The 72,089-nt window shown below is 38.7% G+C and overlaps 1 protein-coding gene and 1 non-coding gene across 2 annotated transcripts; both read right to left on the bottom strand.

Annotated features, from left to right (window-relative positions):
• Positions 1–64,557: 64,557 nt before the first annotated feature.
• Trnap-agg (transfer RNA proline (anticodon AGG)) lies at positions 64,558–64,629 on the bottom strand. The gene has a single exon. It is a non-coding gene; the product is annotated as a tRNA-Pro (tRNA).
• Positions 64,630–67,008: 2,379 nt separating this feature from the next.
• On the bottom strand, positions 67,009–69,542 carry LOC132798973 (zinc finger protein Noc). Its single transcript, XM_060811028.1, has 2 exons — positions 69,029–69,542; positions 67,009–68,741 (listed from the first exon to the last, which is right to left on the bottom strand). The coding sequence occupies exons 1-2, from the start codon at positions 69,116–69,118 to the stop codon at positions 67,203–67,205; spliced, it is 1,629 nt and encodes a 542-aa protein (XP_060667011.1). The 5' UTR covers positions 69,119–69,542; the 3' UTR covers positions 67,009–67,202.
• Positions 69,543–72,089: the final 2,547 nt, after the last annotated feature.

The following is a 72,089-nucleotide window of genomic DNA, read 5'->3' as shown; positions in this document are numbered from 1 at the left end:
AGCAACAAGAGTCGCTGTATCCACCATGACAACAACATGTACGATTAGTACGACAGTAACACGTGTTGCAGTTGCAGTTGCCGTTGCATTTGCCGCCACTATCGAATTTCGGTGAATGACTGCCAAATACCCTGAAAAAGGCTCTCCACAATAAAGAATAGTACTTGGATGATCATGGGAACGATACCTGCATCTATCTATATTAGAATGTAGATGCTCTTTTTGGAGTAAAAGTTCGGTATTTGTACAGCTATTAACATTGCCATTTACTGTCACATCGTTTGTCTCTGTTGGCGACTCTGTCACGACACGGCTTTGCCGTCAATCGCTGTGACCTGTGCAATTTTTAGCTTGCGGCATGCCGCATGCCACACTTTTTAGCCAAAGCGTGGATCAATCGACAGATGAAAACTCACTGAAAAGGCACAACAGCAACTGCAATGCAGTTGCAACACGCAACATGCCAGCTCATCTTACGCGTTGCATGGTGTTACCAGCCTAAAGAAGCTGTTTTATCATCTTGACTTAAAATATAGACTTATAATAATTTGTAAGCAACAAACATACCGACATATAGATTGAATCCATCACTTGATTAAAGTACTTTTGTTTTTAATATAAAGTACACAATCTTCAGTAATCATTGACTATAATACAGAAAGCAACAGGAGAGTGTACTCGTCTGTGAGTTACCCGCTACCCATTGGCAATTCTTAAAATATAACTAATTATTATACTGAAATAATTCTAAAATATACTGAAGGCGATATTTGGTGTATTAAGATTCGATAACTTTCAAAATATACAATAAATCTACTAATATACTAGTCAAGCCAAGCTACTCGACTGCAGCAGCTGTTTTTTATACCCGCTACCCATAGGGTAGAAGGGTATTATAACTTTGTGCCGGCAAGAAATGTATGTAACAGGTAGAAGGAGGCATCTCCGACCCTATAAAGTATATATATTCTTGATCAGCGTCAACAGCCGAGACGATCTAGCCATGTCCGTCTGTCCGTCTGTCCGTCCGTCCGTCTGTCCGTCTGTCCGTCTGTCCGTATGAACACCTAGATCTCAGAGACTAAAAGAGATAGAGCTATAATTTTTTTTCGACAGCATTTGTTATGTTTGCACGCAGATCAAGTTTGTTTCAAATTTTTGCCACGCCCACTTCCGCCCCCGCAAATCAAAAAAATCGAATAACAAACGTAATTTTAAAGCTAGAGTTACGAATATTGGTTTATACAATAACAACTATAGTAATTATGATTCCTGAAAATTTGGTTACGATCAGACAAAAATTGTCGAAGTTATTAAAGAAATACTTTTGTATGGGCAAAAACGCCTACTTACTGGAGGTCTTAGTTGCTTTGGCTGACAATCTGGTATATTGTGCCGTCTATGGTATATTTAGAATGCGGTACTATATCGATATACAACATATACCATTTGGTATATTTTTTAGTATTTTTGCAGTATATTTGGTATATTTTGAGAAATATAATGCAAAATATATAGCTTTTATTCAAAATGGGTAGCGGGTATCTCACAGTCGAGTACACTCGACTGTAGCTTTCTTACTTGTTTGCCATATAACTTTTCTCAAATAAATTCAACATTTTTAATCTGATCTCAACCAAAACTTCAGGAATCTTAAATACTGTAGTTATTATTATAATTAGAAAAAAAATAAGCTTACTATTTGATTTTTTCAATTGGAAAGGAGGGAAGTGGTCGGTGCAACAATTTAAAATAAACTTGATCTGCAGGGAGAAATGAAAATAAGTAAGAAATAATAAAGTAAGTAAGAAATAATATAAGAAAAACTGTGTGTAACCATTCACAAAATATAACAAAATAATATAGGTACAAAATATACTAAAGGTTAGATTATACCACAGAGTATTCAATATACAAGATTGTCCGCCAAAGCTAGACCCGATTGCAGCAGCCGTTTCTTACTATTTAAAATGATTTCTCAAATAATAATTTTTATCTGATTGCAACAAAATTAATAGAATCATAAAGAATGCACTTTTTATTTTATGTACCTAAGGGAGTTACTAAAGTTTCAAAACTTTGGCTAATATTCGATTTTTTTGAAGTGCGGGATGGATGTGGGCTTAGCTAAAATCTAAAACATCAATAACAAGTGCTGTCGAAAAAATAAAGCTCTATCTCTTATAGTATTTGAGATCTGGGAGTTTATACGGCCAGACAGACAGACGGTCATGGATATATCGTCTCGGGTATTGACGCTGATCAGGAATATCATATAGCGTCGGAGATGCATTTGCTGAAGACACAAAGTTATAATACTCTTCAACCGTATGGCTAGCGAGTATAAAGGCGACGTCGATTCTTCTGTTAGGTGATCAGAATTCGCTTGGCCTGCCAACGCAATCTGAGTTCAAAATTTTATATGTATTTTAAAAATGATTAATATTCATAAATAATTGAATTTTTAACATTTTATATAATAAAAATACTGCACAATTTTATTAGAATAGTAAATATTTAATGTCATGTCTAAAATATCATCTATTTGTTTGTAATAATATTACTTATCAACTCAATTATGTACGAACAAGTCATTTCAGAAATTCATAACAAATCGACAGAAAATGGTAAATAATATTCCGTTCCTTAACTATTAGCTCCACTAGTTAGTCACTAATACGAAATAATAATTGGGAAAATGTTAATAATTTATATGGCAAATCAGTAGCAACATTTCGTGAACATTTAATTTCGCTGTTATAATTTCAAAAGCTGGCCGTAGTGTTTCAATTAAACATTCTTTGGCCTTGGCCAATGGCTAATGGCTTTATTATGAACGAGCAAACTAGCGAGCTAGCATTTCTATTAGAATTAATGTTCGTTCAATTTGTTGCCACATCCATCTGCATATGTGAATACGTAATTGAATGTATATGTATACTTACACACGCACACACTCACTTTACTCTATATTAGTCGGTTTCTTCATTGAAAATTCGCACAACATGGCGAGGCAATAAATCATTTTTGCATTGCAGAGCAACGGCGCAAGCGGGGTGAAAGTTGATTCATTTTTTGGGGGGCCAGAAACAAAATGAATATTTTCTTTACTTCTTACGCAACACTGGTCTCAAGATTGATGTGACATTTGTGTTGGCTCTTGAGAAATATGGCAGAAATATGGCAGCCCTTGGCAGCTTCCTGCCACTCTCTCTCTCTCTCTCTCTCTCTCTCTCTCTCTCTCTCATCCTTGAGGACTGCTCGTCCAGAAATTGGCAATGAAAAATCCTAGCGCCCGACGAAACGACATTTCAATTTGAAAGTGCTGGGCACTTTGTTTCTCACTCTTTTTGTCCCTAGCTTTCTCTCTGTCTTTCCTCACTTACACTCTCGACAGCACCGCGATGACAGTGAGTGCGAGAAATAAATCGCCCGCAGCATATTTTGGGTTTTGGGTTAAATTTGCTTCGCCATCGCTGTCGCCGTCATCTTCTCTTTGGCCTGGCTGAGTTGCCTCTGCTGCCTCAGTTTGCCATGGTTGCCAGGCCATGCCAGACATTCTGGCACGCCATCTATCATTTGAGCTCGAGCTCTGAGGGTTGTTGATGCTCCCCATAAATTATTTTTGCACGACCGCCTTCCCCTTTGGACTACTGTGCCAAACATTTTGCGCAGTGTAAACGACAACGAAGACAGTGCAAATAAACCAAAAAGAAAATCGAAAAACAACACAGAAACAAGACCAAAGCCGAAGGAAAATCCAAAGCGCATTTTGTTAACTTTCAACTTTAGCTATGAGTGCGACTGTCATATTCCTTGGTTCAATATAGTCTTTTTGGTAAAGCTCTCAAAATGAATTGCTTGGGGAAGAAACGAAGACTTCAACATATCTGAAACTTCTGCAATCATCATTAGTCTTTTTAATCCCATTTGCAATTGCACTATTGCATATTGATTATATTAGGTACATATCATATGTGACAATAATAATTAGAAATCAAATTCTAAGCCGAAATCAGTATGTAAACTTCATCTGTAAGTCGACTTATTCAATTGGTTTGTTAGCTAAGTAACTACAGGAAACACTTTCAGAGTTGTGCAAATATTCTTAGAAACTCCACATTAGAAATCCAATTTACAAATCCTCTGTACTCAGACAAAACCCAGTAAAATTTCAAGAATACATTAAAAACCGAAAAATGTTGCAATTAAAGAAAAACCCCAGCATGAGAGATGAAGTTAAGCTTTTCACTCAAGTGCTACACACAAAACACAAGTTATCAAGTTGTCAAGTGGACGACCGCCCCCATTATATGAAGGATTAGGATGTGGGGCAAGTCGACCTGCACACACACGAGTAAAATGGCCCCACAAAGTCATTTTGGGCTGCTTAAAAGTTGATTCGAAAAGTTGTACACCGCACTGTGGGCGACACCATGAAGAGCGAGGTGTTTGTTACACAGGAAGCTGTGAAGGGGTCCTGGCACTTTAGCAGACGTCGACGTCTCTGACATACACACAATTAAGCATAATCACCTACACACACAATTAAACCTACTTCTCGTACACTCTTGCACTCTTGTACACACATCCGCAAGCAACCTGCCATCGTCATCGCCATCGCCATCGTTGCCATCGTCGTCGTCGCCATACAATTTCCGCAAGTCGTAAAAGTCGGTAATTTATACCTTTAGCCCCATATGCTATGGCATGGTAATTTGTTAAGTAGAGTTAAAATAATTGCTCGTATTTATAATTTACACATTTTGGCTTGGGAATTTATCGTTGCGCTGAAAGTGCGCTAGATACGACTACCCCCTTGGCTTCACACAACCACACCACCACACCGCCATCATGCCCCTATGCCCCTACGCCCCTTCGAACCACAACAACACACCACAGCATAGCACACACATGCACACACCACTTACACCACACAGCAGCACACTTTACACTCCCATTCTCCAAAGTGTAGACATAGGCAGAGAGAGAGAGAGAGCGAGTTGGAGACTGTGATGCAGAGCTTGTCTTGCATTTTTCGGTTATTTTGCGTAGCGCTTCGCAAATTTATGGCTCCGACTTGCGCGTCTCTAAAGGAAGCGACGCATCGCCCGGCCGCAGAAAGCTGCTCCACTCTTATGTTAGTCGATGCGTTTTGGTCGACTGAAAGTTCGTCGCTAGAAGCAAATCTCTGCCTGTATGCCAGACCAGCCTTTACTTTCTCTCTTAGATAGCTATCGACCTTGTAATACCCGTTATATATCATGATAAATTTAAGAATGAAGGTTGAGGTTAATTTCAAAATTTAATACTGGACTTTTTCTTAAACTTTCCTGTTTGTATACACCTAACATATAATAATCTATATAGCAATATATAGCATTATAAAAAGTTATTGATATTTTAATAAAGTAACATTTTATATCAGTTCATATTTGGTGCGAATATAAATACTTTTTAGCTTTTTCGGATTCATTATTTGAGATTGGTTTGTGGCTTAGCTTGCAGATAAACAAAAAAGCCTAAGAGGGCTATATCAACATTATAAATGTGGTGATACCTTGTGACAATTACAAAGCTACTGGTAACTCAGCTTAACATTAATTATTCGAACTTTAAACGAAATAAATTATAGTTTCATACTATATATATATATACTATAGATACTTTTTAGTTTTTTCGGAATCATTATTATTTGAGCTAGGTTTGTGGCTTAACTTGCAGATAGGCAAAACAAATCCAATAGCAAATATCATATGATCATCATAAATGTGGTGATATCTTGTAACAATTACAAAGCTACAGCTTAAGATAAATTATTCGAAGTTTAAACGAAATAAATTATAGTTTCTAGAATATACTTAGTCATCCATCTGAAGACAATTTGGTAATACGTTCGCACTTTTTTATACGAGTATCGCGACTCTTACAATTCTCCAGCAAATTACAAAGTAAACTGGCAGCACGAAATTTTCGAAAACCATAAAACATTGCGAACAATAAATTTCATTTTAATGGGTCGAAAAGTGCTGGGAAATTTCGCTACTTACTTTGTGTGCTGCGAACATTTTATAAAACATTTATTTGCTTGATTCCTAGCCTCATTTCCGCATGTTGCGTTCTTGGTTTAACTCCACCCACTTCTTAAAATATATTGTTGTCTGTCTGTGTCTGTGTCTCTGTGTGTGTGCGACCCATTCCGGCTATAATGAGGCCATAAAAAGGGTTAAATAAAATGTGCAGCATTTGCTATAAAGGCAATCCTCAACACCAATTCCTTCCCTTAGACAGGGGCTGGACGTGGCCACTGACAGCGAAAATTTGCACGCTTTTATTTTCCCGATTTTCGCGCCTTTGCTTGAGAATTATCGACGTCTTTTAGGCAGCGCAGTGGTATCTGGTGTGGGCAGAAGAGAAAGAGGGAGCCGCATAGAAATTACAGCTTGTAACTACAAATTGCTTCCGTTGCAGGCACTCGGAGGTTCTTGCTTTTGCTGTTGCTGTGCCGCGGGGCGTGTTGCGGGAGTACTTCGACTGAAAATAGACACATCAATGAAATTTATTAGTTTGCATGTTCAACTGCAGCTGCGGTTGAAAAACTCGGTGTGTGTGTGTTTGTATGTGTGTGAGTTGTGACTTTCAATTGCCGGACTTGGGGGAAGATTTTAGGTTGTGAAACTTGACGCCCCCAATGGCGGATGTAACTGGCTGCTAATTTGGCGGGTCTCGCAAAAATTAATGATACTTCGAATGTAATTCAGTTAAAGTGTTCAAGCCATTCTCTGCTTCCGATGCAAAGTTTTCTTTTTATACCCGCTACCCACAGGGTAGAAGGGTATTATAACTTTGTGCCTTCAAGAAATGTATATACATATACACATACATACAGGCAGAAGGAAGTATCACCGACCCTATAAAGTCTGTATATTCTTGATCAGCATCAACAGCCAAGTCGATATAGCCACGTTCGTCTGTCCATCCGTCTGTATAAACACTCAGATCTCAGAGGCTATAAGCGATAGTGATATCATTTTTTTGATAGCACTTCTTATTTTTGCACGCAGATCAAGTTTGTTTAAAATGTTTACCCCGCTCACTTCCGTCCCCGCAAATTGTCTACAACCGACTCACAATCGTAATTTTGAAGCTAGATTTTATAATAATAAGTAATAAGTAAGTATTTAAGGCCAATGTGGCCGTGTATGATATATTTTGATCCTTATAGTATATTTTCAGAAAATATTTATTTTAATTGAAATATTTCATAATGGGTAGCAAATATATTCATGTCGAATACACTCAACTCTTCCAATCTTTTTGTTTTTAATTGCAAAATTGTCTAGTCTATTCTAAAGTACAAGTTTTACGGCAAAAATACATATGAAACACGTTGTATTACTTGTAAAAAAATATATGTATATGCACTCTAATGTTGTCTGGTCTAAGACTTCTACAGCGCTTTGATCTTGCCGCGCATTTCACACATTTCTGAGTTTTATGAGGCAACCCAAAACAACGACATGCGGATCAGCACGGAAAATATGTACGAAATTGTCGAGAATCATATGGAACAGAGGAGTAGAGTTTTTGTTGCTTTTCATTTACATTGCTGTTTGTGAGTTTGTGCTTTATTTCGATTATTTATTTATTTATTTCGTCTATTTTCGGCTTACTTTTATGGAGTAGACACATCATATAGACTCTTATTTGCTTTTAGCAACATAAGCACACTTCAGAACCTGCCTTCTCTGAATTCCCCTTCCCTAAGTCGACTTTATGATGCCTCGAATAGTGTGATAATTAGGTGAACCGACGCGTCGGCACAACTTCAAAGGGGGCAACAACTCAAACACGCCCACTTTCTTGCTGACGCCTTTCAATCTCCCTCTTCCTGCTTTTACTACAGCTATCTGTCTTTGTTCTCGGTCTGTCAGATAATGATGATGAATTTTTAAAGAGGATTCCTCGACATTTTAAAATGACTTCAAATAAGAAGTAAATGCCTAAGCATTTAAAGCAAATATATAAAAAGTAAATGTTTCGAAATCTCTTAAGTTTGGAATAGAAAGCTGATAGTTGTTATTAATAGAATCCCATTAATTGGATTATAACCATGAACTATATTCGTTTTTATTTTATTATTTCCTGCTTAAAATTTATTTGAAAATCCTATTCTACAGACACTGATCAAAAATAGGTATTGCGCGACCTTACTGAAAATCTAGTTCACTATATTGACTTTGGACGTACGAATATTACGGAACGCTTTATTTATTTCAAAAGATAGACTAGAAGGAATATTCCCAAGCATAGATCAACCAAAATTTTAGAAAATTATTAATCTCCCTCATTTTCAATCTTGCTTAAGAACAATTTAATTTCCCAATTTTCACAATGATGAATACCCTTTTAAAAACACACTTGTAATATGCATCGATCAAATGGTATTTAGGTTTGTCAAAGCGTGCGCAAAGTGTATACAAAATATGTCCAAAAATTCAGAAAGTTGAAGACGAGTCAAAACCTCATTATCGTGCCTGACATTAATAAGTCAAGTCAACGACTGCCTAGACACCCCTCCGCACCGCTCAGCAACCATTTGAACTCTCCCTCTGCTCGTCTTTCTTGTCGATTGTGTGGCTAGCAGGCCACATTAAGCGGTGTGGCGGTCAACAGAGTCCATGACTTTATTAATTGCAGCTCATTAGCGCTCTGGGCTCATCAATCAAAGTGGCCGCAACGGGGACAACGCAGTTATCCATTGTCCAAAAATACTTTTGTACATATGTACACATGTTCGCCGCACTCTGAAGATGCAACATGGAACCCAAACGAAAGCCTGAACCCAAGTCCGGCCATGTGGAGTGGACATGACCCATAGATGCAGATAAAACATAATTTACTGGCAAACGAAGTGCAGATAAGCCTTCTGGCTTAGCCAACTGACAAACTGCGGACAGGCGGTCATCAGGGGAAGTTGATGGCGCAATTCGTGTGAGAGTAAAGCGGGAGAGAGAGGGAGAGCGGTAGGCGCCCCCCCGAAAACTTGTCGCCATTGGACATTATCGTCATATCTAATCGAGGCAGTTCAAAATGATTGAAATTCAAGCCCCGCCAACAGCAGCTCGAAAGCAGCGACAGCAAAAATAATAAATGACCCAAGGCCCACAGCAGGGAACCCAACCCGACCGAAAGACCGAAAGAACGCGAGGCCAAGAGACCCAGACGACACTTGTAACTGTATACCCCTGCTTTCCGTGGGTCGTAGTCCCCGCTGGGAGCATATGTAAACTTTCCAAAAGGAAGAGAGAGAGAGAGAGAGACGATACACTAATTAGCGCCCATTGATCATTTTGGGACTGGCGCCTGGGTGCCACCGCATCGACGATGATGACGACAATTAAAACCGAAAGGGCGACACAAATCTAAAACAATGCTAAAATACAGTAACATAAAATACGCAAGTTCTGCCTTAAATTTCATTGCAAAATGCTCTTAGTTTCCTTTATTATTATTATTATAGTCGGTATATTGGTATTATTGTTTTAGCATACCCAAAAGGTAGAGTAAGCCCTTTAAATTGAGCTGTTAAGACGAAGACCCATGAAATGAGAAATGCGTATTTGAATAATATAATCATAAACGAATATAATCGTCTTATTGAGGGTTGATTTTCCCTCTGGGAATCCACGAGTGTTCCTAGGCGTAATAGAGATGTCTGGCACAGCGGGGTCTGTGACAACACAACAGGCAACTGATCCAGCGATAAGTGACCAGAGTTTACAGTTTTAATTGGTGCAGTTTGATGATTTCTTCTAAAGAAAAGTAAACCTAATTATCATGTAGCGTACTCTGATATGAGTAAAAGCAACTCATAAACGTAAACATCAACATAATTCACAACTGAATATTCAATTGGGCAAAGCTTAAGCATTACGACTCCTGCTTGGCCCCATTCGTTCAGTGTGGCGGCTTAAAGAGCCATAAATTAATTAAACCCATTTAACATGCGTCATAAATTTATAAACAATACACCCAAAGCTAATTAGCCGACACGAAAATTGCTACGTACGTAACTAGTTCGGCCCAAAGAGCCAAAGGGGCTCAAAGTCATGGCCCAAGTGTCGGTATTACATTGTATACTTCGGGGCGCCGACTAAAGACAGAGAACAATGGGACTGACAGACGATATAGCGGCCAAAGTTATTTCGTATAGTCAGTATATTAGACATTGGTCAAACGTAAGATTAGTGTGTAGACATGCAATTATGTACATAAATTTGTGTTGTGTATCCCTCATTACAATTAGATATCCTTTGTAGTCAGCATACTATTTTTGAATTCCTTTTAGCATTGCTAGTTTTCAATGTTCATTGGTCTTGTGTGAGTGTTTTTGAAGTCTAATTTTATTATTCGACTCTTTTTTGCTAAATGAGAAATGTTTACGGTCCCTTCTATTCTTTCGTGCTTTTGGCAATGCTTAAAAACAAAATACGAATTTCAAAGTCAGCATCGGAGCGGCCACAGTTGGCTGTTGTTGGTTGGCCGCTTGGCTGACTTGCTTCATAAATAAAATGAATTCGTACTCAAACCGACAGCCATAAATAATAAAGTGCATGCTCCGAATGGGACAGGGTATGGGTCTGGGATATAGACGAAGACGGGAATAGAGATGGAGCTGGAAATATAGATGGAGATGGCCATGCCACCCAGTATAAGACACAACACCCATAATAGCAACAAGAACAACAAACGCTAGTTACTGAAGACGAGTTTTCGAGCGTGTTCAGAGGTCTCTGGTTGCCAACAGATGCCGCTACTGTTGGCCAAGTCAATTGCCACAAAGGCAACACTTTCTGCTCCGTGAATTTTAAGATTTACGCTGACACTTGGCAAGGGACAAGGGAGAAAACGGAAAACAGAAGGACAGACAGTGGAGACAGGGGGAAAAACGAAGCTCAGCTGTTTAGTCGTTCCCTGGCTGTGAAATATGTGGTGTTAGTTGAGGAATTATTGTTGCTGTGGCTGTTGAAGCTGTTTAGACTGCCGGTGCCTCATAATGAGTTGCCTAGCAATTCCTCGTCACCCTCTGGCATCTCCTTTGCCATCTTCCATCGCTGCGAAGGCAACAGCTGTTATGGAATGCATTCTAGAGGATGCAGACATTAAAGCGTCAGATATATGTATAACAACATTGGTCCACTTTGTGGGCGCAGACAGCACCATTAACATAACTCAACGAAATTGTCGAGTCAGCCCTTTTCAACCCAAAATCATTCTTCTCGCCACCACCACCACCACCCGCTATCGACCATTCGCAACTCCCCCCTCGCCGTCAGGTCGTAAACATTGTTTTCTTTGGTTTTTAATTGGGATTTTATTATGCCAGCCGAAAGTTAGCTGTCTGATATATTTATGATTATTATGTTGGCGTGCTTTTGGCTCTTTTCACCAGGGCTGCCGTATAAAGCACATGCTTGGAATGTGAAAACTTATTGCATTTTATCCAATTTTGTTAATTATAAAAATAGAAGCAAACTGTTAAAAATACTTTAAATTGTGTATTTGTGTATTTTATTTTACACTCCTTTGAAGTTCTATTTGATAATAAATTCTTTATTTAGACATAATTGTGAGATTTTTCCAAGACAACTCTTTAAATTAGTATTATGAGGTGATTTTATAAATTTCGAATTGAATAACATTATATGACACTTATTCAATATGGGAATAGTTAGGTAACTATCAGCTACACTAATAGTGATAATCAACATTCAAAATCCGCAGATAGATCATGCTATCCGGGAATTTGCTGTAGCCCTGATCTTGGAGTCAGCTTTTCAGTTTTGGCGCTGTGGGCGCATTTGGTTAATTGCTTGGATGAACAACTAATTTGATGGCAGTTCAAAAGAGCAGCGGCAAACAGATAAAATTTATATGCATGCGATGCGATGCATGTGTAACGGCACTTAGTGCGCCCCTCCTCCTCCTCCTCCTTCTCTCCCCACATTCCTCTCTGCGACCCTGCACAATCCACACTTTTAGAAGGGCCACCACAAAGATAAAACGAAACGTGGCGCTGCGCTCAGTGTATGATAGAGCGAGTGGAAGACATCAGTACATATATATTCATATACGTATAGGTAGACAGAGAAAGAGAGATATATACATATATACATGTATTCAAATTTATGCGGTGCGTCCGTCTCTTGATATTTCGGTGTGTGTGAGGATATGTGTAGTGTGGGTGTAGATGTGTGTATGTGGTGTGGGCTGCCTTTTGTGCAGTCAACGATTTTCATGCTTGAGCGATTGCCACAACGAGAGTTCTGGCCGGAGGGGACAGAGTGAGGGAGGGAGACAGAAGTAGGAACAAGGGCGGAGGCGGTGGCGGTGGCGTTGCGCTGTGACTGAAGCAGGCGGCATAATTAGTTTGAAACGGAAGCTAATTTATGTTTTGGCAGTTATGTTTAAATTAATGTTACAAAAATTAAATGCTCATAAATAAAACAAAATTTATGGTCGTTGCTGTTTCGGCTAAACGAACCCCGACAGCTATGAGATCCTTCCGTGTCGTGGGCGCTACGGAATGGAATGGAATGGAAAGGCAAAAACCCGACGCGGTTTCTGTGAGGAAATGGGAAATTTCTTAATGTGTGTGAAGCAATTTGTTCTCTTTGGTCTTCTTTCATTTGCGACCAAAAATTTCAACAACGTGTTTAGGGTCCATTAATGTGGCTCTTGCCAGAGGCACTTAAATGCCACTGACATTGACAGAGCCGACGAGACGAGCGAGTGCGTTCAGGTATTTATGAGTCTCTTTCAGGATCTGTCTGACTCAAGAAATTACGTTTTCCTCTTAAGCTTCTACAGTACATTTACTGACTGAATTAGGCGAATATATTTTCAATTAATTCAGTCATTGACATTATTCATCCAAAGAGTATACGGAAGTATATTAAAGTAATACCATTATAATGGATTCAGGGTGATTGATAAATTATTTATAAATTAACAATTGAAGTATGTATGTACATCGAACCGCATTTCGTGTTATATGCTAAATTTAATCCAATTTGAGTTTCCCATTTTGGCATCCATAAATTTAACTGATCAAAAAAGGAAGTACAATAATATTTTTCAATATAAATTCAGTAAGTTTAATGTTCGTATTGGACATTTTTACCAATGGCATTCATGGCATAATGGCTATGAAAAAAACCTTTCGAATTTGCAACGCAATCTGTCACTTGGTTTCAACAGAGCTGCCAACTGTGACCAGGCGCAATTCGCATACAATGGAAGCAAAAGGAAATATATAGAGCAAGGGAGAAAGAGAAAGAAAGCAAATGAATGAAAAATGAATTTAATTGCCCTATGCTGAGTGTCAACATTTTTGAAATGGGTTCGTATTTGTTGTATCCGACAAAGGACTTCGGACATCGCCGACGGACACCACTGACAGCAGAAGAAAAAGAAAATACGAAAATTTGGCAACATTTTTATGACAGCAACAGCAGTAAAACTTTGACCTCCGTCTGTTTCGTTTGACCAGCAGCCGGCAGGCGGAGAAGGGAGAGCAGGAGAAGGAGAAGGAAGGTGGACTGTTTGACCCACATCAGGATCTAAATCATGCATACGCACGTCGAAAACTTTAGCCCCCGACTGAGCCTAAGCCTGAGCCTGGGCTCGAGCAACTCTTACAATTGTAATATACGCACTCGTATGTAAATTGTGTGTAGTATTTGGCTTGTGAATATTTGTTATTGTTGATTATTTGCAATGCTGTCGCAGTCGGAGTCAGAGTCGGAGTCGGAGTCACAGTCGAGGCAAGTCGAGTCGAGTTGAGTCGGTGGGCATCAAAGTAAATTTTACTCAATTTGCCTGCCTCAGTCAGGCTGTCAGTCGACAAATCTCTTCCCTCTCTCTTACAGTATTTTCGGTTTTGTGTTTTGGGTTTTCCGTTCTTCGTCTTGGCCTGTTGGTTGTCTCTGGCAGAAATGGCAAAGGCAAAGGCAGCAGCAGCAACAGCAACAGCAATGGCAACCGCAAAGAGCAACATAATGAAAAGTGTTTGGTCATTTATTGTTTAAATGTCTGACAGCATGTTGACAGCCAAATGCCAAAGTAAGTTGTCAGACAGAAACAGACACAGAAACACAGCAACAACAACAACAAAAAGAGCAAGAGCAACAGAAACAGAAACGAAACCACGGCATGACCATTACGACTGCGTCTGGCGCTGGCAGGCAAACAGTCTGGCAACTGGCAACTGGCAAACTGGCAAACTGGCAACTGCCAACTTAAAACTGGCAAACCATCTGACTGACTGAGCATTTGGGAGCCGAGATGGTTCGGTTGCTCTCATCCTCGACTCGACTGCAATTTGCCACTCGCTGCCCATCACACTCGAGGATCTGGTGACATTTGCTTTGATGTTCTAATTTGATTGAGTTGCGTTTTCGTTTTCGTTGCTGATGATGCCAGAAGCCGTATTAAGGGTCAGACAATTAATGTTTATGTACTATTAAGATACTTCGTATTACAATCACAAGACCAGTTTAAATATTTATCTAATGTGGACAGTTTAAATTTATTGAGAATTCAGAACAAATATTATTCAAATTATTATGTTAATTCAATATTTCTAAAATAAGCAAGGTTCAAACCATTTTCTTATCTGATCCATTTCAAATGTACTTTCCGAACTGAACTTTATACCGTTTTATTAAATCTTTTAACCCTCAAGTACTGTAATAAACCCATATAAAAACTTTGTATGCCATCAAAGCTTTATTCACTTGCCAATAAAAGATAAATAACGCTCAATCCAAAGTCATAAAAACTACAGAGGCTTTCTAAGTGTGGAACTGCAGCAATCACAATGAGAACGATGGGTGGGGAAAATGGGCAAATAAGACAGCCAGCGACAGGCAATTCTAGAATGACAATTGTAAATTGTTTATATAAAATTTATAAGTGCCCAAATGTGTCGCCATATAATTTCATGCACTTTAACATAAAATTTATCACAATTTGTGTGCGCATATTTCTTTGGCTTTTGCCTTCTACAACGCCCCGCCACTTAAATAGTTTATGCGACCAGGCTGTCAGCTTGACAATTTGTATACCCTGTACGATTTAAACAGAAAGGTATTATGAAGCGCATGAAACGAATATATGTTTAAAATTGTTAGGTTTTAGTATTTTATTTTTATTAAATAACTCATTTAGTGGTGTTATTTTCACCTCTATATGTAACACTCTTTCTCAAATTAAAAATAGTAGCTTGGTTTTGTAATTTTACTGAAATTTTTGTTTGTTCCACAATGTTAATAATCAATTTATGTGCAGAGCATGTCTTAGCCGAGCTTTCGTATGTTGTGCTTATGTATTCTTTTTATATGCTGTGTGTATGCTACATATATGCACAATATATGTACATGTGTGTGCCGGCGAAATAACAGTAATTGAAATTTATTGCACAATTTATCGCTCAGACAGAGAGTCAAACACGAGCACGAACCAGAACTAGAGACAGAGAGAGATCGCAGCTCAATGGATTTCAATGTGTTCCGTTCCGTTCCGTTTGCATGGCTCGCTCAGTTCATACGTTCCATTGTGTTCAACCCATTCATTTCGCATGACGCTGCGGTTTCTGTTTCTGTTTCGTTTCTGTTGCGTTTGTCGTCGTTGTTGTTGTTTCAGATTCGATTCGGCTTGGGGTTTTGTTCGGTCGTTGGCAGTGCGACATATTGAAATTTATGTCAATTTAAAAAGCAAAGTTGTCGTGTCAATCATAAAACTCAATTATCGGGCTCTCGCTCTTGCTCTCACATATTGTGCTTTACCATATTGCGGCTGGGGGAGAGTACGGCAACAATTGAATGACATCGTGAGGAGGAATGAGTTGGTGAGGTGGTGTAGGAGGGGTATGTGCCTAGGCGCTTAACAACTCAATTGAAAAGTCATTTGAAAACGTTTTTACGCGTGTCTCTCTTATAGCACTCTCTTCCCGCATCGCTCTTCCTCTCCCACAGCCTTCCCCTAGTCGGTAATTCCTATACAACAACATTTGATTGCCGGCAATCAGACGCGCTTGATGATCATCATCAAAACATGCCACTTGTGTTTTGTGCGCTAATCGCCTCTCAATCGAGTTGACTGCACACACAAACACACACATTCACAGGCAAACTCACACTAGCACTCACACGCATACTCATGCATTGAGCACTTAAGTTTCTCGGGTCTTTCAAGTGGCGGCAGCAAATGCTCTTGCTGTTGTTGTTACTGTTGTTGTATGCCCTGAACCCTTGGGACGGTCGCTTGACGTAAAGTGGAGAGTGAGGAGTGAGCTATGAAGTGGTAAGAGGAGCACTTGAAGATCAAAGCGGTGGCAGACAACTCTGGTCAGTCGATAGCCACTAAAGCGATTGAGCAGTCGATTCTCCCAAAGACCTGTATTATTTCTACTCCGCTATACTATCTATTGATCTTTCTACTTTTGTAGAGTTGGTATTATTTCTGTAGTTTGTAGCTTTGAAAGTGATTCTCTCATTCCTTATTAGACTTGCAGAATTGTGCAGGGTATTGAGTGACAACAAAAGCTGTGCTAAACAGTTCTATAAGCCGCACACCTCCCCTCGCATGGCACACTCATACTCGTATACAGCAAACAAATCTCAATTAAAACTGTCACAGTCACTCAAAACAAACTGTCAACTTTATTATTAATTAAATGTCAGATTATAGTCGGTACACAGGCTTATGTGCAATACACAGTACCGAATGTCGAGTGTCGACTGTCGTCTGGTGACTGGTGACTGGCAAGGGGGGAAAGAGAAAATCCGCGACAGCCAAAGACTTCGCACACTCCTTTGAAGCGAACACTGCCACAGCGGTAGACACAGACACAGACACATTTACAGATACAGATACTGAATCTGACAAACACTTCAAATAGCTTTTTTACACACAAGGCACAATCTGCGGCTCAGTGAGCTGGAAATGCTATTGGGATTAGAGATTAAAGATTAGAGCATGCATTAAAAGTAATCGCAACGAATATTTTTGAAAGATGATGATGACGATTTGCCAATCGTCAATTGAACAGTCCAATCCACGTAATCTGCTTGATGCCATTGCAAATTGTGATAACACGAAACATGTAACATGTATTCGGCACTTCATTTAGTGGTATTTACTGAGACTTCAACACATTATATAGCTAACTTATCCCCATCTCGCCCCATCGAATCATTATACAATAACATGCTTAAGCTACAGCTTGAAGCTTAAAGCGATGAGGATAAAAGGCACATATTTCTGACCGTTAAAGGTGATTTGATTTGATTAATCACAAATAGAGTATATTTTGAAAAAGTTATGTTAATAACTTATAATTATATCCAATTAAATCTGCAGATATTGCTTTTGCCAGCTCTAATATTCCAGATCAAGAGTTAAACAAGTAAGAGAAATACAGTCAAGTGTGTCAATAAAACCATATTCTATACATATCCAAAAATATATCGCAAAACTACTAAAATATATCGAAGGCTCTATTTGGTATATATATATTGTACTTCATTTTAGATATACCATAAAGTACTAAATATACCAGATTGTCAGCCAAAGCAACTAAGGCGCGATTGAACAACTTCTATGATTATACTCGCCACCCATAGGCCAGAACTTTGTGACACCATGAAATGTAAATGCATATTCTTCATCAGTAGCAACAATCGAGACCGTCTGTCCGTCCGTCTGTATGAACACCTGGATCTTAGAGACGATAAGAGATAGAGATGTAGTTATTTTTCACAGCACTTGTTATGTTTACACACAGATCATGTTTGCTTAAAATGTTTGACACGCCCACTTTCTGCGCCGCAAATCGCGTAAAACGTAATTTTGAAGCTAGATTTTTGTTAAATACAATAATAAGAATTTAAGATTCCTTAATATATGATTCCCCTAATATATAAATTTGGTATATTTTAAGTATAATACATTTTTGAAAAAAGAATATATCGCTATATATTTTGTAGTCTGCCTGGATCTCGCAGATGAATACACGGGCAGATAGGTGGACATGGCTCTATCGTCTCGGCTGCTGACGCTGATCCAGGAAATATGTACATATACGAGTATACTTTATGGGATCGGAGACGATTTTTATACCCGCTACCCATAGGGTAGAAGGGTATTATAACTTTGTGCCGGCAGGAAATGTATGTAACAGGTAGAAGGAGGCATCTCCGACCCTATAAAGTATATATATTCTTGATCAGCGTCAACAGCCGAGACGATATAGCCATGTCCGTCTGTCCGTCTGTGTGTCTGTGTGTCTGTCCGTCCGTCCGTATGAACACCTAGATCTCAGAGACTATAAGAGATGTAGCTATAATTTTTTTTCGACAGCATTTGTTATGTTTGCACGCAGATCAAGTTTGTTTCAAATTTTTGCCACGCCCACTTCCGCCCCCGCAAATCAAAAAAAATCGAATAACAAGCGTAATTTTAAAGTTAGAGTTACGAATTTTGGTATATATAATAATAACTATAGTAGTTATGATTCCTGAAAATTGGGTTGCGATCAGATGAAATTTTCGAAGTTATTAAAGAAATACTTTTGCAAACACGCCTACTTACTAGGGGTCTTAGTTGCTTTAGATGACAATCTGGTATATTGTGCCGTCTATGGTATATTTTGAATGCGGTACTATATCAATATACCAAATATACTATTTGGTATATTTTTAGTATTTTCGGTATATTTTGAAAATAATACCGCAATATTTTGCCCTTATTAAAAATGGGTAGCGGGTATCTCACAGTCGAGCACACTCGACTGTATCTTTCTTACTTGTTTGTGACTGTTACATACATACATAGCCTATGGTTAGCGTGTATAAAAAAATACTAGGTTTACTTGAACTGCTATTACATACTCGTTGTAGATTTAGTTAAGAATCTAATCGAAAATATATGCCTCGGAAGCGTAGTTATTTTTAAACTCTTTGAATTTGTGATGTTCATTACACAATCTGATGATACGTTTTAAAGTGTGGATAATAAATAAGCTATCTGTACTATTTTGATCTGGAAATAAAATATATATTTTCAAAATGATTTCTTAAAGAAACTAACATATTTTAATGCAAGCTGTAAAGCAACAGTGCTCTCTCAGTTAACCATCTTCAAGTGGGCACGACGATCCATCAGATAACTGACGTACCTTGAGTTGCGGTACAATTTCACAGAAGATGGTCGATTCACAGTGTTCGAGATGATGCGAGCCTGAATATTTAATCTGCCATTGATGTAATCATCGGATAATTTTCTCTCCGATTCCTTAACTGGTTTCTTGTTTAGTAGGTTCTGTATACTTAGACCAAACAAACTACATTCAATGTATTTGAAGGTAAGAAGTAGAAATATTATAAATATCACTTGTACTTTAATAATCATTTTTAGCAAATAAATTGTAAATCGATGTTGACACAAAACAATAAGAACCCTTATTCGGTTGAGTATGTTTTCATTTCAAATATTTCTTAAAATTTATAGAAGAACTATGTAAGAAACAGAATACAATACACATATAATTAAAAAAAAAAGGTAGTTACAAAAGAAAAACTATTTTTTTTTGGTTTAGGTTTAAATTAAATGGTTAAGAAACAATCAACTTAAAGTATAGCTCCATAGTAAGCAAAAGTGCACACATATTTTTGCTTATGTTCGTATTCAGCTACTTAAGCGATCGATTTATGATCAGATGACAACACCTCGTAGCAACACAGTCAATATGGTCAGCCATTAATTTAAATGGAGTGTTCGATTCGTATCCCTGAGTAAGAGACACATTGGAGGCAAACCGATTGGGGAAGGCAACAAATCAATTTCAGGCTGACAACTTAACAGTCTAATCGAGGCGAACAAAATGGTTCCCGCTCTGAGGGAGACACCAAGTCGATGGCGAAGTCGAAGTCGAAGTCGAAGTTGCAATCGCAATCGAGTTCAAGTCTGAGGACTACGCCAACTCAATTGACCAGCAGCTGTCCACATAAAGTCGAAATACAGTCGACAGTTCTTATTGAGGTTTCCCTCCTTGTGCTTGCCCTTTCCCGTTGTCCATTCCGAATCTGAATCTGAAACGATTCAACTGGACTCGACTCGTATAGTAAGTTTCTCAAATTGTCATATTGCAAGCGCACGCAGGCGCAGCGTAAATGTTAAAAATTATAGTTAAACTCATAAATTACCGTCGTAGTCAGCCGTTGAAACCAAACTCGTCCCCCGCTCTCGTTTTGCCCAAGTCCGATACCTGGTAAACGCGATCGTGTCCGCTCTACCCGACCGTAGCGACCGCTGGAGGAGCCCTGACAGGTCTCTAGCTCTCTGGTCTTTTAGACAATTTAAAGGCGGTTCGTACTCAATAAACCAAATTCCGCACATAATTAATCGATGCCGATGTCGATGCCAATGCCGATTCCCGCTACCCGCTGCCCGCTGACCGACACCCGACCAAGAGTCGACTTCAAAGTCCTCACGCTGTTTACGCTTTTTACAATATTTTGTTTTGACTTTGAATGTGGGCTTGAGTGAGCCGTGTTCGCTCAGTTGGCTTAGTTCAGTTCAGTTCGGTTCGATTCAGTTGGCCACGAGAGGTGTGCGAGAGGCGAAACTTTTTAATAGTCGCGCCATAATCGTAAATCTTTTGTGTCTGATGCAGTGCAACGACATGGCAGCTGCCGGGGCCAGTTGGGGCAACAGTTGTGGCACTTCGCTTCGGGGCAACTGAGGCAGCTGGGACAGCGGCACTTATAAAGCAATGGCTTCAGCGTATACCTCTCTACAAATCGAGCCAATGTTCACAACTTTATTTATCGCTCGAGAACATTGCATGCCAACCATCGAAACGATGGCTGTAAAACGGATGCTTCGACCATAAACGAGTCCGTCTCAACTCAACTTGGGCAGCCTTTTAGGTTGCCAACTTTTCTCACTCAGTTCCATGCAATGATTTTGATAACTAACTCGAAATAATCTGAATTAAATTCTTGAATATTCAATTACACCCTGTTTACATTATTTCAGAATACTCATTGCAATATCAAACATCTGACAATGAAATTTCGTCTTAATTTAGAACTAATATAGACTCTTCAGTTTACACATAATTTTTATCATGAGAGCTATAAATTACTTTCTTTTTGGGATTTGATTATCTGAAGTTTGATTCTGTTTTCACTTTATATAGTTATGTATTGATCTTCAACTGGAAACAGCCGATTAAAAATCAAACCACAATTGTAAAGAAAATTTGAAACAGGAAACTGAAAACGAAAATTATCGTAAGAAAACAAATATGGGAAAGTTGCATAAATTTCTCTGTGATTAAGAATAAATCAACTGACACCCATAAATTTGATTGACCTATTAAATAATATCCCATACTGAAAGCTTCTTGAATTCTGAGAAATATTGTGTTATTTAGCTCTCGAGTCAGTTCCAGTTTCTAATAGATATGCTAGTAAATCCAGATGATGTGTAATAATTCCTTGTTCAGCAATTGAGTTCATGGTATCGCCTTTCTAGTGGGTTTAACTTAAGTTAGTTGCAGGCTACCGATGCGTGTTCATTATTCAAATGCCCATCTAAGTATCTCTAGAAAAGTATCTGTATCTGTATCTCTATCTGTTTGTGTAGCTTACAAAGTGTGCACGGCACAACAGCAAAAGTAGCAAAGCCTGCAACTTCCACAGCAAAAGCAACAGCAAAGGCAACGGCAAAAACAAGACAAGCAAAAAGAGAAACAACAACAATAAAAGCAACAACGAGAGCAACAAATACGACAACGACATTGTGGAGAACTGTCAGTTGAAGCTGACATACAAACTGACAGCTTGAAATTGAGGTTTTCTCCACGCTGACAGCGTAACACGTCAACTTAAGGAGGCATAAGGCCGAGTGCCTGTCTAGATACAAATAGACAGCCCAGGCCAACAGAGAGTGTGGAGTGTGGATTCAAGTGGAGTGTGGAGTGTGGAGCATAGTGAAGTCGGCCAACGTAAAAAGATAGTTGACTGCAGACCAGAAGTGACGGACGAAGGAGAGGAGAGAATCGGAAGAGCATCGTCAGCCGTCGCAGCCGCAGACAGCAGGCAATTTGACAGCTTAAACACACGAGCATGTCAAAATGATATGATCGCTAAGTGAGCTCAAACAGTGAATAGATATGAATACGAATACGAATGCGAATGCGATGAGCCTGGGCTGCTGAGTATAATATGAATATTCACAAGTATTATACCATAATCAAAGGCGAGACGCCAAGCGTTGCATCTTCTTCGAGTAGCAAGCACTCCAACTCACTCTCTCTCTGTCTCTTTTCTTTTTACATTCGCTCTCTCATGCCATAGCCATCTCATGGACCGGATTCATTCCATGACTCCGCTCGGGATGTGGCTTTGACTTCGATACTCTGACTCTGACGCTGAGCCTCGGTCTGTGTCTGGGTCTTGGTTTCGTATTTATCTCGGTCTTTCAGTTGGTTGTTCAGCATGCGTGTTGCTTTTCATGTTTACATTAATAAAAGTCAAAGGTTCTTGAGACTGACATATTGTAATTTATGTCTAGTGACAGCTTTATATCGGCGAAAACGAATTTTAATCACTTGTTAGTTTGCATAAATGAGTTGCTCCACGACTGACTTGCGCCGCTCCAGCTTCAACTTCAACTTCAACTCGAACTTGCAGCTCGGACTGTTTCTTTTTTTTTTGTATCTGACACTTGGCAGGATAGACTTGTGCTCTGGAGTCTACGAATAAACTGAGGTTGTATCTGCAATTGTCATATATTATGTAGAAGTGCAATTATGTTTAATATAAAATTGTTTAAAATAGTATGATGAATATATTTAAAAGATATTCATATCAAATTCTATCAGTAATTTGAGCTTTTGTTTTCTATGCTCATATTTTAAAGTTGATCGTAAGTATAAAGTGTAATTTAAATCTCTTTCTTGTTCTAATAAAATTGGTTGTTTTCGAGCAAAACGTATATTTGTATATTCTAATATTATTCAACGCGTTTGTTGACTCGAGACCTGAACCCAATGCCGATCGAATCAAATAAAATATTTAAATATCAAGATCGAACAGCAACACATTCGCACACCTGCCAATGTAGTGTCTCTATATATATGTGTCAAGTTTCCATAGAACGTCGCGTTGCGTCGCTTTGCTTTGGCTTCATAAGGTCAGTCGGAATGATGTCGACAGTTGTGTTTAAAATTGAAAATGCATTTCAAGCTGCCACTTAGAATGGGGGCCTCTTGTCAGTTTTATGTCAAAATAAATGAAGTTAAATGACAGTTTAATCAAGGCGTCAGCTATGTCAGAGCAGTCGCCAGTCGCCAGTCAACAACAACAACAACAACAACACCAGCAGCAACAGCAACAACAATAACGACAACATGTGGTACAACAACAATAGCAGTAATAATAATAACAATTGTGAGTAAGTCCTGTAATATCTGGCGAACAATGCGAATTTGCTCATCGCATATATTTTTTGCTGTTTGCTTGTCATTTCCATTGCGCTGCGTTGCGAGTTGCGCGTTGCGCGTTGCAAGTCGACTGTCGACTGTCGACGGTCGACGGGTCGTTCGTAAGTGCATTTGCATTTGGGAATCGCGCGGGTTGCAAATGCTTTTGACACTTGACAAGCGACAGCACTGACAGCTGTAAAAAAATAGCACACAACGAGGGAGTGAGAGATGCGACCTGGAACTGGAGCTCTGCAGTTGCAACTACAGCAGAAATTGGAATTGGACTCAACATTTCATTCTCGCACGTATCGCAGAGTTATTGTGACTTACTAAAAATAAATCTCATGGAAAGAGAGAGAGAGATCTTCCGACGACTTCTTTTGCTTCGTCATCGTCGTCGTCGTCATGTTGAGTTTAGCCCGAGTAGAAGAACTTGTTTACAAATGAATTTAATTGATCAATCAAAACGAGTGAAGATCAAAAAAACAAGATCAAAGCAAGGCGAGAGCAAACAGACAAATGCCATACAACAACCCGACAACCGAGCGGAACATGCAAGCAATCAGTGGCAGCAACAACGCGATCGTGGAGCGTGATCAAGAGAGAGGGGCACCCACTGTGAGGAGGGCATTAGACATGTTCTTCAGTCTTTCACTCACTCACTCAGTCACTCATTCAATTACTCATTCACGCACTCAGTCATCAGCCGCCAGTGAGTCAGTCATTTCCACTTCAACTGGAAGATTCATTGCATTTGGCTTTGCCGCATTTTCTTGTTGCGTTGCTGCCTTGTTTTGATTGGTATCACTCAATGAACTCTGATTGTTGTAAATGTAATTAATCAATAACATAAACATTTACACAACCGGCAAGCAGACCCACGACCATCGCAAGATCACTGCTCGAATCTGACCCCCTTGTTCATCGAAAAACATTTTAATCAGCTGCGATTGTTGGTACCTCGTTGACTTGGTCCACAGCTTTGTGTCTCTATTAAGCTTTGATGCGCTTTGAGTGCAGACACCTTCAAAGGATACTCGAAGTGAGGAAAGAATAATAATTCAGTCAACTTTGAAATTAATTCATGACTATATTTGTACATAGCTTAAACTGATTTTGATTTTGCAGGCAATTATATGATACCATCTTAAACCATGTATCGAAAATAGTAATAAAGTAATTCGATATAAATATGTAATTTTAAGATTGGCAAGAAAAACCCATATCAACCATATCTTTATTTTATTCATGCGACAAATAACATGCTGAAAAAGTTCTGAGGCTATTGATGAAAATCCATACAAACAACTATTATGTAAAATTTATTAATTTGTATACCCGCTACACATAGGGTAGAAGGGTGTTATAACACAACTATGTGCCGGCAGCAAATGTAGGTAACAGGTTGAAGGAGGCATCTCCGACCCTATAAAGTATATATTCTTATATTCTTAATTAGCATCAATAGCCGAGACGATATAGCCATATCCGTCTGTCCGTCTGTCTCTCTGTCCGTCTGTCCGTCCGTCCGTATGAGCACCTAGATCTCAAAGACTATAAGAGATAGAGCTATATTTTTTCGACAGTATTTGCTATGTTTGCACGCAGATTAAGTTTGTTTTAAATTTTAGCCACGCCCACTTCCGCCCCCGCAAATCAAAAAAATCTAATAACAAGCGCTGGTAGAGCTGCGATTTTCGGTTTATACAATAATAACAATAGTATTTATGATTCCTGAAAATGTGGTTGCGATCAGATAAAAATTGTCGAAGTTATTAAAGAAATACTTTTGTATGGGTATATTTTGAATACGGTACTATGTCGATATACCAAATATACCATTTGGTATATTTTCAGTATTTTTGCGGTATATTCGGTATATTTTGAAAATAATACCGGAATATTTTGCTTTTATTCAAAATTGATAGCGGGTGTCTCACAATCGAGCACACTCGACTGTAGCTTTCTTATTTGTTACTCTTTACTTCCTTCATGAAATAAGAAAAGATTTATTTATATTCTTATAACTTTGAGTCATCTGCAAATGTATGTAATAGGCGGAAGGAGTCAGCTACGACCCTATTAAGGATATACGTATGTATATTCTTTATCAGTGTCAACAGCCGAGACGATATAGCCATGTTCGTCTGTACTTCTTATTGTCTGTTGTCCGTATGAAAGCATAGATATCAGAGACTATAACATACATGGAGAAAAAATCAAATAGTAATATTAATAAAATGGCAAAATGTTACAGCTATTGACTCGATTTTTTATACATATCATAATTACAATCTTTATGATTCCTCAGAATTTGGTTACAATCGGATGAAAATTGTTGAAGGTTTTTATACCCGCGACCCATAGGGTAGAAGGGTATTATAACTTTGTGCCGGCAGGAAATGTATGTAACAGGTAGAAGGAGGCATCTCCGACCCTATAAAGTATATATATTCTTGATCAGCGTCAACAGCCGAGACGATATAGCCATGTCCGTCTCTGTGTCTGTCCGAAGGGTAGTATATTCGGTATATTTTGAGAAAATATGGCAAAATATATTTCTTTTATTCAAAATGGGTAGCGGGTATCTCACAGTCGAGTACACTCGATTGTAGCTTTCTTACTTGTTATTAAATCATTTTGTATTGGAAAAACATCTTTTGCTGTCGGGTCTTAGTTGGTTCAATTAACAATCTGGTATATTCTGTATTCCGTGCTATATTACATACATATGTAATAGTATATCAATATACCAAAAGAAGCCATCGGTATATTTAAGTATTTATTTTCATTAAATTGATTTGGTATATTTGAAGAATAATACCGTACTGTTTTGCTTATATTGAAAATCTGTAGCGGGTATATTACAGTCAAGCACTGTAGTTTTCATACATATTTTAAAATGCATTCATGTTGCGCCAATCTTGAACACTTAAAGGTTTCATGCAACGGACTTAAGGTCTGTTTTTTTTTATATGCATGTAATGGAATAGCTATGACTTAATATCGATAATGAATAGTTGTTGAGTTCTAAAGTTGCTATTTACGTACTCTTTTTATATATGTAAATCTAAAATAATAAAATTACCAGATCACTTCATCGTAAAAATACTAACAATAGTTGCGATCGAATAAAAAACTGGTAGTTTTTTCCAGAATCAGAAGAATTTGACAATATTTTAACGATTAAGATTTGTGATGTTACGATATAATAAGGTAGAGCGAGGCTCCCAAGCAAAATCGATTTATTTTTTACTAGTCTATTAGAGTTGCATAGTAAATTTGGCAAGAGCTGTGACTATATAGTACTTTAGTAGATACTTTTTCGTTGAAAAATAATCTGTGATATTCTCCAGTACAACATACAATACTCAGATAAGCTGAGAGTTACACCTTATTTATGCTGGGTCAATTATCAATTACAGGTGCAATGTGGTAAACAGTTTGGCAACTTTGTGGTAAACTTCCTGTTTTTGTAAAATGAGTTTGCAAATAAATTTGAAATAGATACCGAGTATCTCTGGTAGCACTGGTAGAGTTTTCCACTGGCGACATCCGCTTGTAAATCATATTTAAAATATTTATGGAACCATTTCTCATTCTCTCCGACTGCGAACTCTCAACTCCCAACTCCCAACTTGCTCCTCGGGGTGGCGGCAATAAATTCAGAGTAAATGTCTGCTTATGGGGTTCATGGTATATATATGTATTTATATCTATATTCATATTTATTCATGTGTGTGTAAGTCAGTGTGAGTGTGGTTTATTTAGTGCATTTAGATAAAGCGAGAAAAATGTCAACTGTGGCTCTTTGGCTGCAGCTGCAACTGCTGCAATTATCGTGCAACAAATCATAAAAAAACATTTGTTGTTCCCGCTCTTGTTGTTGTTGTTGTTGTTGTTGTTGTTGTTGCTTTCGTAGTGTCTGGCATTAGTTGTGTTAATTTATGTGCCATTTATGAAATACATATTTACAAATTTATAAGTTATTATTGCTGCTTTTATTGCTGTCGTTGTTGCTGTTGTTGTTGCTATTGTGGTCGTTATGCCACACAGAGATTTTTCCCACTTGTTTTTATCGCCACAGCGAAACGAAAAGTATTTATTTTGGTTTTGTGGGATTGTAAATTTTTCGGCTTTTCGTTGTTATTCGCCTGCAGCGTGTCAGCTGCCTTTTATTTATGAGCTTTGTGTATTTTTGTGACCTCCGCCGGATGTTTAGTTGCCATTGTTATTGCTCTTGTTGCAGTTGCAGTTGCCGCTGCCATTGTTGTTGCAGTTGCCGCTAGTTGCCCAGTATATTAAAAATTTGATTTAAACTATAATTATGCAAGCGATTTGGCATTAAATGCATCTAATTGTATTGATATATAATAATAATACAATATAACAAATAGCCTCTTGGAATGAGAACCACTCAGAGTGCCAACGCTATTCGCAGGCGGACGGAGACTTCTTCCACCCTATGAAGTATATATATTTTTGATCAGTCTCAATAATGACGATATAACCATATGCATCTGTCTGTCTGTCCGTATGAACACCTAGATTTTAGAATCTCGTCAGCTATACAGATGGAATTTTTCGATAGCACTTATTATTATTGCGCTCAGATTCGATCGAATACGAAGCTTCATTCACTATTTTCACTACATACTATCATAACAACAGTCTTTATGATTCCTGCAAATTTGCTTGCGATCAGATATAAATTATAGAAGACATTAAAGAAATTATTTTTATTTTATTTGCAGTCGTGTCTTATCTTCTTCTTATGTTGTCAATCTGTAGAGTACAGATTGTATATTGTATATTTTTAATTGTATTTGTATATTTTGTATTGAATATTTTTAATGTAGTACTATATCGATATACCAAATATATATTTAGTATTCTTTTGTATATTTATTTATATATATAATATTTTTAGAATATGGTTACATTGCAAATGGGAAGCGGGTATCTCACAGTCGAGCACACTCGAATGTAGCTTATTTACATTAGAGAACAGCAGTGTTCAATGACATTTCAGATAACATGATTATTATCTATTATTAAAATATATAAAGTGGTATGCTACATTGCTCAGAATCTCAGTATTACGCCAAGTTAAGTTAATTCCTTAAGATATCAATTTTACTCCTGAATCTCTTCATTAGAATCTGTTTTACCCGATGGAGTCAATTACGAAGCTCGAAATGAATTTCATTTGTAGAAGCACAAGTTGTTGCCTAATTTTATTGGGCATTACACAAGGAATGGTGTAAATTCATTTGGTTTTGCAATTAAGAATGCCTCGTAGCACATGTAAATCGGAAGCTCGAGATGAGTTCGCACTGAGATGAACACACGCCCCGAACATTAACCCATTTCATCTGGGGTGCAATAGCATCAAACGGGGCACTTAAATTGCAGCGATGCGTTTGCCACTACCAAAGATGCGAATGCGGCAACAATGTTGCAATGCTTGAGCACAAGTGCGCAACTGTTTGTGGAGCAACTTGTCTGCAACGCCACAGCAAGAGTGCCCCAGAGGCATGTGCCAAATTCAACGAGTCATAAACCAAAGACACAATAAAATCAACGTGTGATTAGTTGCACAGATGAAGGAAACCCTGGCGGCGATGGGTTGCTTGATATTTCGTATTTTAATGTATACCCTGTACTCTAGTGTTGTGTAAACACAATCCATTTTAATCCAATTTGATTTGCCACCTCAGTTCAAACGCAGGGTGATAGTGAAAGACAGCAATGGCTGATTAAAAATGGAGCACGAACGAACTAAAGATCAAAAGTGAACAAAAAAGAACAATGAAAGTGAACTCACTCAGCTCAATAACTTTACTCTTCGTTCGCTCGTGAACGAACCAACTCTGTTGAAACAAAGTAGTGTTGTAAAGGTGTGTTTTGGTCACTCAATGTGCAATTTGTTTCTTTAAAATCAGTGTGGGGTATATCAATGTCTTGGCATCGTGACTATTGCACTTTGGTTTTCTAATAATCATATTCAGAGATGTATTTATTCATGACCAGCGAGCAGTCTAATTGACTCGTAAATTAGCCAACACTCGGACGACATCTTTCCCCATCTCTCTTTCTCTCTCTCTCTCTCTCGCCCTATCTCCCTCTGGCTGACGCTTTTGCTCATGGTAAGTTTGCAACGAATTTAGACAAATTCGCCCGCATGTCTGTGACAGTTGGACATCAAAAGCATTGAAGACAGGACAGAAGGGGAGCTGAGCTGGTTGGTGAGACAAATGGACAGACGGCCTGACGGATGGACAGTGACACAAAGTGCATTTGACAAATGACATTTCACAGACTGCCAGACACATTTTCTGGGCTAAAACATTTTCGAGACTGGGCCGAGTAAAGTGTTTTTAAGTGAATTAGTTGTTGTTGCTATATTTTTCGAAGGGGCAAAGAGGGTGGGAGTTCAATGAGAACGGGTACTCGACTCGTAGAAGTATTTCTCATTTTTATTATGGCTTTTTCTTTTGCTCTGAGCTGGCACCCAAAGAAGATCTCAATTTCCACTTCAATTTGTCTGCTGTCACTGGTAATTGAGTTCAATTTACAATAATATGCTCTGACGTCTGTGCGGCTGAGCGCCAGTCGAGGCACTTCACGGGGGCATGCTGCGGCGTGGCAAGTGGCAAGTGTATAAATGTCTTGCGCTTGCAATTTGTATTGCAGCACACAGCGCGAACAAAGTGCGATGGAGGGAGAAAGATATATATATATATATATAGGGGAAGAGAGAGGAAGAGACAACCCACTCAAAGTACAACTATACTCGTACATAGTACATATAATCCCAGTGGACGCGACTCACAGTCGATGTCGATTTGGATGTCGCTTTCGTTGTCGTTTTCGGAGTCAGTCTCGGTGTCGGGGTCAGCTGCTTTACCCGCAGGGTTCAAAGTTGTGATTGTGGGGGCGTGCATTTGTCTGCGATGATGGCACACAACGAGATGAATGTGTGGCAAACAAGTGAATGCATTCGTGACACATTTCCATCCCAAGATCAAGGTCTATCTAATTATTTTGCTACTTCCGCAACGCTCTTGTGAATTTTGTAAATCAACTTGTTTTTGATGAATATAGAGAGATAATCAAATTTATTATTTAATCCTCAAATTATTATTGTATTCACACATTATTTTTTCTGTGTTATTCTTATTCAAACGACATAAATTTCAATTTCATTAATTTAAAACATTACTCTTCAGTCAACATTTTGTTTATTTGCTGAATTAAATAAGCAACCATCTGAATGCAACATGGATAGGCGTCAGTACAATTAGTAAAGGATCTTAGGACAAGTCTGAATGGCGCCAAACTGCCGTTGAAAGGAAATTATAAAATAATATGAAGAGAATAGCCTTGGGTAAAAACAATAAACCTTTCGCTCGCGTCGGGCCACGGCATTGAGAATCTGAGAGAGTTGAGAATGCAAAATATAAAAGGACTTGCTTGGCACAGAGTGAGAATATTTGCTGCAAACTTTTCAAATAAAGTTCAACCACAGTAGGGGAGCCCTCTTTGGGAGCTGCTTTAGAGAGGCGAGCGCTTATAATAAATCTTTTTTAACGAAAACAATAAATCGTATTTCACGCATACTTTGCCCAAAGCCGAGGCCAAAATAATAAAGACAGAGAGAGCGACAGAGCTTCAGAGAGAAAGAGAGGGAGAGCGAAAGTTTACGAGTAATAGAGATAGAGGAAGAATGATGGAGACTAGAGAAAAGTGGGTAAAGGAACCCCTTAAATGCCATCAGCTGAACAGGCAAGACCAAGACAATTTATGCATAGGTCGAGTTTCAGTTTCACAGAGAGACGACAACAACAATCCAAGTAATTTCTCAGTTCTCAGTTTGGAATAGTCAACGAGTCGACAACGCGTCGACGAGGCTTCCCTTGAAAAACACTTAGTGCAATTTTTTAAACTCATATGTGTGTGTCTGTGTTTGTGTGAGTATGAGTGTAAGTGTGTGTGAGTATGTGAGTGTGATTACACCTACTTGAAGTCATATATCTTTCACTTTGCGCTTTCAACAGTTTGTGACGTCGTCGGCGACGACGCTACACATTTTATCCTCACCCGACCCGTCGCGTCTCTGCGTTCCTCTCTCTCTCTCTCTCTCTCTCTCTCGACTCGTTGCCCTGGTTGGGGGTGGAGGCGTTCAAGCGCTTTGATATACCGCCTGAAGTCGACGCAACGACTTTTTAGACATGCTACCAACACTTTAGGCCCTCGCCAACGCCTGCCGCCCCTGCCACTGCCCCTGCCCCTGCCCCTCTCCCCGCACATCATTGCTTCTCTGGCTTCTCCCGCAGTTGTCTGCCAAAAGCACAGAAGTGGGCATGTCAGCGAAAATCACCGTAAATTTTCCGCATTGTTTAAAATTTATTACACTTTCTGATTTCCATGGCATTTGCCGAGGATCTCAAGTGTACTACAAGCCAAAGCATAGGGTGGGGCGAGGTGGGTCGGAACATTAGTGGCAGCGGTTTGACGGGCTGGAGTGAAGGGTGAAGGGGGCTGGTTGCCTTTTATTTGCCGGCTTTTTCAGCTATCTCTGACACGTTGCTGTCTAATAAGTGTAGCCAGTAATTTTCTTATCATTTAGCGGTCATGTTGTTGGCCAAGTTAACAAGAAGATATTTTGGCTGCGGCAATAAATATTACCCCAAAGCCCAGCTGAAGAGGTTACGTCTAGAGGCTTTGCTCCGGATACCGCTAGAGACATTAATCTATATGACAGGTGATTAAGTTCGTTTCACAAACAAACTCTAATTTGCAATATTTATGAGGTATATTTTGGGAATCAATAACAAGTATAACAACTGTATTTAGGAGACAAGCAGAATATTCTTCACGACCTTTAAACTAGCTCATTTTGGCTTATCCGATATTTGATACAGGAATTCTTTGACAACATGAAGCACTACAAAATTTTGTTACTTATTTCGAATTTTCATAATTAAGAGACATATTAAATTGAATAGAAAATTAAAATCCTTTCAAGTATTAAATAAAACTAGAGTGATCCTACCTTGGTTTGTTATATGCAAGTAGCAAGTATTTATCGAACATGTGTAGGTTGAGCATTTGTATTGGAGAACGTGATTGTTAGCCACGTTGGCAGAGCTCAGCCATCCGTGTTGGTCATATAACACGCCTGCACAACACGAGTCTGCAACTATCAACCAGCAGCCAGGCAGCGACGAGCAACCAGCAACGTGCAACGGGTAACGTGTAGCAGCAACACGAGGCAACGGCAACAATAACAACAAATCGAAGCAATTTACGAAAATGTAGAAAATGTCATTGGGCTGTCAGAATGCATCGTTGCTGTTGACATGTGCCGCACACTCTCCCGAGTTGCAATACGGCAAAAATTTATATAAAAATCCACAGCAACAATGCGACACATAACAAATTGCACAGCAGCAACAACAGTTTGCATCCTGCCTCCCCCACCTCCTCCTGTGCGCTTGCTGCTTGGTGCCCGTCTTTGTCACTGTCGCTGTCTCTGTCTCTGTATCTGTATCTGTCTCTGACAGTGAAAGCATTGTTGGATGACAGCACTGAGAGAGTGGCAAAGGAGCGAGGAGAGCGAGCAAGAACTTTGCTGAGCTCAAAACCAGCAATGTAACGTAACGTAACGCACCGCACCGTAGCGTAACGTAACGTAACGTAACAGAAAGGAAACACATGGTGTCCCCTCAAATGTTGCAGTTGCACTTGGTCGAAAATTAATGGTTAGTGGCAATGACAGTTGGGCAGCATCTACAACAAACACCACCACATAAATATGCACAAACATTTAAACACAACTCGAGCTTCTTCTCAAGTATACGTGTATGTTTCAATTGTTGTTGCTCCAGCCTGAATGATAGTGAGTGAATGTGAGGGCAACATTTGTCTATCCTAAGAGGATTACGTATTGTATATTTCTGCAATATGTATATGTTGTCAGTGCTTCAGAGTTGATGAAGAAAATGCTGTTTAACATTTTCAAAATGTCATAAATGATTTATAATGCCTCGAAGTTCTCTTTCATGTTTTAGACTTAAAGAATATTTAATGGCATACGTACATAACATATACCATAAGCCATAGTCTCAAGCCTTATAATAATATATTTGTAGGTATGTTGCACTTACTATTAAAATCTAGAATCGTTTTAAAATTATCATTTGATTTCAGAACCTTGCCGCCACATGAATAATGAAATTTATGATTTTTAGTAAAATTCTATGGTAAACAGAGAGAAAAAATCAAAATTGAAAAGTAGATTACATATTTTGAAATTGACAACTTTTCGATCTTAAAAAAGAATATTGAAAAAAATAATTTAATAAAATTTTGAAACAAGATTTTATATTAGATTTATTAATGGATTCATCTTACTACGAGAATAACAATCTTGAGGCTAGAGTTTAAAAAATCTTTTTTATGGTCGAAAAGCTCTCAAACCCAAAAATTGTATTCTTGTGTATTTACAGTAGGATTTCATCATCTTGACTCACTTTTGATATTTTTGCATTGTCAAAAAATTACATTATTGAATTTCTAGAATGGGTAGTCTGAAATTTCTTTAAAATCTTAATCTATTGAGAATTTAACTTATTCATTTAATTTCGACATCGCATAATTTTGATTCTACATTTTTTTTCTTGATTGCTAGATAATCATTAAAATTGATTAACATATTCGCTAAATAGTCACAAATGACTTTCATATTATTAAGACCTGTAACAAACTCTTTATTTAATGGATTTTATTCAAATTTGTATTATATATATTCATTTAAAAATAAACTAAAAAGGAACTAAAACATAAGTCATTTTACATTTTAAACGCGTTTAATATTATTGAATATTAGCTGCTCAGGTTCTGAAACTTAGATTAATAGTAACCTTCTCATCTCTCTAATTACTCGAAATCAGACAGCTGAACTGTTTGGGAATAAACAAAGTGCCATCAAAAGAGCATAATTAAAGTAACTTGAGCTAATTTTCACGCAGGCCAAAGCGCGAGACAACAATTGTCCCAGGCAACCCTGTCCTGTCACGTCAACCTGGCAACCCTTCTTGCCTCTCGTCATTACCGAAACCCCCCAAAAAAATATCAAATTTCATGCAATTTAATTGTGAAGAGGTTGAGAAATTCAAGCCAAAAAAATAAAATGAAATATAGGAGGAGAAGAGAACGTCGGAAAGGTATGGGATGGGAATGAGGAAGAAGGCGAATGGGAAAATATGAGGACAGCTTTGAGTGACAGCAGCGCGGCAACACCTAATTCAATTTAACAATTCATTTATCATAATCAGGCATCAAGGCGTTGTCACTCACAATTACGATCAAGTCGAGACCCAGAAAAATAACAACAACAACAACGATAACACACAGAAGGTAAAATAAAATAAAAAATGCCTCACAAAAGGCTGCGATGTCTGTGAAGAAACTTTTGTTCCGCTACTCGTCTTACGCATTGCTTCTCCTTTGTCTCTCTCTCTCTCTCTCTCTCTCTCTTTATATCACTTCCTGGCCCGTCTGCCTGGCTCAAGTATTGTCTATCTGTCACTTGGCTGCCATCGAGCACAAAAAGCGCCAACCGAGCAGACATCGCATCGCACAGCCCGCAATGACAACTGTGTGGCAACGCTGCGCTCCAGGGAACTCAACAGCTGAAAGCCACTCAGATTATAAATGCGACAGCCGAAAAAAGACCTGCGAATTCTAGAGAATATGCTAGATAGACGTAGGCATGACGGATCCTATGGCACACACATATATATTCTTGATCTGTATCAGCTTGGTGTGAATAAGTTCACTTCTTCATTCAACAAGTTGCCAATTTTATTAGGTATTTTACACACTTTGAAAGACACCGAAAAGTGTTGTCAGTATAATCGTTGAGATCTTAAAGAGATAGACAAATATAGTATTTATGTAGTAATTTGCATGATTTTATGGAATTGTTGTTGCATTGAAGTCAGCCTTTTAGCGCAACAATAAGTGGTTCATTAATTCATTGATTAGAATCTATATAAGATATTATCTAAGGTATTGTCTATATAAGCTATTATCTAAATATCAGTAAAATAGATCAGTAATCAAGAGACACCTTAGTATAAAGATGACTTCTATTGTATTCCAAGTTAATATCGTTCTTAATAAGATAACAAATAAACTGTGAAAATACAAATAATTTGATTTCAAAAGAAATTGTTATTGAATGGATATGATATACATATGTGCACCTCTGTATTAACATACATTACTTTCTCAAACATTTTATATCTCGGAATTGTTCCATGAATATCGTACAATCGAGCACACCCATTCTGACTAATTGTTTTTATTGATCGCAGTAATTTTATCTTGGTCGAAGACTTGTCGGCATGTATTCTATTGCTTAATGTGTGTTTTGCTTATGAGCATTTTGGAGACTTGTTGACGATATCTGACCGGGGCTCATAGAGTCATTAGACGCACTCCTTCATCAGTCAAACATAATGTCAGTCATCACTCAGTGTCGGTGTCGTTTTGGGGCGTGATGTGTCACACGGCTAACACGTTGCCAAAGAGTGCGTAGAAAACATAGCCAAAATACAGAAGCAACAATGCCAATGACAACGAGTGACAAAAAAAAAAACAACAAAAAACGTACTCGCAACACATGATCCAACAACGAACTTGTTGAAAATCACACCTTGCTCCCACACAAGCGCACACTCACGCAAAAAGGCACTCAGAGAGACACACACATCCACTCACTCAGAGAGAAAGAGAGAGAGAGGAGCACAGTGTCTCAGTCGCAGTCTCAGTCAACAGGAAAAACAAATGTGTCATAGCAACAACAACAACAACAACTGAAACAATGACAATGACATCGGGGCCACATTGTTGTCACATGTCACAGGAGTTGGAAGATTAAGAGGGCTGGGTCGGAGAGGGGATGAAATACGAGTCCTTTGGCATGCAGCGTAAAATGAAATGGGCGAAAAATGATGAATGACAAAATTATACAGCAAATGCGACCCGCTCTGACATGTGACCACTAATGAGGATCAACTTTTGCCGATGCCTCTTCTCCGTGTTGTTGTTTTTCAGCCACTTCAAAAGCCAAATTATGGCATTGGATTTCCTTCTCTCTCGCTTCCCAACCAATTGTATTAAATTTCCATTTACCAAAAAAACACATCTTTAGAAAAAAAATCATTCGAAGCACTTGAAATAAGATACGAGACTTTCAGAGTTAAGGAAGTAAAAGTTGGATTATGGCTGTTATCAGAAGTTTGGAGACCGTTTCTGCTTTGCCCATGTGAAGCCTTATCTAAACGATACTTCGTTTCCATCCTCTTCATAGTAAATGTGCACGAAAATTCTCATAACCAGCCACCGACTTTTCCCCTAATCAAACTGTGTTTTGCAGGATTTCGCAGTGACATCAAATAATAAAATGTCAAGTCAGCAAGAAGTGCGCTTACAAAGGTTTCTAAAACTTAATATTGAAAATAAATGCAAAATCAGATTTCAACAAGTAAACAAGCTACAGGCCACTGTACTCGACTGCGAACTACTCGCTCAATATGTTTAATAGAAGTAAAACAGTACGATATTGTTCTTAAAATATACCAAATGAATATACCTAAGAAATGCCAAAATATACTAATACCTTCAGAATATACGAAAGTAATTAAAACACGACAGCAGCAGCAGTTCCACAAGCAATTATTTCTTAAATATTTTTCACATTTTTAGTATCATCGTAACCAAATTAAGAATGATATTGTTATTGTAAGTACTAAACTCTAATTTCAAAATTACCTTTAATATTGAATTTTTATACCCGCTACCCATTAGGTTGAAGGGTATTATAACTTTGTGCCGACAGGAAATGTATGTAACAGGTAGAAGGAGGCATCTCCGACCCCATAAAGTATATATATTCTTGATCAGCGTCAACAGCCGAGACGATCAAGCCATGTCCGTCTGTCCGTCTGTGTGTCTGTACGTCTGTCCGTATGAAACACTGGATCTCAGAGAGATAGAGCTATAATTTTTTTTCGACAGCATTTGTTATGTTTGCACGCAGATCAAGTTTGTTTCAAATTTTTTGCCACGCCCACTTCCGCCCCCGCAAATCAAAAAAATCAAATAACAAGCGTAATTTTAAAGCTAGAGTTGCGAATTTGGTATATACAATAATTACTATAGTAGTTATGATTCCTGAAAATTTGATTGCGATCAGATTTAAATTGTAGAAGTTATTAAAGAAATACTTTTGTATTGGCAAAAACACCTACTTACTATGGGTCTTAGTTGCTTTGGCCGACAATCTGGTCCATTGTGCCGTCTATGATATATTTTCAATGGTGTACTATATCGATATACCAAACATACCATTTGGTATATTTTTAACATTTTTTTTAGTATTTTCAGTATATTTTAAAAATAATACCGCAATATTTCGCCTTTATTAAAAAATGGGTAGCGGGTATCTCACAGTCGAGCACACTCGACTGTAACTTTCTTACTTGTTTCAAATTTTAAGAGACGAAATTCAAATACATATATTATATAATATTAAGTCAAATTCATTCAATGCATTTCTTTAGTAAATCCTATTATGAAATTTTAAGTAAAGGTATTTAATGAGGTAATAATTAAACCAAAAGAATCGATATTTTAGTTTATTAGTTTAACGACTCTATTTGAATCGTCCTATGCTGAATCACTTTTATTATATATGTAATTCGTTATAAAATTTCCTGTATCGTTCCACATTCGTAACTTGTATGCAATAATTAAATATAACCATAATAACATTATAAACGTAATTGATACGATTTTCATTTCTCAATTTGTTAGGTATATTTTTCAAAGGCTAACTCGTGCATTGATGTGGAAGTTCGCAGGTGACAATTTCTCAGATGTCTCATCCACTGTCGTTGAATATTCGTAGTGGCAACACTGAGACCCATGGTAATAAACTTCGGCAGTTAAATCAGTCCCACTGTGCGAGGAACGGCGCCGACATCAGATGTTGCGATCGACAATCCAAAAAAAAGCAACAAATAAAAAGAAACAGAATATAAAAAGCTGCTGTGCGTTTCGGTTGTGTGTGTGTGTTAGTGTGGCTAAGTAGTAGTTGTCATTTGAGTGACTTTAATGGTCTGTTGAGACATAATCGCTGCCATTTTAAATGGAATTTTATTGCCACTTCACGAAATTTTTATTGCTCAGGCAACGAAGTTGGGCCCAAAGACAGCGCGAGTCCGAATCTGAGTTGGAGACCAACCCAAATACGCTGGCTGCATGCGGTGACGATGATGCGGACGATGAGGCGAGAACGGGGGACGGGGGACGGAGACGGAGAACTGTGAAGCGGGCGACAAGGTGGCGGAGCGACATCAACTTCGACATCGACGACGGACGGTGGAACCGTCGCAATGGAAACCAAATTGTTGCATTTAAAAGCAAATTGATGGCCGCAAAACTAAAAGAGGCCACCACCAAGTTGCGAGAAACCGCGAAGCAAAAAGGCAACACTGCGCTCACTGCACAACGGCAGCAAGTTGCCGCCGAGTGGCCAATTCAAGTTCTACCCGTCCACGCATAAAGCAAAAGCCTAATAAGCCACAAGCATTGCGGCTAACGAGGGAAGAGGTGGCAAGAGAGAGAGCACAGCGACGCAGAGAGGGACTAAGCAACGATGTGTTGGTATAATTTTGTAGACTAGTTTATTGGACACATTAAATATGGCCCGATAATTAAGTCATAAATTAGATTGGAGCCGCGGCGACTTCGACGTTGTCGACGAGTGTCACCATATCAGGTTACGTGGCATCCACAGCAGGCGATCGAGCAGCAAGCAGTCAAGCGGTCAGGCAGTCGACCAGGCTTCCTGTCACTCTGCACTCTGTGGAAATGTGTGTCTCATTTAAAATTGATGCCTAATCGAATTTCTTTATCGCGTGTGTATGTCTTCGGTTCCCTCCTGTCACGACGACTTACAATTCCACCTGGAGGTGGGCACAGAATTTATGTATTTGCATATTGCGACACTAAATGTTTTGAGGGTCTGCTGCCGAGATGGAGTCGGAGTCAGACTCGGACTCGGAGTTGGAGTTGGAGTCTCAGACACAGACTTGGTCTTCTGGCGATCTGGCGATCGTGTCAGGAAGCTTAATGTTTAATGAATTCAATTTTTTTATGCGCTACTTGGAATATTCCAATCTTCGATTGCCACTCGGGCAGTGGCTCTGAATCGGAATGAGGAATGGTTATTTGATTTTTGCCTGCCGCATTAGCATTAAGCAGATTATTACAATATGTCACACTTTAAGAGGTCACGAACTTAATCGGAGCAGCTTTCAAACTATTCAGATTTATGTAAGTGCATTGCAATATCTCTCTTCCTGATTGCTTAGATACATGACGTGAGTCTGATAACTCACAACTAATACGTTACGTTACAACTCTTCCAAGCAAGGACATTTGGGGTCAAGTTAATCGAGAAGCCATGCAGCTTTTTAATTGAATTTAAAGTCAAGTCAACGCCCAATTGAAATTTACCTTTCCAAAAGAGATAGAGAGAAAGAACAAAGACAAGACCCATGTAAATTCGAAATGCAAACAACATATCCTTGGCCTTCAATCACTCACATAGACGACAGGCGACACACAACAGACGGCAGACGATGATGATGATGATGATGACGGGAGGTGAGGACGACGACGAGGACGAGAACACTGTGTACGTTGGGAAATTGGTGAGACGGCTGCTCTCTTGATGGATGACAATCAATCTGAAGTGTCAGGCAAATATCAGTTTGTTTTCAATGAATCGCACAGCACGATTGCACGTTTCCATGCAACGTACAACGTGGAACCAGCCACATGCAACTCGACTCCAAATGTGTGACGAAATTTGCGATGAGTATTTGATTCAAAGTCAGTTGGTCTGCATAATTTGATTCGAAATTAACAATTAAAAACAATACAAAACGCTCATTGTGCTTTTAAGATATGTAATTTTATACATATTATAAAAGTAAAGTATTATATTATTTTTGAAGATTATATTAATCGAATAACTTTAGTGGGCTTCCAATATTTTTAATGAATCATAGAGTGAATAAAACTGTTAAAAAAAGATCAAATACAATCAATCAACAGAAGTGCTTCCGAGTTTAAAGGTTTTAAGAATATGTCACTTACTGGTAACTGCTTGTGAATTAAGACTAATATTTATATCCCTTAAAATGTTAATGAACCAACGGATAAGTGTGACAATCTCAGACAGTCCATTGATGGAATCCAGAAGACTTCAAGAGAATCGTAGGTAAGAAGTCGCTCATTTGAAATTGGATAAACAAAGACAAACCACATCTTCACCATTGCAGCCAGGTTGTCAGGTTGGTGAAGATGACGACGATGGCGATGACGATGACAATAACGATGACGATGTCGATGTCGACGATGTTGATGTTGATGTTGATAATAATGATGATGCGCGGTTGACAAGTCACGCCGAGAGCGTTGGGCTAGCAGCTGCCACTTCAGTTGCCCCTTTCCTTCATTCATCTTCCATCATCCATTTGAAAATACCCCATTCCTCGCCACGTCAGTTGTGGCAGACCCCAGCACCAAGTACCAAGTACCAAGTACCTAGTGCCCGTCTCCGTCTCCAGTGCCAGTTGCCTCGCCTGTCATTCAACGCCATTGTCGTTGTCACTTTCATCATTGTCAGCTCAGTTGATTTTGTCATTGTCATTGCTGGGCCCATCCCAGTCCATCCTATCCGATTCCAGGCGGCAACCGTGCATTGTTGTATCTTCGTCTTTGCCGTCTTATCAACATCAATTTATTAGTTTTATTTTCTGCACGGCTTCAACATTTATAATCAAGTTTTGTTTTTCCTTTTTGTTGTCTCTCTCTCTCTCTCTCTCTCCACATTCTCATCTTCATCTGCGTCAGCTTCTGCTTCTGCTTCAGAGTGGGATTTGTGTCGTGTCACTTCCGTTCGCTGGCCGAGACATTTGTCGTCAGCACGAGCGACAGGTACCACCAAATGAGCTCCCAGTTGCCATGCCACGACATGCCATGTGGTGCCACTGGCTACCACAGCTACCTGCTGTGCCCCTTGCTGCTGTTGCTTCTGGTGATGATGATGACGATGCCCCTTATTCCTGCCCCTTGTCAGCCTTTCCCACTGCACCGACCAATTGTTTGATGAGTCTATTATCAACCTGGCAGTGTCAGCAGTTATGTCTGATGTTTGAATAATGGGGCATTACTTTACTACTCGCGTAAAAAGGAAACCCTAAATAGCAATTAGTCCGTAATTTGAGTTTCCCATTCTTTTCGAATGCGCCTGCCAACGGAAGTAGTCATGATAATTGGAATTATTATGTAGTACATTACATTACTATAAATGTGGGAATAATTGAAAGAGACCGGAAGCGCCTGAGCACATAGTAGACTTCAAATGAGTTGACTAATCGAAGAATACTTGCTTGCAAATAAGAATGTTGTAGACGCATTCCTAAACTTATAAAATGATCAACTAAAAATCAAATATTGTTTATATGCTAACTTCAAATGATAAGCATAGGAGAAGCTCTCTCTATTTCATTCTTGGGTCGCTTTTTGTGTTCCAGTACTTGGTTGTAGTTGGTTCACCTGACGTTTTTGTATGGCAAGAACTAGGAAGCAAAACAGCATCATAATTTTTCATTTAAAATTAATTGTATCTACTTATAAGTTGTTATGATATCAGGTTATCCGTAGATCATGTAAATTCATAAAACAACAAAAATAGATTTTCAGTCTCATTTCTAGATCTACGGCTGTCTGAATGAATGACATATATTACCAAATTGAGAGATAATAAATTCTGTAAATTTCGCTTTTACAATAACAATAATATTATCAATATCAATAAAAAGAATCCTGTGTACGCCTTTTCAGCAATTTTATGGTAGATTATTTTTTTTTGTATTTTGGTACATATTTTTAAAATTTTAATTTGATATTGCATTTATAACTTTAATTTATCTTTTTATAAATGAGTTATAATTTAATTATCACTAATCTCTAACTAAAACATTTCAAAATTTATTATGAAATCGATTAATTATTTATAAGTATAAGGCTTTTGGCGGACCTTGATACTTAATTCTTGTACTAATCACCTTTAGAGCTGAATAAGTTGTACTTATTAAATGCTAAACCATTGGTTTAATCGATTGTACGCCAATTTTACTTGGAGTACACGTCGGGGAGAGATATACTTCCTGTTGTTCGTCAAGAAGTAATTTAATAATATTTATTTATTGGGTCTCAGTTGTTTTGGTTGAAAATTTGGGATATTTTTAATTTTATGGTGTATTTTAAAAGTAATAGTATATCAATATACCAAATATAATCTTCTGTATATTTGAGTATTTGTCTTGGTTATTTAATATGGTATATCTTAATGCATTGTTTTGCTATAATTTGCTCACAGTCAAGCAATATCGACTGAAACTTTCTTTAGTTATCGTCAAAGAAATACATCACATCGAACATTCAAATGATCCTGGACATCAATTTGCTTGGTAATCCTGATAAGCACATATAAATATGGGCTACATTACTTTTAAATTGTAGAGTTTAGTAAGGTTAAAGCTATTTTCTACGATCATTACCATATCTAGAGTTTACATTGAAGATAAAGTGGATAAATGCTCTTCACGGGGCATGTAATCAATCAATGCGCATTTCAGTTGGAAGTCATGTTCGAGTCATGTTTGCATTTGGTTAAAGTAGTTAGTTGGCTAAGCTAAAATATGTTAGTTAATCACTCGACAGACAGTGAATGCTAAAACTTGGCTTTTGTAATAGCTATGCATGCTTGTTGGCAACTGGATTGCTCGTCTGATGGCTCAACACACCCAAACAGTCAGTCTGTCATTCTGTCAGTCTGTCAGTCTATCAGTCTCAGTTGGACCGCCCATCAGTCAGTCAGTCAGGCTGGCAGACAGACAGAAAGACATTCAGTCAGTGAGGCAGTCAGTTTGCAAGCTTGTCATGCCTCAGAGGCATCCCGTGCTTCAGTTGTTTCGGTGTCACAGTTGCAATGTGTTGTGTTGACTGTCATCGCGTTGCCTCGCTGTGTGTGAAAGCTTTGAATTTATATGGCAGTGTCAGTTGTCAATCACATTTGCAAACTGTCACACACGGGATAGAGCTGGAGCTGTTGCCGTTGCCATTGCCGTGGCTGATGTTGGTGTTGGTGTTGGCGCTGCGACAGCGATAGCAGAAGGAGGTGGAAGAGGAGTTGCAAAGTGAGCACAAAGTGCGGCCAGGAAGCAGCACAGCGGCAACATATTAATCTTTGCCAACAAGAAGGATACGCGATGAGGACAACGCGCTGCGTTGCTGCGGAAACAGGAAAAGCAGTCAAAGCAGACGTTGACAGCCATAAGTAATGTAAAAAAATTACTTTATAATGGAGTGCGAAAATGAAAATGGCGACAGCAGCAGCGTATATATGTATAAAAAAGAGCAACATCAGCAACGGCAACGGCGACACGTCACATTTGGTGAATTGCTACAAGCAATTTAGGTAAGATAATCACTCCAGGAGTGTGTGGCAGGAAAGCGGCAACATGTTGCTGTCGCTGATGTTGATGTTGATGTTGTTGGTTTTGTTGTTACTCGCGTTCAACTGACTGACTGTTGGCTGTCAACTGTTTTGTGTGTGAGCATTTCAAATGCGATGCGCTGACACCTCATACACGCACGCACGCACACACACACACATACACGCACACGTACATGTGCAACATCAAGACACAACGCCTGCAACACGCCCTAGTCCCAGACCCAGTCGCACTCCCAGTTCCTGTCACTGCCCCAGCCTATGCCCCAGCAGCAGTGGCAGTGCCAGCATAGCTGACAGCCCTCTGACAGTTTTTGTTGTTCACGCGAGTAATTCATTTTATGCTGCTGCTGCTGCTGCTGTTGCTGCAGCACCGACAACAGCAACTGGCAACTCGCAACTGGCAACTGGCAACCGGCAACAACAGTTACAGCAGCAACTCCCCTTAGCTGTCACCTCGTTGCTTCATTTCACATCACAAAAATGCCAAGCAAAGCGACGCGCGTTGACATGTGAGAGACGACGAGGACGTCAGCATTGCTGCCAGGACATGGCTTGCTGCCTGCCTCTCTACCTCCGTGCCGTGCCTCTCTGCCTGGGGCCCCCACGAAACGTTCCTGTGACAAGTGACAGTTAAGTTGCTGCTGCTGCTGTCGCTGTCGTTGTTGTTGCTGTTGTTGTTGTTGCTGTTGCTGCTGCGCCAACGTCAAGCGATGTAATTCATTTTGCATGTGCGTGCAAAATTTTCAAGCGTATTTATTACGTAAATTAACAACAGCAACAGCAACAGGAACAACAGCAGCAGCAGCAACACATCCCCACATCAGCGACGACAGCAGGATGTTCATGACGCGGCGGAAATAAATTTTGCGTGAACAATACAACGCATTACACTGCAGGTTAGGTTAGTTTTTGAGCCTGCGGCGAAGCGGGACGAGGCTCATTCCCTTGGCTGGCAAAATTAATGGCGGACCAGCTGACAGCGAAGACACACCACACACACACACACGCACACACACACAGACATGTACACAATGCGATGGGAGACACGCACACATGCTAATGAGTCGTCAGCGAATCGCTGACTGGTCGCGGAGAATTGGGAGTTGAGAGTGTGGCGAATGAAATAGAAAAAGTGGAGATACTGAAAGAGAGAGAGAGAGATCGAGAATGCTCCGGTGTCCTGGCAGATGGATGAGAAGCCCACACAGGAAGTGACTGTCATCTGGCTGACAGCTGAGCAGCAGCAAATGAAGAGCTTTAAAGCGGAATAGTTGCAAATTTTAAATGAATATAGACAACAACTGTGAGAGTGATTCGCTAAAAGATATGAACACACCATAACATAATAGTAGAATTGTTGCCTGCATTCAGCAAGCAATAAATACGAACTTTTATCAAATTGTGGCATGCCTTTTAATTAAACAAGCAAGAAAGCTTCAATCCCGTGTGATCGACTGTGAGATACTCGCTATCCATTTGGAATAAAAGCAAAAAAGTTTGGTACAAAATTTAAAAAATGCCAACCCCAAAAATACTAAAAAATATACCGAAGGTTTTATATGGTATATTTATATGGTACTACAATCAAAATATACCATAGTATGCAAAATATACCAGATTGTCATACGGGCGGACAGACAGTCGCTGATCAAGATTATATAAACTGTATGGGGTAGGAGATGTTTCCTTCTGTCTGTTACATACATTTCCTGGAGGAACAAAGTTCTATATAATGGATAGCGGGTATAAAAATTCGTTATGGGGATGTAAATTAATAATTAATATGAATGAACCTAGTAAACCCTTGAATTGATTTTGTTATTTGAACTTAATGAGTCGTTAACACGAATTATCAAAGCACAAGCAGCTGTTCACTGATAATTTCAAGTAACCCATATCATGTCCTCACACTATTTGTGATTTCGATACCAAAATTTGGCATTACGAAATTTCCAGCCGAATCAGGGATCATGATTACTGATCCGAACTACCCCTAAATAGCATATTTATTTGTATATAGAAAGAAAAAAAACAGTGTAACTTTAGGCAACACCATCATCTATTCGGTCGAGCTCTTCTTTAATTGTGAAACAAGAGAAAATATTCAAATTAACAAAAAAACGTCAAAAAATTTACATTTGCTGCTCACACTGATTCACTTAGTAGACTCTGATCGATTTCAATCGACGGGTCTTGAAACAATACCAAATAGGTATAATAATTTTTCAACAAGTTTGTTTGTTATCGCTTCTTGAATATTCCACGGTTGAAATTGAGAAATCGATTTCAAATTTGTGCAATAAAACGCGTCTAATACTAAGCTAAATGGAAATGCATTCTTCAAGAGATAAGAGGCAAAACGTAGCGACTTAACGATACAGCGCCGAAGCTGGAAACGTATTAATTTACATGAAGCAACACTTAATTTGAAAATTATGTGCAAGAGGAAGTGCAATAAATTTATAAACACGACGGCAGTCTAGTGCCGCACCCATTGCAGGCAGAGAGAGAAAAGCAGTCCACAAGCGATAGTCGGCAAGTCTTTAGCCAAACTTGTTTCTATGAATAGAAACCAACAAGCGACGTGACAGCTCCGGTACTTTGCAAATGTTTCTATCAATTTGAAAAGCGGCTCGTAAAATTTGAGAAATGGTGACCATAACCATGACTCGCTCTACTCTAGCAAAAAAAAACATCGACAATTGCGACCCGTTTAATGTTACTACAATTTATGAGATTTCCACACAAGTTAATTGATTATAGGCACCTCTTTTGAAGCTGGTGACAGATACTCCAATGCCTAATTGCAATTCGTTTTTATGGCTAACAGAAGCCATACTGGCTGGCTCTTGACAGTTCACTGTTGTTGATGCAGTTCACGTTGGCAACCAGATGGTTGCTACAGGGTTCAACATCTCAACTGCTAAACTTTCTATTGACCAACGCTAATACACTACGAATACATTTAAAAACAATATACTATTAATGATTGAAGTGGCCATTTTTTTTATTTTATAATTTTTGCTTATTGCTTTTATCAATTAGACCATTAAACTTATTATAAATTATGAAATTATTTTAACTGTTTCATGGTTACATTTGTAGAAAACTACGAAATGTAATTGGGCAAAGTAAGTAAGTAATGTTGAGTGAGCTCGATAGTATTTTTATAAAAGCTAAACAGTGCGGTATTATAATTAAAATATAGCGAATGAATATACCAAAAATATACATATATATTTTAGGTATATTAAAATATATTAGGTGCATTAAAATACTATTACATTCAAAATATATCTTAGAGTAAAAAAATATGCCACATTGACAAACAAAGCAGCTAAGACCCGACTGCAGCAACCCTTTCTTCCCTATGAATCATAAAAAACTGTTGTTATATAAAACTTATAAAACTTTATATTTCTTCATAATAGCGCTTTCTATTCGATTTGTGTCGATTTGCGGAAAAATATGATCTGCGCACAAAGATAAAAAGTACTGTCGAATTATAGCTCTTCTCTTCTAGGTTATGGGATCTAGATGTTTATACGGACATACAGACGGCTCTCTCTCGGCCTCTTACTTACATTTGCTGGAGGCACAAAGTTATAATACCCTTCTACCCTATGGGTGATGAACATAAATATCAAATTTGTAAAACCAAGATGGGAAATTAAATTTAACATTTTAAATTTGGCATATATTTAATTCGCGTTAAACGACTTAATTACCAGACAGCTGCGAGACACAAACTCGAAAAAATAAAATGATTCGAGATGTTTAGTCGTTTACAATACTACGAGTAACCACAAAGATACAAAAAGGACAAGGAGAAGGATGGACATACAAGCATCTATAGAGACAAGGAAATTTGACAGCGAACACGCAGGAGGTCTTCACCCGTATGAGGGCGACCACCAACCGACTTGACGGTATGGGATGCTGGATCTGCGCAACGTGACGGGTGAGGATCCAGGTCGAGCGGCTGTCAGTTGGCCAAGCTTTTAACCCATGCTCTCGCAATTGAATTTCTCGCTCCTTCTCTCTCACAGCAGGCCAACTGAAAGGCAGGCCGACAGGCTGTTAGGATACGACTTTTAGCTAACTGACATTGGCAGGCGGTCCTCGGTGGAGGCAAAGTGGGGGATGAGGCAGTAAGTAGTAACCAGCAACCAGTAACCACCTTGACTTGACAATGATAGTGGGACAGTTGGCAATCCCAAGTCGAGACGAGGCAGCGGTGGCGATACCCGTCGTCAATACCCATCGCGCTTTCAATTGACTTTGTTAACTTGACTGTTAAGGCTCGAGTGGAATATGCGACTATTTACGTATGTCCCCCTGTTGGCTGTTGGCTGTTGGGCATGCTGTGAAATCTGCAAATTGCCATGTCATTATTTGTTAGCATCAAATCGAAACCGACAGCGAGGCGACGACCGAGCAAAGCAAAGGACTAAGCACTAAGCACTGAGGACAACAAGGACGCTGTCGACGCCCCTTGTGTGCTTCTGCTAGCTGGTTGGCTGGCGTCAAAAGTGTAATTGGCAGTCCGCCCATCCCTTCACGACCTTACCAAATTCTCTCCTTCTCATTCCCATTTACATTCCCATGACCATTGCCATACCGATTGCGATTGTGATTGCCAGAAAGAGGCAGCTTGGAGGGGTGTAACCCAACGTCGGCTTACACACTCAAGTCAAGAGTCCGCCCGTCAGGCAGTTGGTAACTGTCAGTAGGCATGTTCGACTTGACAGCATAATATTACAAATCCCTGCCGAAAGCAGACACTAACGATGACATGCGGCAGACGGGCGGTCAAAGGGACAGAGAGATTGACGCTCGCTCGGTCTGCTGAGCCAACGGATTGGGTAAAAAGGACAACCGCAATGCGAACGAAGGTAAAGACCAGTCCGCAAATTCTATAAAAAGGAATATTTTACGTTCTTCCCGATGCAGGTAAGCTCAGAAGTGCTGTGCATCACGCAGATGTTTAGGTCCAATGAGTCAAGCGTTGGGCGTGGTCCTTTTGAGATTGCTCTGAGGTTAACCAAAATGTTGTCATAGATTATGCTTAACTTATGGCGGGTTTTCAGACAACCCTATACTTGGACTAACACACGTCAATTGCAAATATTATATACCCACTTCAAAGTGTTATGCATTCTGAGAGCATCATAATCCTTTTACTTATGATTTCCTTTGCTTGCCGTATATAAACCGATATCATAATTTAGAATAATAAGTTTACACAAGTAATATAAATATAATTTTGATTTAAGAAAATGTATTCAGAAGTTTTTTTTATCCAAAAAGAAGTCGGTAACACAAACATGTAACTTTCTTCGTCGTTATTGTTGATTATATAGAAGCTGTTAAGGAGAATGTTAGATGTGAATGGCGAATACGTATCAAATAGACTTAAGACTACATTAAATATAAAGATTATATTATAATTTCAGCTGTAATAATACGATTTTACTAACCCATTTAAATATATTTTTTTAATTTAATTTAAGCATATTCTTTAATTCCACGCTATTGTTATTAGTTACAAAACCATAATACACTTTAAGAATAGCTATATATTATATAACCTGGCAAGTTTCAATAAAATGAAACAAGTAGGAAAGCTGAAGTCGGGTGTGCTCGACTGAGAGATACCAGCTACCCATTTTGAATATGAGCAAGAGTGCAGTATTATACTTAAATAATACCAAATTAATATATCACAAAAATACGAAAATATACCGAAGACTATATTTTGTATATTGAAATAGTACTAAATTCCAAATATACCATAGAGTACTTAAAATACCAGATCAGACAATGCAACTAAGACCGGATTGAAGGAGGAGTTTTTGCCATACAATATTATTTTTTAAATAACTACCCTATAGGTAGAGGGTATAAAAATAATGACATAGAGTGTTGACTTTGGCCATTAAGGCAAGTGCATCATTTGCACACAAGAAGAGCAAATACTGCCCAATAAATATAGAGTATACCAAGTGGCTGAAATGGAAAGAGCGAATGATAAATGAAGACACAGCTGGCAGCGGCAACATCAACGCTAATTGCTCTTTGCATCTTTTACAGAAATATTCGCACAACAAAGATGCGGAGTCGGCTCAACTCGACTCGACTATGAACTGCCGCAATCTGAAGATACTCTCTCGTTTTACTGCAAATCATAATTCATTTTTCATGAATGCCCCCAACCGATGGATGCGATTCAAGTTGGTGAATGTGTGACAAGCCCACGACGGCTTCCATCTTATTCATAAGTGTATTTATATTCATATATTTATTCTGAAATAGGCGACAGAGGGGGGAGGAGCAGTGGACTGCCAGGGTGACAGCAGAAATGTCAAAATGCATTAACATTTAATTGAGGCTAATTTAAGGCGAAATATTTCGCCTGGCGTATATGAGAATTTATGCGTCTCAATTCAGCGCAGCTCTTCATGTTTCTTTCGCCTTTCATATTCATTTTTCCTGCTCTTCGGTCCCCTTTGCCCGTCCCCGTCCCCGTCCTCTTCTCTTCTTCTCAGACCCTGTCATCGTCAGTGTTTATGTTTGTGTTTTCCTTTCAGCCGGATATGTTGAGAAATGAGAGCATTTTGTAAAAATGTCACATTACATTTAATTTATGCGACGCCAACACAAGCGCACATCTGTATTTATATCTTTAGCTGTATCTGTAGCTGTGTCAAATGTATCTGAGAGTGCACAAGTATCTGTGCAGCTCTCTTCATTTCAAGTGTAGCGTGAAATTGTTTTGATGATGTTCCATGAACGCGCCACATCAAAATTATTCAGCTGTCATTATCAACGCCAATTTAACCCCCCGATTAGCGCTAACTATTTGTCAGCTCTCGTCTCGTCTCGACTCGTCTCGTGTCGCTCATCACCAACCCAGTTCATCCAGTTCATGGTTCGTGGTGCACGGATCGCGGTTCACGTTCACGCCTTGAACCCATCTAGTGCCACTGTCAGACCCTGGGCCGAACAACAGTCTACTATATTTGATTGACAGCCATGCAAAAGCGCTTTGTGGATTGCCCTCGTGTTGATTAACACAATGTGCTTTGCATTGCCAAAGTCACGTCGCTGTGGTTGTCTTCTCTCTCTCTCTCGCTGTCTCTCTTTCACTCACTATGCCTGTTCAGATAGTCACTGTCGTTTGTCAAAATCATTTTCCATTTCGAATTTGACATAACCATCTCAAGTAGGACGACTGCCTGCTTGAGTGCTTAAATGAACTTTTGCGTGTGTTTGTTAATTAGCTAGGTAAATTATTTTCAAGCTCTCAGTGCAAGTACTATTTCAACAATCCATCTTGACAAGGTAGAAGACAAAGAAAAACATTTAGTTTACTCTGTACACACAGTCGTGTGTACCTATTCTCCTCTTCACTTCTCTTATAATAAATGAACAAACCTTTAATATTTTAGTAAATCGATGTTTAGATTAATATAAAATACCGATATGGAATGTGTAAATACCAAATTGATTAGCTTCGATTTATGCTTAAAATAAATCTATCTCCTCATTCAGTTTCAAAATTAATATTCAAACTTTTTGAGTATACTTATCCCCTACTTGTACAAGTATTTCATTTATATTTGAACACATGCACGTGATGATCTAAATTTTGTTGCAAAATATTTGCTGAGACCAAACAGCAGCAATATAATGTCTTTCTGCTTCTTTTTTCTGTGCCTGGTATTAGATTTAAATGTTTATTTTAACAAGTATAAATTTGTGCTTCTCAAAAATATAGCAAACAAACAGAAACGCAAGAGAGCCAGCAAAATAATTTTCAAAATATTTGCGAGACGATTCCGACAATGGAGACGAGATGAGCTAAACTTTCGTAGACGACACTTGATTCCATCCGCAATGTTTACACACGTGCGACAAGGCTGAATACTTTTAAAAAGAATGGAAAAATTTCCTTAAAATAGAGATAAAATTATCTTGGAGTCTCTAATAGAGACGAGAATATTATTCATCTTAAACAGATTTTGGAGAATTTCATTATGACGGATGTCTAATTAAAAAGAATTCAGTAATTGAATTGAACTTTTAGACATAAAAGAGCTGTTAGGAAAAGAGAGAAAATCAAAAGCAAAGCACTTCCTGCTGTGGTGCTTATTCAGCAAAGTGACGAATACAAATTCGACGTGCCAATAAAGCTATTGTAAACAGAATCATTAAAGTCAGATACTCATGTGAGTGTACTCGTTTTCGTGTTCGTATTCGTATTCGTAGTCATGGTTCGAGTATAAACGGGGCATCTATAAATCTGATGTATAAGAGTGGACCATAAATTATCGTCGCAATTATAGCTGGCATTTTGCACAGCCGTCCGAATCTGTTCCGCTCGAGTGGCTGCCTAGGAGTGAGAGAGGCAGTGAGTGACGAGAGGAAGAGGGAGACAAGAGGTTATCAAATGGCAATAAATCAGAATGTTTAATATATTTTATAGTGCGACACCCAAGAAATGCTTTATACGCTTGTTGTTGCTGTTGTTGTTGTTGTCAATGCTGTCGCTTGTTGGTGTTGCGCTTGTTGCCGCTGTTGGCAGAACTTACTTATAAACAGACATTAAGTCTGTTAAACACAAGAAAAATGCGCATTATATGGTGTAAATCAAAGGCTCGCGACGTCTACTGACGTCCAGATTTATACTCATTTACTTGAACAGGTATCGGTAACTGCCATTGGACGCAGCCAGTGCGCAAAAGCGCAAAAGTGAAAACTGGATATTACGGTTACCAGACAGAGACATAGACATAGACATGGACATAGAGATAAACGTGAACGTTGACATAGACGTTTATAAATTTCTTAGCTTAACGAAGTCAGCCGAGTTTGTATTATATTTCCAAACTCAAATAGAGACTGCAGTTTATCCAGACACGCAGACTCGACTCAACTCGACTCTACTCAACTAGAGTCGACTTTACTCATGCACTCGGTTCTCCTCAGTCCACGAATCGCAATCAACTTTTGAGTGTTGGAAAACAAATAAACAGCGTGTTACACTTGATAAACACTGCAGATAGGAAGAACTCTTTACACTCGCATACTGAATTCTGCAAATATTTGTCGAGTTGATAAGTACACGAATCATTTATGGTGTCTATGTTAGTGCGTTCGGATCTGGGCTTCTGTACTGTTAGAAAAAGGGTTGCTGAGTACTTTCTCAACTACTTTAACTACTTTGTTTGCTGACAAACGGTAGCAATATCACTCGTAGACAACATAATCCCAGGTATTTACACCTCTTATGCCTGCCAGATGATATGTCCGCGAATGTGATACGGGTTGAATACTCTGTAACTATATCGTACATCAAACTCAGTAGTGACACTATGAAATGGAACAAATCCAAATATTCCAGCTTCTTCTTCAGGTACCTTATCGCCAACTTATAAGATGTGCTTGTCAAATTTTGTTAAGTATTTGTTTATAACTGTTTGAACTGAATTCGTATATGTTAATGGTCCCTACTTTATAGATACATATATGTGGGACAGATTATATGATGGTCTTTATTTAATATTTTATATAGGATATCTCGTTCGATTGATTCCCTCACCTCACGATCGATAGTCGAGGCTCTCCTTATGGATTTGGATGTCGCCAGAGCCATAACCATAGATACATACATATATATATAGATTTTTTTATTAACTAAATAGTTTTGATTACGAACTTTGATACCTTATCAGTATAAAATTGTTAGCACAGTAAGTTAATTAATTTTTTATCTTTATAGATGTTACATCACTAATAATTACAGACCTAAGACATTATAGTTCTTCCTTTTCAAGGTAGAGTAAAGTAAATTAGTTGAAGCTTTGTAATAATTATAATGAATCATTTAAATATTTGCCGAAGGTTAAGCCTAGACTCCTTCAATAAGCACGTTACATTTTTGTCAATTACCTAAGGTTATAATTTGTTGTTCCCTTAACAATTTGTCAATACATTTTCATGCTTACAAATTTTGATTGCGTGCCTCCAAAAGAAGTCGACGCTTTGTGTCGATGTGAGTGACTGATCAGATCATAATTCAAGCGTTTTGTCATTTAATCAATAGCTTCTACACAACTTCGCAAAATATAAATTAAATTATTGTAAGTGCATTTCGTGTTTGTATTATTTAAATCAATTGCAGCCTTTGACCACTATAATGAGGAGGCGTAATGGAAATAAAATCATTAAACTCCCCAAATGACTTTGATTACCTATATTTATAGCACGAGCATTATGGCGGTTATAATGAGATGCGACAATTGAATATCAATGAATGTGAATTATCATTATTAATGTGTCAATTTAATTTGTATCACTTAATAAGAAAAACAGCTGTTTGAAAACTCTTTAAGAGGAATATTCTCAACAATATTTTAAGTATAAATATATTTATGTAGATCTGAAAGTATATTGTTAACAGATTAACTGAATATCATAAATATATATATATAAATAGTAAAATATATAATATATAAAAGTATAAATTTAAGATACCCTTTTAAATGAAAGTAAAACCAAGTTAATGTACCAAAAAATAGTAAAATAAACCGAATTTGGTACTATTATTTTGAATTCCAAAACAAACCGCGACTGCGTTAGCTTTTTTATGCCATATATAATTATTTCTCTAAAATCGGATGGAAACATTTGATCAAATTTCCAGTAGTTCTATATATGCACATCACGACTATCTTTAAGTTTACGCTTGCTATTCGAATCTTTAATTTTTCGGGGGCAGAAGTTTGCTGGGCAAAAATCAAAAACAAACTTAGTCTTTTTAAATCTCTGATAACTAGGTGTACGACCAAACGAACATACAGACAGACATGGCAATATCATCTCATATATCATATCATATAATTCCTGCAGTTATAATACCCTTTTACTCTATGGTCAGAATGTATAACATAAGTCTAAGTCCTTGAAGCGGCCAAGAGTTTGTCAGCGTGGACAAAGCATTTAACAGTAAACCGACGGAGTAGTTGGACCTGAACTGGCGACGTCGAAAGTTAACTGTAAACTGACCCCCAAAAGATACTCATTCAGAGGGAATGAGTAAGGTCCGACTCTGTAGTTCTCTCTCTTTCTCTCTCTCCTTTTTTCTCATTGGAGAGGTGCTGATGGCAGCAGCGGCAGAACTTTTTGATTTCAGTTTGCCGCTGACCAAATCGCAAAATCACTTTTGACGTTTTTATTCTTATTTGTCGTTTCGAGGGGGTTTTTTCTCTTTGATTTTTCTCTTCTTTCAATGTGTTCTTGTTGTGCTGTATGAAGAAGCGCGCGCCTCGTTTCGTTTTCATTATCCGAAGCGCGTCCGAATTCATTTCAACTTTGCCGCTGTCGGGCTGTGGCGTCTTCAACTGTCCAGCTGCTCCAACTGTTGGCATTGCTCGCCAGTCGCGTTAAGACCAACATAAGACGGCCTAAGCGCTTAAAAGCCTAAACGAATGCAAAGACACATGAGTGTCTGCCGTTGCCTCCTTGTGTGAGTGTGTGAGTGTGTATGTGTCTGTGTCATTGGTCAGTAAGCCAAGAAACGGCAAATCACAAAATACAAAATACATAATAATCATCAACATCAGTCCGAGATATTGAGAGTGCGATGGAGAGAGGGGGGATGGTGGAGCTTGGGGCCCGCGACTTGACGAGAAATGAGCAAAGAGCTAGAGACCGTTGAGCTGTCAAGTCGGCTTTTGTATTTTGTATTTTGCGCTCAAAACTTAGACCAACTTGACAGTTGGAAGACAGTAGTGTTTATAACGTTGCTCCTCCTCCCTCCCTCCCCTGTCTGGCTGTCTGTCGAGATAGATTCCCTTTCGCCTCTGGCGCAACAAAAATGAGACAAGACTGACAGCGGCTCAGCGAAAGAGTTAATACTGTGATTAAATGACCAGGAGAGTGCCACTGTCAGCCAGATGGCTGATGGTGGGCAGCTTAAATGTTTGACAGCTTGATGCCGACTTCGCTTTTTTGTTGCTCATTTCTCTTTGCTCGTTGCTCGTTTCTTTTCTGAGGCCACCTTTGGAGGCTCAGTTCAAATTTTCGCAATTATTGAAAACTTGTCTTGCTTTACTTAAATTGTAAACGATGCCATCAATCTGTCTCCTATAGTGGCTCTATATTTTATCGAAAATCAAACTGAAATTGATCCACAAAAAATACTACAAATATACAAAAATGTATTTTTGGTATATCGATATAGTGGCACATTCAAAATATATGTTATGTTATTCAAAATATGTTATTCGATTTTTAATTTGCGGGGCGGAAGTGGGCGTATCAAAAATTTGAAACAAACTTGATCTGCGTGCAAACATAACAAATGCTGTCAACAAAAAAAATATAGCTCTATCTCTTATAGTCTCTGAGATCCAGTGCTTCATACGGACAGACGGACAGACACACAGACGGACATGGCTATATCGTCTCGGCTGTTGACGCTGATCAAGAATATATATACTTTATAGGGTCGGAGATGCCTCCTTCTACCTGTTACATACATTTCCTGTCGGCACAAAGTTATAATACCCTTCTATGGGTAACGGGTATAAAAAGATGTATAAAAAAAAATATATATATATATGTTATGTATATATATATAAAATAAAAGCTGATGTTCGTATTTCGTAATAAATGACGGAGGACTAAAATCTTATTTAACAAAAAAAAAGGAAAAATCATTTCAGATCCTAAAACAAGTAGAAAAGCTACAGTCGGGTGTGCTCGACTGTGAGATACTCGCTACCCATTTCCAATAAAACCATATTCTAAAAATGTACGAAAAATATACCGCCAAAATATTAATACTTTTCTAAGCTAATGACTCCAAATTCTAATAGTAGCGAAATGACCTTTATATACATATATTAAAATTTCTGAATATATATATATTATTATATTATAGTTACCTGCTTTTACGAATGATTTGGTTTTAAATTATCTCATATAAATATTTGTACCTTTCACTTCGTTACAATGCAAGCTGTCAATTAAGAATTGTGAAGTCTGAAGCTCATAATATTAATTCCCTATAATTTGCGAAATGCTAATTCCTCTTATGACTCTTAGCTGAGGTTGAGTTGATTGTAAATCACAGAGTTAAGCGAAAAGTCACACAACAATTAGCTGGGGATGTAAATACGCTAAAAGTTTATAGTTATGATAAACTGCCTAGATCTACGGTATAAACAGACACGAGATTTGTGTATATTTTATATGGGTGTTTAACAACAATTTACGAGCCCGTAAATGTGCTCACAACGATCACAGTGAACTCGACATTATTTGACACACATTACAAAGTGATTTCCCTTGGAGCAGTGCTTAAAATTAGAAGAGGAGCTTCGGTGTTATGCCATAAATAACGAGGGTTAAGTATGAACGATATCGCGGTAATTGGTGGAGATGAGTACATCATAAAATTTACCAAGTACTCAACTCATATGATAACCCGCTGAGAACTTTAAACAGCAATCAAGCAGATTAAATAGAATGCTGCAGTGATAATCGTGTGCCAGCTGACAATCAACGTCAACATCAACAAAACAACAAACAGATCTTGCAAATCTCAAGATCACAATCTCTCTCAACCCCCGGACGAGTTATCTAAATGGCTGCTGCCATAGAAGCTCTCAAGCCAAAAGCAAACTAACCTAATGTGCTCTATGAGCTACTAAATTTAGACATCTTCTCTCTCTCTATCTCTTCTGGGTTTGGTCTTTCTGTCTCCGGTCTGCGGTTTAAGAAGCAACTGTCAAGGCAGCACGTTCACGAGACTCACCCACTTGAGTTGGTCTACCACAGAAGTCTGTCTGGCCGTCTGACCATGTGTCTTTGGGAGGCTTTACGGCACTGTTTTCATCTTAAATTCCATGCAGATGAAAAGCTGTTTATTATCTTCGCCCCTCCCCGAAGAGCCGCATCACCAGATAGCTATCTAAGTAGCTGCGAATTGTTGGTACTACTCACACTCACAGTCACACTCGCTCTCGAGCTCTTAAATTACTTAAATTTACTACAGCCCTTGCTGTTGTTTTCGAAGAAAACACACACACACACACACACACTTTTGATGGCAGATTGTTGTTTGAAATGAGCTCACTACCAAGTTGACACTTGTCACTGCGGGATTTTGCAATGCGTCGTCGTTGCCGTCTTTTGTTTATCTTGAGAATACCGAAAAAAACAAACCAAAATAAATAAAACAAACTATACGCAGCCATTGCTATTTTTAAAGTGATACTAAGCTCCTGACTTGCTGGTATTACAAATTGTTGGCCTGTAGCTTAGAATTTGAATTGGCAGTAAAACAAATATTTAATTTTTAATTGCTAACACAAATTATCAGCTAAAAACGAAACCATAAACTTCCTTAACATACTTATTCACGTAAAGTCTAATATAAGCAATGACAGGCGTTCTTTAGTCTCTCTAACCTTAAACTATACATATTTCGAGTATCTGGAGCATTAACGTCATAAATTTCCATTTTAATTGCTTCGCCTTTAGATTAAAAAAAACTGTCGAATCAACGCAGTAATTGTGTCGCCTTATTATAAAATATGAAACCAATTCTATTCTATTCAATTCCCAAATCATGTGCACATAAATCTTTAAAAAAAAATGTTTCCATTGCTGTGGGCAAATGCACAAATATAATACTCTGCCGAAAATGTTTTGAAATACGAAATCAATTTGTAATTTAAAAATGCTACATTGTATTAATAATAGGATTTCAATATAATTATTATAAAATACACAGAATAAAAATCGAATTTTCTTTATATTGAATTCAAACCAACTTGATTTTTAGACTGTTTTTACTCTTTAGTAAATCTATATTAATTTTAATTATAATATACTATAAAATAACAGCAGTTGCAACAGAACTCTGGAAATAGCTAGCGGACTGCAATAAGTTGAGAGTATACACACATTATGTTGAGACACAGAAAATTGTGTCGAAGTGTTTAATAAATAACAAATCACCCAAAAGACCTCAGACACACATAAAGTCACAAGAAGAGCTAAGTATCAAGTATTCAGTAATAATCAAAAGAAGAAGGAACACAAACATAGACAGAGACAGAGACAGAGACTGGGAGAGCGAGAGCTAGAGGAGACAGAAAACAAAGACATGGAATGCCCCCTGAAATTTATGTAGCTTGATCTGTTTTCGAGTGGCTGCATGTGTTGAAGTGGGACGTGTTATCAGTGGGTTATACTCATACTTATACTCGCACTCATACTCGTGCTCTTAGTCGCACTCGTACTCGTAGTCAGAGTTATAGACGGTATTCCGGTACAGATTTATAATTAATTGCAAGCAATTGTTAACAGGCAATCTTGAGATTGAGTTGGGGAAGTGTGAGTGTGAGTGTTTGGGTGTGAATGTGAGTATCGCTGGGCAGAGTTATAAACTATGACTATGAGTGGAGGTACTCAGTTGTTGTGGCTTGTTTTATTCATGGTTCATAATTAATGGTTTGAATGTATCTTTCGAATCGCTGAACAAATCATCGGGATACTAGTTAAGTTCATTAGCGGATCGTAAACAATGCCAGAGAACGGCCAAAATGCAATGCCACTAATTTACGGGCACATGGTGAATATTTCAAATTTGAGAAGAATAAATAAATAAAATAATTTGAAATTATATATATAGTATGAAAGAAAGAAAGTCGAGCACAAGGCACAAGATGCGAAGGGAAATTAAAAATCTGCTGCTGAAACAATAGAATCTTAACAAGAAATATAATTTATAGCCACTTAAGTCATAAATTTATTTTTAATTTCCCTCAACCCACCTTTACAACAATACACACAAATGCTCATACGACTATCATCACTGAAGATCTTTCGCCCCGTTTCGGAATACCCAACTCTTGAGGTATTTCAGCTAGTATATTCAGCTAATAATAATAATAATAATAATAATAATAATAATAATAATAATAATAATAATAATAATAATAATAATAATAATAATAATAATAATAATAATAATAATAATAATAATAATAATAATAATAATAATAATAATAATAATAATAATAATAATAATAATAATAATAATAATAATAATAATAATAATAATAATAATAATAATAATAATAATATAATAATATAATAATAATAATATATAATAATAATAATAATAATAATAATAATAATAATAATAATAATAATCATAATTCTATTAATAACGTCTTCATTCTAGAGCATTCAAATTTCGTGATCGTTAACTAAAAACCTTAAAATTTTTTCATCTGAGCTTCGGATAGTTTAAGCTGTATGAAACTGCGATTGGGACGAGGACTTGAACGAGGGCAGAGCTGAAGAGTTGGGGCTACAAAAGAAATGAAATACTGAAAGACTACAATTTACGTCTCTTTGGCTGTTTATTTTTCTTTTGGCGCTTTCATGAATCTTCAAGTTTATTGTTGTTGTGTTGCTGCTGTCGCTGCCGTTGCCGCTGCCGCTGCCGCTGCTGATGTTGTTACCGCTTCTGGTAGCAACAAATTTTACACTCGGACAGTAGTAAATAAGCGAGATATAAAAGACCAACTAATTACATGTTGCAGCCGCCGCCATCACATCACATCACACATACTACAAGATATATGCTAAAAAGGAATTTGAATATGTATTTTACCCACACACACACACACATACACACACACACACAGAGACAGACTCATATTCGTTTCTTTTATATTTGATATTTATTCGTGAATAGTAAATAAATTTCGGCAGACCCTTCGCTTTATTGTCTTAATGAACAAAAGGCAAAGAGCGCTTTGCTAGAGGAGACAAATGTTTCTCGTTTGAGCGCAAAACACAAATGTTTAAAACAATAATAAATTATCATTGTTGTTGGTGCTGCTAATGTTGCTGTTGTTGTTGTTGTTGTGGTCTCTTGCCTTTTATCGCTTGATAATCGCTGGTCATTAGTCATTTCGGCCTCAACCTCAAGTATTGTATGTTTTGTTTTCTATATACCAGCAATGTATCTGTATCTGTATCTCTATCTGAATCGTGTGCGGCTGCCACGCCAAAAGAGTAATGTGAGCAACAACGGTGGCAGCTGCTGCTGCTGCTGTTGCTGCTGCTGCTGCGGACCAAATGAAGAGACAGCAACAACAGCGACTGCTTCGTTTAATAAATCGTGTACTGTCGCCTTTTATTGTTGCGGCGATGTTTCAAATTTTATTTATTTATCTGCTGCCGCTGAATTGGCTTAATAATGTGGCCAACAACGAGCAGTCAGCAGTCACCAGTCAACGGACAGCAGCAGCAACAACAGCAGCAGCAGGTCAAGCCCATATTTAGCAACTTCTGGCAATATCACACTTAACAGGGCGGCTTTAGCTATCGGCTATCTTGACAGTGTATGAATTATTTATGCTCTTTGCCATCAGTTGGGGTACATTAGTTAACGGCCCAGCTTTGTCCGAGCAAGATAATAGGATAATAATAAATATGTTACTACGTTCTTTTTAGAGTATCAAACGTTTGTCTGTTAACACTTCGCTAATTAAAAATGTGTATAAAGTGAATAACACACGTTGACAGCTAGCTATGACCTGATTTTCAGCGATACTCGTTCCAATGAACAAAGCGATTTTATGCAAAGTGAAGACCCTAAAGGAAATACATTAAACCTGCGGCTTTTCTGGACCCGCATTATTTATGACGGCCAAATAACTGAGCAACCTGAGTGACCAGCAACGCTCCGCACAAAACATATATCACTATCTACTATCTGGCAATAGACTCGTATTTATCTATCTATCAATAATATATATGAGAGCCAAATGCCGACTGCCAACTGCCAACAGCCAACTGTCAAGCCCAACGAAACGTGCTCCCAAAATATGTCGGCGGTGGCGCTTTGAAGTGTCAACAAGAGCCGTCAAATGAGCCAACAACTTGGCCAAGGTATTTGCTGGCCTCTAGAGTTCTCCACGCTGCATTCGTGGTGCGAGGTGCGTGGTGCGTGGTGCAAGTGAGGTGGTTGGTGGTTGGTGGTTGGGTGGGTGAAGCGGTTGCCTTAATAATAATAATAATAATCACAACAGTTGAAGTATTTATATGACTGGCCTTGTAGGCCCATAAATTCAACTTAATATATATACTTTGCTGCTTATAGATACAGATACTCGTATCGTATCGTATTTTATTCCCCATTTCCTTGCGTGTGCTTTTGCAGGTATTCAATATCTGCGAGATACTCAATTGATATGGATAAAAGTCAATTGGAATTGACCTCTTTTCCTATTTTCGTCATTTCGGACCTCCCACCCGACATGATTTATGTCATCGAGAAAAACGAAATAAATGTCTTAGCGCAGCGACGATTCGAATGAACCAAATTATTAATAACAATATAGTAAATCTGTATTTGATGTAAGATAATAGGAACCCGGAGGGAAAGTGTCAAATGCAACAATTTGAAGATGACACGAGGAAGCCATAAATATTTCAAGAAAACAAGAAACCAAAATCAGGGAGCAATAACAGACAACGGCAACATTGTCACAACAACATCTCATCGCATCTCAGGCAACTGCACAGCGGGGGTGTCACAGGCTAAGAAAAGACACGAAGAAAAATTCAGAGAAATATTATCAAGGAGTTGACAGCGGGAAGCGAGCGCGCTGCACTTGAGCAACCCAGAAGATACAAATGTATCTAGAGGACAGCAAGTCGCTTAGTAAACGCCCCTAGATGTCACATCTCAGTCCGTTAACGCATGATTGACGCTGCAAATGTGCTCAGCTCTCCTGCTCTCTGCACACCGAAGAGGGCGAAACACGAAAATTGTAATGACTTTGGTGTAATTTATAACAAAACTGTTAATTAGCTGCGACGACTTGGCTGACATCAGTCAGCTGCTGTGTAATTTATGGTGACATGCTCATGGGATCGCATAGGGGCAGCTGTTTCTTCCAAGGGTGGAACGTGATGCAACAAGTTCGCATTTTGAGACACCCCGTTTCCATATAACACAAATACATTTACATACATAGTAGTCAATGTAGTGGCTAAGCTGAAAGTATAGATCGCACTCGTAATCGGAATATTTCTTCTGAATCCAAAGCAAATATGAGTGTTTCATAAGATTTGCGGGGCTCGTGCTTATCACTTATATAAGGAGGAACGCTAACCCGAAGAGTCATTCGCTAATCTAAAACGACACCTCATAAATCAACTGGCAGTCCGCAAATAAATCATCAGATCTTAAATGTCAAGTTGTCATCGTGTCGCTATATCAGCTCAGCTGAAACAAAATCACAGCACCGAATTGTCAACAATCAAGTTTTATAAGTGCAATCATTTGCCACGATTTATATGATCATAATAGACCGAATCGAATAGCATACTAAAACTTCACCTTGATTAACAACAAAGTATTTTTAGCTTTGTTCAAGCAATTCCCTTTAATTAACTAATTGATTGTATACCTAAAAACTATATTCTAAGTATACAAATTTCAAGTGGAATATTAAACATCGCAAAGTTTACAACATCTTCAATTTTTGCACCATCAAGAATGTATTACTAAATTTACATCAACGAAGTTTTCGGTTTTTACAGGGTATATAAGCGTCCTAGCACCTCAGAGGTGCTTTGTTGAGATTATAAATTATGGTCAGCTCTTCGCGTGCTTTAATCGTACCATCTATATGCGAGCAGGCCAATAAAACCATTTTTATGACCATATAGCCAAAAGTATCAGCTCATATGAGTATCGTATATGTACAAATACTCAACTTGTCAGTTGTGAGGTGCCATAAATAAGGCCCCCAATGCCCCGGACATAAAGTTTAGAAAATCTTTTGAAAATCACAACCATTGATTAGAGCTAATTTCATGGCGATCATAAAGCACTCGCTAGACTATGGGGATTACACTTTCCCCATTCAAGATATGCATGAATCACAAGACTTGCTATACTGAATTTCCAAGTGGAAGAAGGTTTCATAAATTTGGTCACGCTTTTTCAGTACAAGTAATTAACTTTTCTACAATCAATCTTTCTACTCTAAGATAATGCAAAAAAGAAAAAGTCCAATCTTAATCAAATTCTTTCGAGCTCAAATTTTGCTTTTTTGTTTTTAATTTGAATTATATTTAGTTATTCACAATTCATTCATTTCACATCGTTTTAGCGGTTTTTATTACCTGGATTACAAAAAACCTATTTCACTCTTGTATTTAGTTCTTTTTTGCATTAAGTTTATTAAATCAAAATTAAAAACAAAAGAGAAATTTACTTGGGCTCGTCCGGGATTTGAACCCGGGACCTCCCGCACCCTAAGCGGAAATCATACCCCTAGACCAACGAGCCAGTTAATCTGAAGCAGCCAAAATGCGTATTTGAGCAAACAGCAAAAATGATCACAAGACATGCAGTAAGCAAGACAACTTACGAAAAGAAAGACAAAACCATGGAGAGCAAAAGCGAAAGAGAGCGACAAGTTTTGAGCGAGCAATTGAGCTCTTCACTCTTCGCTCTCCACACAAACACACACAAGCACACATTCTGATGGACTCCACATGAGCTGTTTAGAGCAGAGCGAAGCAGAGTCTATTTATAACAAAAAGTTGCCATGTTCGTTTTGCGTGTTGTTGTTGCTGTTGTTCACGAGTGTTGACAACAAAACAAATTGTTCAACATGGACAAAACAACGCAACAAAAGAAATATGATGCATGTAAATAAATTCAATTTGGAACACAACACACACAAAAAAATGAAATATCAAACGAAAGACAAGCGCCATACACACAACAAACAATAAAAAATGATCAGAGATCTCTTAGATCTTTCAACAGAAATGGGGAAATAAAAATATTATTGACATTAATCAAAATGTCGCATATTTGCGTCTTATGTTTTATAGTAGAATACTATGGGCTCTGCAAATATAACAAATTCGAATTTTATAGCAAATTTATTCTTTTTTTTTTGAAAATTAGGGCAACAGAAAATTGAGAGTGAAGTGGAAATTGAAGCAATTGAAGCAAAAAATCAATTTTCGTTGAGCGATTGACAGCTGAATGCGATAATTTCAAATCAATTCAATTGAATATTGTCACAATTAATTTACTTAGAAGATATGTGCACCCGATTCCCGATTTCCGATTCTCGACTCTAGAATGCTGATTGTTGATTGCCACAGCACTGATCCGACTCTGAGCCTCGTTGATTGCTTTTGTCACATTGTCAGGGGCAGAAGTGAGATTTTGTTTGCTATCTGCGAGTTTGCTTTTTTGAATGGCAATTGAATTGATGGATTCTTTTTATTGATTTTTAATTTCAGCTTGGGTGTTTTATTGTGCCTGTCGTCAGAGTTTATTAACGCTTCGACAAATGCCGCACCCAACCATGTCCCCCACTCTCCCCGCATCTTTTTACTTCAGCGCTCATGAAATTCAAATTTTGTTTTTTGTAGCAAAAAGCTGAAATTATGCATTTGGCATACAAAATATCGATTCAGAATCCAAATCGGATTTTAATTTGACTTCAAAATGAAAATCGATTTTCAATTCGACGAACGAGAGTTACAAATACTCACGAATAATGATTTTTGAATTAATTTACGAGTATCTAATCTCAATTCAGTTATTTGTAGATCGTTTGAGCTAAAATTTACACCTAAAGAATATATCTAAAAATTGCTATTGATTACAAGTAACACAAGTTGCAAAATGCTTCCACGAATTGGTTTTTCAGAATCTAAATTATTTTGCTCTTCTCCTAAAGAAACATCTAAGAATTGAGTTTTGATTGAAGTGAATGCAGAAAATAGTTCGTTGTGTTTTTTTGTCTTTACTTTTAAAGTTTGACAAATTTATAATTGAAAATAAGAAGTTTGCCTTAAAAATCCATTTGCTGTGCTTTCTTTTTGTAGCCCAAATGTTTCACTTGAATTAATTTACTGAGAACCTTTTGTTACTCTTGTTGTTTTTGCTGGCCAATCAGAGTTGATATTCAAAGAGATATTCCTGTTTGTGTGCATTTGCAATTAAATTAATAAAATACAAGTAGATAAAAGTCCATTTTTGAATTTGATTTTTGTTCAATTTTTAATTTTTAATCTTTTGCATATTGTGTGTATTGTGGTTGAGTTTTTTGTTGTTTTTTATTTTACATATAAGATGGCTTAAAACATTATTGAATCTGTATGCATATTATATATAGTATATTTTGTGTTATATTTATTTGTATATGGAATAGTTACAACTAATTTATATCTAGGCAAATTAAAGTAAAAAAAACAATGCTTCAACATTAGCGTAATATAAACAAAACCTGATAAACATACGATTTTCATAGATATATATATATATCGAGAGAACTGGAAGTCATTTAAAAAAACTTTGGTTGAACTTTGAGAACGCAATTAATTATGGTTAATTGATTAAGAGACGTGTAAGTGGTAAATGTTAATTGTAATTGTAACTGAACTCAAAACTGATCTATTTTCATATGTTGATTTATTCCTTAGTTGTTGTCTTCATTCTTGTGATTATTTTGGTGAATACTATTATTATTATTTTGACTTGTTGTGGATGTTGTTGATGTTGTTGTTGTTATTATTATTATTGTTGGAAAGTTAAACGTAACTAGCGCTCGACAAATTTACAGTTTAGTATCACAGAACAGCGAACGCCGCTGAGAGCGTTACTAATCATTAATCATTAATCATTATTCATAATTATCAATGAATTCTTAATTGTTTTTTCTTTTTCTTTATCTTTTGAATTTTTCAAATTTCCCTTCGTTTTTCGCTCCTCTCACGCATTGTGCAATTTTAGAAATTATTTCCCAAACCAGACGTGATCCACATCTATTTGGTATCCAACACTAGCCTCTCCTTCTCCTTCTCCTCCTTCGCCTCCTCCTTTCCCTCTTTCGCTTACTGGTGCGCTGCTCCCATGCGCTGTCCGTACATGGCGTATGGGGAGTAGTAGGGACCCAGAGCAGCTGCAGCAGCCGCCGCTGCCGGATTGAAGGCGCCAGCAGCGCCAAATGGCGATGGAGCAGCAGCTAGAGCACCCGGCGGCTTGCCATAGGGATGATAGCGAGCGGCCGCCGCTGCAGCGGACATGGGGCTGAGGGGAGGCGTGGGGTAACCGGCGCGCAGAGCCGACGGCGGGAAGAGCGTGCCGAGGAGCGACTGCGCCTGGGACTGGGCGAGAGCTGCGGCGGCTGCGGCGGGGTCCGAGAGGTTGCCGGTGTGGGTGCGCAGATGGGTGAAGAGCTCGTCGGAGGTCTGGAATCGCTTGCCGCAGTAGGCGTCGCCCACCACCCAGCTGCAGACGTAGGGAGCGCTGCGAGCGGCGGCTGCGTTGGCAGCCGCGGCGGCCGCTGCCTGTGAGTAGGGATGGGCTGGGGGCAGTCCGGCGCTGGCCATGGCCATGCCGTACTTCTGGTGCTCGCACTGCGTGCAGCCGGCGGGGCACGGGGCGCCCATGAGCATCTGTTGTGTGTGGGCGGAGTAGGGGCAGCCGGGGCAGTAGGGATCCTTGCAGACGGGCACGATTGCCTCGCCGCCGGCTGGCGTCTTGATGCGCTGGTAGCTGATGTACGGATTGGGCTGGCCGGCTGCTCCCGGTCCGGCTGCGGCGGGCGGATAGCCGCCGTTGGCCGCTGCCGCCGCCAGCATAGCCGCGTGATGATGCGCCGTGAAGCCGCCGGCGAAGGGCGGACGGAATGCGGGGTTCGCGTGCTGCTCCATGCCGGGCGGGCAGCAGAGGGCGGACAGGGGATTCAGTCCATAGGGTCCGGCTGCCTTGTATGCGGCTGCCGCAGCTGCAGCCGCCGCTGCCATGCTGCTCATCTCCTTGGGATGCTGTGCGGTGCCGTTAGCGTTGTTCAGCACCTCCATTCCGGAGCGTACGATGGGGCTGGCGCCGCGCTGCGAGGATCCGGCTGGGGAGACTGTCTTGCGGCTGCCGCTGGCGCTGCTGTTGTCGTGAGGAGTTGTCGGCATGCCCTCCGCCTTCAGCTGGGCGAGATCTGTGGGCGTGGCGTTGGACTTGCTGCGCGACGGCACGCGTTCCTGGGTGGAGGAGTTCTTCGAGCTGGGACGCACTGGCTCCTCGCTGTGGCTGCTCTTGAAGCTGTTCTGATTCTGCTGGCTGAGCACGTTCGTCTCGTATGGCTTGAAGGCCAGCTTGACCTCGCTGCCCGATGAGCTGAGGCTTGTGCTGCTGATGCTTGAGCTTGTGGTGATCGGTGTGCTCGACTTGGGCGATTTGGCTTGGCTGCTTGGCGACTTGGCCGCTGAGATTTCTGCGCTGCTCGATGAGCTCGATGACGTCGACGATGAGGAGCATGTTCCCGATTTCTTGTTCTTATCCATGCCCAGCAACGGTTTCACAGCCGATGAATCGGCTCCGATCTGTGAGCAAGTCTGAGCCAGCAATGCCAACGGGCTTTTCTTGGCGTCCATCTGCGGTGGAAATAAACAAAGATTTATGTTTAGTTGCGATTCGCATTGTCAAATTTGTGTGCCTCATAAATGAATCAAATAAATTATATACTTTTCAAATTTTCTCGTTTTATATTTTTAAACAATATTAAATTACGTTTTAAAATTACAACTGGCTCGTGAATTGGAATACTAAGTATAATTTATCTGTTAGCTAAATTTGAATTTATTATTTTTAATAAACTTGTACAAATTTCATCGGGGCAATAATAATGGGAATCATTATTAACCAAGTTATGAATACTAACCGTTGTGGGCAATGGAGCCAAGTAATCCGGTTGCAAATATTGGTTATTGCCGATGGTAACAACACCACCGCCGCCTTCGAGTACAACCATTTTGCAGTTGCTTCGAAGTTATTTGCTTATTCAGGTAATCCAAAGAATATATCCAACAGCAATTTAAATGCTGTTAGCTGTTGTTTTTTTTTTTTGTTTGTTAGCTGGTTGAAAATAATCCAAAGAGTTTGCGGCGGCAAGTATTCCGAAATGTTGTATTTTTCTGTTTTATGCGTTTTCACAATTTAGTTTCAATTTTCTTGTCAAATTAAGAATTCACTATTCACTGACAAGTGGCCAAGAGGCATATAATTTCTGAGTTGTTCAATCACTTCACACTCGGCGACCATTCATATGTATAGCTATATGAAGGTATATGTATTTCTCTTTATATTTTTTAGACAGAGTTTACTTTTTGCTTTCCGTTTTAGTTTTTTCCGAACACGTCTGAACGCATCGAAGGCTAAACTCGAACTGAATTCAACGCCAGAAACTGCCAGAGACTTGCCTCAGTGCGAAGCGTAAAATACACTCAGCTGTGTGCTCTCGCACTCTCTCTCTCTCTCTTTTTAGTTCGTTTCGAATTGCGGGCTCTCTGAGAGCACGCTCTCTTGCTCAAAACCGGTCGGCGTCGCTGCGTAACGTTTAAGCGCATTGGTTGAAGCAGAGGCGCATGTGTTGTGTGAGCGAGCTGCACTGTGTAATTTTCAAATATGGCGTACTTTTAGCCCAATCACGTCGCATGCGCATGCAATGGAAGCCATGAACTGACCCAGCAGGTTTTTTTTGTCAATCAGCTCTTTCGACTCTTTGTCTCTTTGCAACACGGCAACACTCACAGAGAGAGCAACAGTTGAGCGTGAGTGGGACGCTCTTGACTAGTTTTTATCTCGCCTCTTTTTTGTTCAGCACTTTTGGTTGGCGCTGTCCGCGGAAGTTTGCCTTTGACGCGCACATTAATTTTATCTTCACACATATGTCACGCGCTACTGCAGCTCACACACACTGGCGTCTCCAACTCTCCCACTCTCCCATTCGGGGGCTCTCACTCACACTCTCAGTGAGCTGTCAACACCAGGCTATTCTACGCTCAGTCGCATTGTGTTCACTGAGATTTGTTTCTCAGTCACTCAACACTTAACCACTCTGCTTCTTTATGCCATCGTCGTCGCCATCGCCTCGGTTCGCTCGTTTTAATGTCATATAAAAATTAATTTGTTTGCCGCTCTCCATTGCTCTTGCACTGCCACTGCTTCTGCCTCTGCCTCTGCCTCTGTCACTGCCACTGGCTCGGCTCGGCTTTGCTCTGCTCTTGCCTTTGTTTAGCGTTTTTCGATTAACTTCTGGGTTCTGTTTTGTGGTTTGTTTTCCGCAAGAGCTTCTGTTTGTTGTTTAAGTGGAAATCGTTGTTTTGTCGTCGTGTCAAAGTTGTTCCAAACAATTTTTCACATGTTTTGTCATCCCGTAATCGTATGACGGTTCTTTCTCCACTTGTGTGATATATGCAAGCCTTGAGTGTGTGTGTGTGTGTGTGTGCGTGGCTTAATTAATCTCCACACTGCACACTTATGGGCAGCACTGTGTTCGATTCGAGATGTGTGTTGAGTATGGGCACACTATGCACTCTCCAACTTTTAATAGATTAACGGTTGCTTCCCTTCATGCATTTTTAATAATACAACACACAAAGTGCTAGTTAATGGCATCGTTTGCATGATATTCACAGTTTGCACATAAAATCACGTTGAATGGTTTTTCACTATTCATTTAATTTCATTATTTTTCTTTAGCGTTCCTAAAGTCTACACTCCTGCAACTATTTGAGTTCGAAAATTACAATCTGTGTAAATACGCTGGATTATCAGAGTTATTTAGAAATGCTAAGCAAGGGTGGAAAAACCTTTTCCAGGAAGGAAAGCTGGTACCTGACTTGCGACAGACATCTGACCAACGTGACGGATTTATTAGGTTGGTTTGCTTTACAATACAGCTTAAGCGTAATTTGCGGTTTTAGCGAACAAAGCGGGTAAGCGCAAACATGCGGACAGTGTTGGTAAATGCCACGTTTAATTTGTATTTATTTATTTTAGTTTGGCTCATTTGCGTCGAATGCTAAAATAAGTAAGTACGCATAAAAGCATAGAGTTTGAGTGCCAGTTGTAGTGCGAGAGTGAGTGTGAGTGTGAATGTGAGTAGGTAAGTAATTCATATTTTTACGGCTACTTTGTCAGCGTCATAAATTTCCTTGTGCATGTGAATTATTTACTAGCAAAACGAGCAAACGGCAAACAAGATGGTTGCCTGCGTTGCTCTCAGAGAGGAGAAGAAGGTGATGGGGATGCGGGTATTGCGGCGGTGGCGGTGGCGGTGACGGTGGCGTCGTATACATAAATAACACAAAATATTATAAATTACACGCAGGGATGTAAAAAAGCTGAGCAGAAGCGCAAAATTTGTAGCCGCGAAAACATTTATGTATATGAAGAATATAAAAAGGAGGCAGCACATAAAATTAACCACATATTTCTTCATTTTTATGGCATTTATTATCACAGAAATGTTTGTGTGATAAAAGCGAAGCAGCGCAAAAGGCAAACGATGAACGACGACGCAGTCAACGATGGCTACAGCTATAGCTATATAGCTATAGCGAATGCGATGGCGATGGCGATGGCAAGGGGGCAAAAGGCAGTCATAAAAATGCAGCCATTTACCTTTTGATTTATGCACAGCAACGGCAACAATAACAGCAAACACAGCAAATAAGTGAGAATCTCTAGTTAGGGTTTGACGAACACTGGATACTCTATAAAATGCATTAATTTTTCATCTTTGATTTAAATATTGAATTGTGTAAAATGAATATTTCAAATTATATGTTATAATAAAAATAAAATACATATAGAATTTAAAGATATATAAAAATAATATGAAGAAAATTTGTAAGTCATTTAACATTCATGATATTAATAGCATCCATTAAATTATTAAAGAAATTCTTGGATTAACATATAAATAAATGAAAATATTT

This window comes from Drosophila nasuta, chromosome 2L (genome assembly GCF_023558535.2).
Source record: "Drosophila nasuta strain 15112-1781.00 chromosome 2L, ASM2355853v1, whole genome shotgun sequence".
Classification (NCBI taxonomy): Eukaryota; Metazoa; Arthropoda; class Insecta; order Diptera; family Drosophilidae; genus Drosophila; species Drosophila nasuta.
This window is presented reverse-complemented; position numbering and strand designations above follow the sequence as displayed.

Excerpts from the sequence above, each read along its gene's own strand:
- LOC132798973 (XM_060811028.1), bottom strand. The coding sequence starts at position 69,118 with ATGGTTGTACTCGAAGGCGGCGGTGGTGTTGTTACCATCGGCAATAAC. Across the intron at positions 68,742-69,028 it reads TGGCTCCATTGCCCACAACG|ATGGACGCCAAGAAAAGCCC; the intron begins GTTAGTATTCAT and ends TTTCCACCGCAG.